Source organism: Toxotes jaculatrix, chromosome 11, assembly GCF_017976425.1.
Source record: "Toxotes jaculatrix isolate fToxJac2 chromosome 11, fToxJac2.pri, whole genome shotgun sequence".
Taxonomy (NCBI): Eukaryota; Metazoa; Chordata; class Actinopteri; family Toxotidae; genus Toxotes; species Toxotes jaculatrix.
In genome coordinates this window covers 26,484,397-26,556,485 of record NC_054404.1, presented here as the reverse complement: position 1 = coordinate 26,556,485, position 72,089 = coordinate 26,484,397, and the positions used below count along the sequence as shown (strand labels likewise).

Genomic DNA, 72,089 nt, shown 5'->3' with positions numbered 1-72,089 from the left:
GAGTTACAAACATAAACCAGGCCTCTAGGCCTAACTCAACCCTCACATCAAAGCTGCTGATACCTGATATTCTAACACATGACCAACATTCATCATGTCGCAAACAGTGTGAAGTGAAGATTTTCCTTCAAGCCAAACGTTGTATATGTTTTGAAGTTGTATCATTATAAATATCAGAAGTTTCTTTTGTGTGTGGACTTAGAACTCAGGACTGTCTGAATGTGGCTTCTGGTACTTGTAGGGGGCCAAAGTCACATCCACCTTCTGAGGAGACTGAAGTCCTTTAGAGTGTGCAGGCCTCTTCTAAAGACATTCTAGCCTCCGCTGTCCATTATGACTTGGTTGTACTCTGGTCTGGCCTAATTTTTCATCTGTCCATGGCAGGACTGTGCAATATTTTATTTTCTCTTTCCCACAGTATCCTACTCGTCACCCCTCCATCATCATGTCAATTTGTATATAGCCAGGTTTTACTGTTTTTGTATTTTGTTTGATGCTTCTAATGTGAAAGGACAAGCTCATGAATCGTAAAAACTAAAAGTCAGCAACAATTTTATCCTGTAATAATCGTGGAAGGACTGGAAGAGGAAGAAGTTTACAAGGAATCATTTAGAAGAGTTTAACAAATAAACTGCTTTAATACATAAATCTGAAAAGGTGTGAGTGAGTGAAAGAGACAGACATGTACAGACTGAACTATCTGTTCAACAGTGAGAGTTTCTCTAACAGGAGGAGACTCTCTCTGCTACACTCTACACAGAGTCACTGAGGAACCAGACCACCAGAGTCCAAACCCAGGATACAGAGGTTCAGCGAATGTGGTGTTGAAGGTGTAGAGGTGGATCCATGAGTCAGAGGAGACTCTGTAGAAGGACAGAGAGCCAGCAGGACAGTCCACATACACTGCTACTCTGTCAGAGACAGAGGAAGATGATGAAGAGGAGGAGGAGACAGGTGTTATTATGTTATTGTGCCAAACAGAGTAACCATCATCAGAGCAGAACAGACTCCAGGACTGATCGTTCCTTCCAAACACACAGTTTTCTCTGTCTCCTTTCCTTCTGATTCCTCTGTAACTCACTGATATATAAACCATTCCTCTCCACTCGACCTCCCAGTAACAGCGACCAGTCAGACCATTACTACACAGCAGCTGAGGCCAGTAGTCAAATCTGTCTGGATGATCAGGATATGACTGATCCTCCTCCACATGTGTCACCTTCCTGTTGTTGTCAGACAGTTTGATCTTTTTGTTTACTGTGTTTGTATCGATGGTGGTTTCACAGAAATCTGATGGAGAGAAGAAGACACAACACAGCTGCAGTTATTGATCTATCACCTGATCATTGATTGACACTTTGAAGATGGTTGAATGTGAGCTGCTTTGTTTTCAGGAATCAAATGAAAACCACACTTACACTTCCTCAGACTTGGTCTCAACCATCGGACTCCACCAGGCTCCACCCTGAAAGGAGGAGGGGGGTCAGACCAGCACATTCTCTTTCAGCATGCAAACATGGACATTACATGGCTCTCATACACAGATGGTTTGATTATTCTGTTCATTCAGCAAAGACACAAAGGACCTGGAGCCCTTATCTTGGAATTATACAGAGCAGGGAGGTGACATTGAGGAAAGGTTTCATCATTTGTCTTCTCCATTTGATATCACTTTTGGTGTCAGACACAACAAAAGATCTCAGAATAACAAGATCAGGAGAGAGGTTCAGCTGATTATTGATCATGGATATTTTAGAAGACAGAGACATGATCAGAGACCTGATTTGGCAGATGAATGTCTCTGAGCAGTGTAGATGGTCTTATTATTGTTGGGATGTTATTAGTGATGCATTGCTTTGCATTGCACACTATGTACCTCTATAGTGTACAATGCAATGCAATGCCCACTATTGTTCTTCTTCAACTTCTTAGTGATGCATTGCTTTGCATTGTTCGTAACTCGTCCCACACCGTTGAGCGCACACCAACAAATGATAAATCAAAACGTGTGGCACGATCTAACTCGCTATGCTTGTATTTTTTTCTCCAGAATATTCACGTTTCGTGAAGTAATTTGCAAAAAACGGAGCAAATTTTTTCCCATAGAGAATGGCTGGGAAAATTTCAAAAAAGTCGCAAATTTTCCCCCTTTTTCAAACATCTACTGCTCCAGCATACTTTCACCTAGAAACACCACACTTTAAAATGTAGACACAAGTCTTGTGTATTCGGGGTGTATTCAACTTTTTCCTAAGTTGTGTAGTTTTTTAACTGTGAGCCTTTATTGATCATGAGTGATTTAAGAAAATCACTCATGATCAATGAGTGTGAACTACGGAATGTTCCAGGCTAGAGTGAGAGCTTAGAGTGTAGAGGCTTTAAAAAAACTCTCCAAATTTTTTTCTTTACACAACGACTACGGCCACAAACTTTCCAACAGTGAAACTTTCCAAAGTTGTAGCCACACTTGTCCTCTTTCTCACAATGTGTTTAGTTTTTTTGTAGGATTTTCGGTTTTTCATAGCGTGCCTTTTAGCGACAAGAGTAGCTCTCAACTGCTCCATTGACACCAATGTAAATGGAGAAGAGGATTTTCGGAGAAAAGTAGAAAATACCCTTTTTTTAAACCCACTGTAAAATCCACATTTTAGACACTAGGACCATAAAAATACATCACTGTGTTCCTCAAGGTCTCGTGGCTTTGACAGTGTGGTTTGTTTGGTTTTTGAATACATAGCAGTAGTTTGGCATGTCCAATTCGGCCCAAAATGAGCTTGTCAGAGCAACTGTGAGCTGCCTCACATATATAGACACATATAGAGACACACAGCTGTGAAACACTAAATGTTTCTAGCTCTTCCTCCTCTATCACACACTGTCTGTGGCTGCAGCAGGCCTTCGAATACCTGAGGGTGTCCAGTCTCCAGTGTGGATCCTTCAGTCCAGCAGACAGCAGCTTCACTCCTGAGTCTCCTGGATGATTGTAGCTCAGGTCCAGCTCTCTCAGATGGGAGGGGTTGGAGCTCAGAGCTGAGGCCAGAGAAGCATAACCTTCCTCTGTGATCAGACACCCTGACAGCCTGCAGACACACACAGCATCACACAGGAACCCTCTGTCAACACCTGCTGGTCTGTTTTGTTGTTCTTTTTTTTTTTTATCATGTTTTTGTTCTTGGTTCTGGTCCATTTTGGTTTGGGTTCAGTGTATTTAAGGCAAATTCCTTAAACATCATCTGTACGATTAAAAAAAAAATCAACAACTGAAGCAAAAATAAGAGAAAATAATGAATAATTGTCAGAGTCCAGAAAGTTTTGCTGAACTTCTTCAAAATTTACTTTGAACAATCCTACATAAGTTAGCTGTTTATCCACTGATGTAAATTAGATAGGAGCAAATCATCAGCTAAACAGGTTGATGGATCCTGACCTGAGAGTCTCCAGGGTACAATGTGGACTCTTCAGCCCAGCACAGAGCAGCTTCACCCCTGAATCCTGCAGGTCATTGTTGCTTAGGTCCAGGTCTCCCAGACTAGAGGACTGGGAGCTGAGAACGGAGGACAGAGCTTCACAGCTTCTCTCTGAGAGGTTACAGCTGCTCAGTCTGAAGAGGAAACAATGAATAAAAGGTCAAATAACATTTGTGTTAAAAGGACAATCAAAGGAACAAAACTCTCAGTTTGCTCTGCAGCTCACAGCAAACTAACAGACCTGCATTTGAAAACTGGACCAAACATCAAACACAGATTTGTTCAGTGAAGCAGAAATATCAGCTCTTTATCCACCTGCTAACCAATGAGGAGTTTCTACATTGATGATCATCTTTCATTGGCTCTAATTCAAATCCTTTCTGTTTTATTCTCAACAGGTTGGAGACATGACAGTTACAGTTCAATTCAGTTTTATTTATGTAGCTCCTTCCACAATCAAAATTGTCTCAAATCGCTGTACAGAGACCCAGAGCCTGACCCCAGAGCAAGCACTTAAGGCGACAGTGGCGAGAAAAAACTCCCTTTTAACAGGAAGAAACCTTGAGCAGAACCTGGCTCATATGGGGGACCCTCCTGCTGATGGCCGGGCTGGGTGAAAGGAGGAAAAGGAGGAAGATAGGACAGCTGGGAATAGGTAGGACAGCTCTGAGGAGAGAAAGAGAGAAGAGAAGAAGTGCGCAGAGGATCATGGGAAGTCCCCCAGCAGCCTAGGCCTATAGCGGCACAACTAAGAGATGGTTCAGTTGCCTGAGCCAGCCCTACTATTGGCTTTATCCTTAACTGTATTAGTGTCTAGAGAAATAATTACTAGTTACTAACTAAAGGTTTAGTCATAATAACTAAAATTATAACTACAAGTATAGTCATCACTATAACTACAGTGATTATAACTATACTATAACTACAAATACCAACTTTGTTAAACAAAAAGGTTTTAAGCCTAATTTTAAAATTAGAGAGGGTGTCTGCTTCTTGAGCCCAAACTGGCTGTTGGAGAGGGGCCTGATAGCTAAAGGCTCGACCTTCCATTCTACTTTTAGAGATTCAGGGAACCATAAGCAAACCTGCATTCTGGGAATGAAGCAATCTGTTGGGATAATATGGTACTATCATCTCTTTGAGATTTGAAAGAGGCTGGCCATTGAGGGCCTTATATGTAAGGAGAAGGATTTTAAAATCAATTCTGAAGTTAATACAGGAGTAATATGATCTCTCTTGCTCATTCCAGTCAGTACTCTCGCAGCAGCATTTTGGATCAGCTGGAGGCTTTTTAGAGAGTTAACTGGACATCCTGATAATAGGGAATTACAGTAGTCCAGCCTAGAAGTAGCAAAAGCATGGACTAATTTTTCAGCATCACTCTGAGACAGAATGTTCCTAATCTTACTGATATTGCGCAGGTGAAAAAAGGCAGTCTGGAGGCTAAATTAATGCCATCCAGAGTAACTATATGATTAAATAATCTTTTTCTGAGGTGTTTAGGACCAAACACAATAACCGTGGTTTTGTCTGAATTCAGAAGAAGTAAGTTACAGGTCATCCAGGCCTTTATTTATTTAAGACATGCCTGTAGTCTGACAAACTGATCTGTTTCATCTGGGTTCATAGGTAAATATAGCTGGGTATCATCTGCATAGCAATGGAAATTTATTCCATGCTTCCTTATAATATTGCCTAGGGGAAGCATGTATAACTGATCCAATCATAGAACCCTGTGGAACTCCACGACTAACTCTGGTATTAGTGGAGGAATCGTCATTAACATGAACAAACTGGAATTTATCTGATAGATATGAAAGGATTTTACAAATATTAAATCTGATGAGTTTGTTTCACTTCATGTGTGTTTGTCCAGTTAATTTTGAACCACTAAAAGGGCTGAATCTCCCACACAGTTCTTTCTATACTGATGTCAACCTGCTCAAAAAAGTGAGACTTGGCTCTTTAATGTAGGATCCATTATTTTAATTCAGATTCAATGTGATGAAGCTCAGAGCTCAGACATGATGATAAGGAATTAAAGAAGAGATGAATTTATTTTCCTCCTGCTGAATAAAATAGACACTTACAGAGCTTTGTTAGAGGCTTTGACAACTGGCAGCAGCTTCAGAAGAGCCTCCTCTGAAGCAGAGTATTTCTTCAGGTCAAACACGTCCAGATCTTTTTCTGATGACAGTAACATGAAGACCAGAGCTGACCATTGAGCAGGAGACACTTCATCTGTGGAGAGACGTCCTGAACTCAGGGACTGTTGGATCTGCTCCACTAGAGAACGATCATTCAGTTCATTCAGACAGTGGAACAGGTTGATGCTTTGCTCTGCAGAGGAATTCTCTTCAATCTTCTTCTTGATGTACTGGACTGTTTGCTGATTGGCCTGTGAGCCACGTCCTGTCTGTGTCAGCAGACCTCGTAGGAGAGTCTGATTGGTCTGTAGTGAAAGACCCAGGAGGAAGCGGAGGAACAAGTCCAGGTGTCCATTTGGACTCTGTAAGGCCTGGTCCACTGCTCTCTGGAAGAGCTGTGTTGGATCAGATTTGTCTTTAAACAGTTTAGGCCATTTGGAGGTTGATTGTTCTTCTGACAGCAGATTGACTCCAGACTTAATGAAGGTCAGATGGACATGAAGAGCAGCCAGAAACTCCTGAAGACTCAGATGGACGAAGCAGAACACCTTGTCCTGGTACAGTCCTCTCTCCTCTTTAAAGACCTGTGTGAACACTCCTGAGTACACTGAGGCTGCTCTGATATCGATGCCACACTCTGTCAGGTCTGATTCATAGAAGATCAGGTTTCCTTTCTGCAGCTGCTCAAAAGCCAGTTTTCCCAGAGACTCAATCATTTTCCTGGTCTCTGGACTCCAGTGTGGATCTGTCTCAGCTCCTCCATCATACTTAACATTCTTCAGTTTGGACTGAACCACCAGGAAGTGGGTGTACATCTCAGTCAGGGTCTTGGGCAGCCCTCCTCCCTCTCTGGTTTCCAACACATTCTCCAGAACTGTAGCAGTGATCCAGCAGAAGACCGGGATGTGACACATGATGTGGAGACTTCGTAAAGTCTTGATGTGGGAGATGATCCTACTGGCGTGCTCCTCCTCTCTGAACCTCTTCCTGAAGTACTCCTCCTTCTGTGGGTCAGTGAACCCTCTGACCTCTGTCACCATGTCAACACATTCAGGAGGGATCTGATTGGCTGCTGCAGGTCGAGTGGTTATCCAGAGGCCAGCAGAGGGAAGCAGTTTCCCCCTGATGAGGTTTGTCAGCAGCACATCCACTGAGGTGGACTCTGTAACATCAGTCAGGATCTCAGTGTTGTGGAAGTCCAGAGGAAGTCGACACTCATCCAGACCATCAAAGATGAACAGAGCCTGGACCTCTTCAAACCTGCAGAGTCCTGCTTCTTTGGTTTCAGTAAAGAAGTGATGAACAAGTTCCACCAAGCTGAACTTTTTCTCTTTCAGCACATTCAGCTCTCTGAACGTGAATGGAAATGTTAAGTGTATGTCCTGGTTGGCTTTGTCTTCAGCCCAGTCCAGAGTCAACTTCTGTGTTAAGACTGTTTTCCCAATGCCAGCCACTCCCTTTGTCATCACTGTTCTGATTGGTCCATGTCTTCCTGGTGAGGCTTTAAAGATGTCTTCTTGTCTGATGCTTGTTTCTGGTCTGGCTGGTTTCCTGGATGCTGTTTCAATCTGTCTGACCTCATGTTCCTCATTGACCTCTCCAGTCCCTCCCTCTGTGATGTAGAGCTCTGTGTAGATCTGATTCAGAAGAGTTGGGTTTCCTGCTTTAGAGATCCCCTCAAACACACACTGGAACTTCTTCTTCAGAGAAGATTTAAGTTTACGTTGACAAATTGCAGCAACATGTCCTGAATGAACAAACAAGAAACAACATCAATGACAGATTTATGAAGAAAGTATGACATGTTCATGCCCCTAAAGACATTAGTAAATGTCCCATTTGTCCATCATGTTGAATCTTTAGAGTATGTGTATGTATATTTTATTTTTTACAGCAGCTGTTCTCTTAGTTTAGTATCTTGTTTTGGCCATATTGGTCTTACTTATATTTTACTTTCACTTACTGGACTGTAATCTTGCTGTTGCTAAATGCAATTTCCCCACTGAGGGACTAATAAAGGATTTCTTATTCTTATTCTTAAATCCTCTTACTGCTGTGCAGACAGTCAGCCAGCTCCTCCTGCTTCATTCTCCTCAGGAAGTCCACTGTGATCTTCACAAAAGCCTCTCTGCTCCTCCTCCTCTGCTCTTCATCCTCACTGTCCAACACTTCCTCATCCTCCCTCTGACTCTCTGAGCATTCTGGGTAATCTGGACTCACAACCTTCTGGATCTTCTTCAGCTCCTTCTTCACAAAAGTGATAATGTTCTCCTCCAGCAGCTGGAACAGAAAACTATATGAATGGCACATTCAAAGTAAAACCATGGAGCCAAACATCAGATCCATGTTGGACACACTGGCAATCCACTGGTCTAAAAAGTGCAGCAATGAGATTATTGTCAACACAACAGATGTCAAAGTAGTTGTTGTCCATGTACAGACCATAAATATGGAGTCCAGGTGTATTTGATGCTGCTGGGCAGACTGAGCACTGGGAACCTCTGAGCTCTCCTGGTCCACTCTGTGGAGGAATCATGAAGAATTAGCTCACATGATGTTTGCAGCATCTGTGAGCGTTTTATGCTTTGTACACAAACAACAGCTGCTTTTATGTTCTGTGGTGAATGTCCTGATTAAAGCAAACACTACTGTGCTGTGACATTCTCAATGAGAGGAAACAAGCAATCAGTTCTGTACCTCATGACTGAGAGTCATTAAACAAGTCATGTGCCACTTATCTGGGTCCAGGTCGCGGGGGCGACTGCCACACAGCCCACAATGCACCGAAGTCCTACGGCACTTACTACTGGTGGTGGACCCATGGGAGGCAGTGCCACCCAGAGTGGGGCTCAAACCCACAACCCCAAGAGACTGAGTCTCGTGCTCCATCAACTGAGCTAACCGTGTGGTCCTCATTAAACAAGTCCACCTTTTAAATGATGAGTTTTAAGGACTCACACTGGGTTTGACAGAAGTCTCACCTCTGCTACAAGACACTAACACAAACACTGGAACTGGATAGGTGCTGAGTTACAGGGAGTTTTAGGTCTGATCTGAATGACATATATAAGCACATAAGAAGTGCTTTTCTTGAAAAGAGAAACATCAACTTTGCCACTAAAGCCTGTGTTTCAGCCTGATCATGTTCATATACTGTGTCATTCATGAAGCCTGGAGACAAAACACAATCACTTCATCTTTCATAGAAGACCAGTTATACAGGGCAGCTCTCTGATACATTTTAAACTCAGCTGCAGCTCACTTCTTTGCAGCAGAGGGAGGCTGTCCTTTGAAATCAAGGGGGTGACGCTTTGACCTGTCACTCTTCAAGGACACACAGCTGGGCTCAGGTACAGGGAAGTTTGGTCTCTGATGGATCCTGGTGAACACAGAGATTAGGACCATCAGGGACATGGGGACAGAGACAACATATCTATTATTCATACAGTGTTCTCATAGTAAATAAGAAAACATATAGTCAGTTGCAGCTCACTTCTTTGCAGCAGAGGGAGGCTGTCCTTTGAAATTAATGAGGCCACCCTTTGACCTGTCACTCTTCATGGACATACAGCTGGGCTCAGGTCCAGGTCCAGCAGAGTCTGGTGTGTGCTGCTGCTCTGGCCTTCAACAAAACACACACAGAGCTTTGAGTGTGAATAATGATGGTGCAGTGATGTGAGTGCTGAGCTCTGACATGGAGAAGAGTCATGGACAGTTAGAGATCCTCATCTCACCTCTGAGCTTTGGTCTGGATCTCATGGTCCCCACACAGACTGCTTTTAGGGGGAGGGGCTCCCTCCTCTCTGTCCTCACACTGATTCATGATGCTGAATTCACATCCACATCAGCTCACATACACTTTCTACCTTCATCTGGAGAGAAAACACAAATCATTCATCTGCACATCAACTGAAATCCTCCTCTCCATCATTTGTCCTGTAGAAATATCAGCTGCTCCTCCACTGATTGGCCCTTCTTTCATATCAGTGTCAGTTGAATGCAGTCAGACAGTAGTGTGAGGCAGAGGAAGCTGCCATCAGCTGCTGTACTTCCACTGTCAGTCCACTAGATGGGGTCATGAAGCTGCAGTGAAGTGCAGAGCAGCACACAGGATCCAGGGACGAGCATTTCCATTCACTGACACACAGACAGACTGAGATCCACTTGTTTTATCTGACACAATCTAAAAATCCTTCTTTCTAATATCACTTGAGTAAAAGTACACAAGTGTAATCAGTAAAATAAACTGTCAAAAGTCAAAGTGCTGATCATGCAGAATAGACTCATTTAGTTTATACTTCAAATCTTAATCTGAAAAGTAACTGTAGCTGTGAAATAAATGTAGTAAAACAGTGAAATATTTCCCTCTGAAAAGTTGTCAAGTAAAAGAAGTCGTAGTGCATTCCAAAAGACTTGTACATGCTTTTCAAAATACAAGACTGACAATTTCACTGAAGCCTTTACAATAATATTAAAACTTTTTTTGAAAGGAAATCTCTTTCATTTAATAATTGATCATGTTTAATTACAATTTTACATAAAGAAAGAATCCATAGTCGTCTAAAGTTTCCAAGCTGATATTTCAGTTTGAGACGACGACTGTTTCAAACCTCCTCCTGATTTAAACACACTCCATCCAACTGTAAAACACTGGTAATAAACCAGTTTCTCCAGCTAAAATAACCAGAACTAGTGACGTCACTGTCAACATTTTCCACAAACTAGACAAAACCATGTCCCTTTAATGAAGACAAATCAAACCAATCAAGAGCTCCACTTACTCATTTTTCCCATGAACTTCATCCCTCTGCAGCTCTTTCCTGTCAGTGTAGGAAAGACTCTTAGTTCTTCAGTTCAAGCTTCTTTTTCGTCAAATCAGTTTAACTGATGGTGCTTCATGAATGTGTGTGTGTGTGTGTGTGTGTGTGCGTGTGTGCGTGTGTGTGTGTGTGTGTGTGTTTGTGTGTGTGTGTGTGTGTGTGTGTGAGTGAGTGTGTGCCGTCTCTTCATTATCCAAATATGCAGTGTGACTGGTTGGACTGAGTCTCAGTCAGACTGAAGCTCACATGCTGAAGTGTTATTAAGACATGAAACCTCCTCATGACTCCCAGTGTGAACACACACACACACTCTGCTGCTGTTTGATGTTTTCATTATTGATTAGTGATCAGTTGAATCAGCTGAGCTCCAATGGAACTAAATTCTCAATTTCAACAATGATGTCTTCAACACAATCATTCAGGCTTCACATTAATGTGGATGGAACTGGACTGTTCACAGAGAAACTACCATGATCACTGCCCTCCAGTGGTCACTGTCAGTAACTACAACTTTGAACACAGCACACTGACACTCTTTTCCTTGGGCCTGTCAGTATTGACGCTGTAACAGTTACAATCAGCTGGAGAGTCTTTAGATAATAACAGACAATAATAGAATTGCAATAGTCCAGACAAACAAACCATGGAACAAAGAATCCAAACAAAGAGTCACTCAAGGGGCATGAGCCTTTGTGAAGCAGAGGTAGCGCGAGGAGGAACCAGAATCTGTGTATGAGTAAGAGGGGTAGGGGTGAGGGTAGGCAAGCTGAGCAGGTCAAGGCAGGGGAGTTGGTACACTGTAATAACTAATGCTGAGAAAACTCAAATTATTAACATAATAAAAGAGATATTTGAATTTTCTCAGCTTGAAACTACCGTTGTTGACATGGACGTCGTTAGGCCCAAAAAAAAAAAAGAATAGTTAACAACCATATTTGTGGTTGTTTCTATGAATTCAGTGTAAATTCAGAGCAACATAGAGAGCAACAATCCAATCCGCTTTTTCATTGAGAAAAAGCCGAAATTAACAGTAATCCAGTCCATGTTTTGCTGCTCCCTTGAACAGGAAATCAAGGCGATGCGCTGCTTCAAGCGAGTCAGATACGTTCTGTCTAATCACGAGAAGATGCCCTTGTTAATAAAAATCCATTCCACGTTTTCAGTATTACCTTTCAATGGTACGCCGCACAGACTGTACTGTAGTGACGTACTGACAGACGTTTGTTATGATTAAAATGAGCACCACCGCTACGAAATGGATATTCTGAGGTTTCTAAAGCACGAAGTAATTCATCGTTGCTGGAGGTAGTAATTAGTTAACTCCAACAGCACAGAGTCCCTTGTCAGTAATAAACCAAAGTATCCTCCCTGTTCTGACAAATAAAACCTGGCCATCAGCCATCATGTTACCAATTTAACATTCTGTGCTTGCCTAGCCAAATGGCTAGTGTAACTGTCACTGGTGTTTGCTCTAAAAAAAGAGAGCTAAGCTCCTTCACTGGTATCATCAATGGAACAGAATAGCACAATAAATAATAATCAGTCTGCCACCCGTCTCCACATCCAGACACCGACTGAGTTAGAGCCAGATGACAGGAAGAGCTGTCGCTCTCTCCTACCTGTCGGTCTCTGCTGCTAAGGTGGGTAAAAGTGATCTGACAGTCATTTGCAATACAAAGTCAAAGTCAACTTTATTGTCAAAACCATATGTACAAGTCATACACAGGTTTTGAAATTGCAGTGCTCCCTAGGCCCACAGTGTTACAGTAAAGTAGTAAGATAAATAATTAAAGACAGTATAAACATAAACAGTATAAACACACAGCTCCATCAACAATACACAACAGTATAAACTATATCTCAGTAGTTGAGAAGAAAAGACCTAGTTGAGAAGAGAAAGACTTGTATATAATACAAAAATCTGTGACACAAAAGAATTTGTGTATAATTTTTAGCTCAAATTATGTAATTTAAGCAGTAACAGGGTTATATAGCAGCAGCTGAATGTAAGTGCCGGTGCAAGTCTGTTTCAGCCCAGTGGTGTGTGTGTGTGTGTGTGTGTGTGTCGTCTCATTATCCAAATATGCAGTGTGTCTGGTTGGACTGAGTCTCAGTCAGACTGAAGTTCACATGCTGAAGTGTTATTAAGACATGAAACCTCCTCATGACTCCCAGTGTGAACACACACACACAGCAGCAGAGTGTGTGTGTGAGTCCATAGTTCCGGGAGGGTTCAGAGGGGGTGTGTGTGTGCGGGGGTTGGCAAGACAGGGAGAGAGCTGGTCAGGATGCTCTCTATGGTGCCCTTGTAGAAACTGCACATGATGGGGGCTGGGGCTCTGGCTCTCCTCAGTTTACGGAGGAAGTAGAGTCGCTGTTGGGCTTTGCTCGTCAGTGATGCAGTGTTTTTTGATCAGGAGAGGTCTTCTGAGATGTGCACACCCAGGAACTTGGTGCTGCTCACTCTCTGCACAACAGCACCATTGATGGTTAGTGGAGTGTGCTGGGCGTGCGCTCTCCTGAAGTCTATACAGACAGCATTTTATGGAAATTAGTTATATTTGCAGTTTTTCCTGACAGTTATAAATAGCTCCCCCCAAAAGTGGCCAAGCCCCTCTGTTTCAAAATCCTAGTGATGTCCCTGGTTGTTGACTTTACAAGTTTAGACCAGAGTTCTGCCAATTTGGTTCTTCTTCTTCACCTAATTATAATATTCATATGAGACTAACAATGAGATTCTTCCTCCAGTACCATGTATTTCTACCTTCAACAAACAGATATTCTTATTGAATAAAAACATAATTATTGCTTTAGTGAGAAAAGAATTTGCTTTTATAAAACAGGGAAATTTATGTTGCTGTCAAAATATTTAAAGAGTGACCAATAAATAAATGTTTAAAGTTAGCAGCATATTTATTGTTAACATGGTTGTGAACACATTGGTGAACAGGTAGACACTGAAGTGTTGCCTAAAGTACCACAATAACTGAACCGAAGTGTGTTCTCACATTACAATATTGTTGACTGTAACAAAGCTTCCTGACAGTTATGACCAAATAGTGTTAAATCCTACACGGCCTCAACCACTTCACAACATTAAGTCAAATTAAAATCCAAAGCTGCTTCTGAACTAGATACTGATGATGCCAGATATCTGTCTGTCTTTAAGAAGCAAAGAGGACACAAAGTCCCACTGTGAATTACTCAGTGTTTAAAATTAGCTTCATTTGGAAATTTAAGGAAAAAAGAAATAAAAACCCAGCTCCTCTTGTGAAGTGGCATTTCACACTTCCACAAAATTCTATTTCACAGGTAAAAGGGACTTGTCTGCTTAAAATGACTGCATGTGCAAGCATGCACATACTGATGTTTAACTTGAACACCAGCAATGAACATTAACAGTTGAAATACTGGATATCACCTCTCATAAACTGGAAACTGACACTTCCACTAATCATATAAAAAATATTGTTTGACAAGAAAATGTAGCTGGTAACAATAAAAGTTACTCATAACACACCAAGCTGACGCTGCTGTAGCATCTACAGTTACACACAAATACATCAATCAAGTCAGAATAGGTTACTAACATCAAGGGGATAAATTGGGCCTGCGGGGCCTTAATCATTTCAAATTAAAACATAGAATTCAAGAATAAAGCAAAACAAAAATCCAGTGCCTCTTGTGAATTGGCATCTCACAATTCCAAACATTTCAGTTTCACAGGCAAAACACACACTTTTTAGTGGAGCTCTAATAAGGAGCTTAAACAGTTAAAACACTGGATATACAGCTCTTATAAACACTTCCACAAATTACACAACAACACATGAACAGATGAAACACAGGCTGAAGCCATGTCTGGCTTTCCTACTATCATTCAGAGCAAAAGCTTTGTTTTCAGAGACCTTACAGGCTGCGAGCATCGACAGCCAAACTCCAAAAAGATCGTCTGAACTGCTTCAAATGTCTCCCTCATCTCACACATTTGGTGATATGTTGGCATCGTCTTCAAGGACAGACACACCTCTGAGCACCATTTCTTCAGGCTCAGTTTCCTGAGGAAAAATAAGAAACATGAAAGATCAAACTAAACTAAAAACTAAAAGACAAAATCCATTCTTACTGATTTGAACTTTAACTTTCATACCATGCTGCTGGCTGTTGCCATTCAGCTTCGCATAAGTTTGAAAAACAAATGTTGAAACTGTGACTCAAGAGCAGCATCTCTTTCCAGAAACAATGAGCTGGTTGCTATCACCCACCAACCTTGTTGTGATAAGGATCACAACCACAATGGATGAGGAGTAGAGGCCAATTCAAAACAGGCCTACAGCATCTCCAGTACATGGCACAGGAATGAAAGATGGGATTGTTCTTCTTTTGCACCTCTCATCCTCTCATAATGTTGGATTCAAAGTCAAAGTCAACTTTATTGTCAAAACCATATGTACAGGTCATACACAGGTTTTGAAATTGCAGTGCTCCCTAGGCCCACAGTGTTACAGTAAAAGATAAATAATAATTAAAGACAGTATAAACATAAATAAACATAAGCAGTATAAACACACAGTTCCATCAACAATACACAACAGTATAAACAGTATAAACATATCTCAGTAGTTGAGAAGAAAGGACCTAGTTGAGAAGAGAGTTGTATATAATACAAAAATCAGTGACACAAAAGAATTTGTGTGTAATTTTTAGCTCAAATTATGTAATTTAAGCAGTAACAGAGTTATATAGCAGCAGCTGGATGTAAGTGCCGGTGCAAGTCTGTTTCAGCCCAGTGGTGTGTGTGTGTGGGAGTGAGTCCATATTTCCGGGGGGGTTCAGAGGGGAGATGTGGGTGAGGGTCTAGGGTTTGTGTGTGCGGGGGTCCTCAGGGGGAGGGACGGCAAGGCAGGGAGAGAGTTCAGCATCCTGACAGCTTGGTGGACAAAACTGTCTCTCAGTCTGCTGGTTCTGGCCCAGAGACTCTTCAGTCTCCTTCCGGATGGCAGCAGACTGAAGAAGCTGTTGGACGGGTGGGTGGGATCACCTGCAATGCAGAGGGCTTTGCGGATGAGACGAGTGTGGTAGATGTCCTGAAGGGAGGGGAGAGAGACACCCATGACCCTCTCAGCTGCTCTCACTACGTGATGTAGCTTCTTCCGGCAGGACACGGTGCAGGTGCCATACCACACAGTGATGCAGCTGGTCAGGTTGCTCTCTATGGTGCCCTTGTAGAAACTGCACATGATGGGGGCTGGGGCTCTGGCTATCCTCAGTTTACGGAGGAAGTAGAGTCGCTGTTGGGCTTTGCTGGTCAGTGATGCAGTGTTTTTTGACCAGGAGAGGTCTTCTGAGATGTACTTGGTGCTGCTCACTCTCTCCACAACAGCACCATTGATGGCTAGTGGGGTATGCTGGGCGTGTGCTCTCCTGAAGTCTATGATGATCTCCTTTGTCTTCTCCACGTTCAGGGAGAGGTTGTTGACACTGCACCACTGGGCCAGGCGGCTCACCTCACTCCTGTGGTATGTCTCATCGTCGTTGTTGATGTGACCTACCACAGTTGTGTCATCTGCAAACTTGATGAACAGGGTGGAGCTGTGTGACGGTGTGCAGTCATGGGTCAGCAGGGTGAAGAGGAGGGGGCTCAGCACGCATCCTTGGAGGGCCCTCGTGTTCAGTGTGATGGTGCTGGAAATGTTGCTGCCGACCCGTACTGCCTGTGGTCTTCCTGTCAGGAAGTCCAGCAGCCAGTTGCACATCGTGGTGTTGATCCCCAGTTGGTCCAGTTTATGATTAAGTTGCTGAGGGATGATTGTGTTGAATGCTGAACTGAAGTCTATAAACAGCATTCTGACATATGAGATTTTAGTGTCCAGGTGTGTGAGGGCTGAGTGGAGGGCTGTTGAGATTGCATCATCTGTCGAGCGTTTGGACCGATATGCAAACTGAAAAGGGTCCAGGGTGGGGGGGAGAAATGACTTGAATGACCTTTTACTTCTTGACTCTTAAGTTCATCATGTTGGATTGAAGCCAGAAACACTGTTTTGAAAGACTTTTATGTCTTTACTGATAATGAAACACATAAACGGAGGCTATAGTGTGTTTATCCTCCATTTTTTTTACAGTGCAGAGCAGTCTGGTTAAAACACAGATACAGTGTCCTGACAGTGCTTAATGAATTAATGAGCAGTGTACATGTTTATATTATGGTACACTGGGTGCACCATGATCATATAGATGTGCCTGCATATGCCTGGAAATAATTAAACTTTGTCTCTACTTTTATACCTTTCTATTGATGGCCTCTTACAAGGACCTTCCCTTAGACTATAGTGTAACACTGTAAGCCCAGGGAGCACTGTAATACATATGGTTTTGACAGTAAAACTAATTTTGACTTTGACTTTGGATTCCTCACCTGTTCAAGATACAAAAGAAGAAAATGTGACCTCTCTGTACCTGGAAATGAAAACAAATAACCAAAGGTAACTTGATCTTCCTCTCACCTCCTTTAAAGACTGATTAACACCAAAAAGTCAATCAAAGATCAAGAGAAGCTCAGTAGAATGAGGTTCATCAGGGTTTCTGACCAGTTGCAGCATCAGGAAATGTGACCTTACTGTACCTGGAAACAAAAACAAATGAATGAAGAGGTTATTAGTACATGACACTGCAGCCAGCATCTATCTATCTATCTATCTGACCATCAGCCTTATCTACCATCAGATATGGACAGACGCAGCAGAGCACTGGTTCAGCTATCCCATGTTCTAACATGTAGTCTAGAATAGAATAGAATAGATCTTTATTGTCATTGTCACAGGTACAACGAAATTTAAAGTGCTCTCCAGTCAGTGCATAAAAAAAATATTAAAAAGAATAAATAAATAAAACATATAGAACATATAGTAACATTAGCAGCATACATAACAGACACACGCAGTCATACACAGCAAATCATTGCCTAAAAACAGAGTATTGCATATTATTTTTTTGCAGTATTGAGGGTTGTTATTGCAGTTGGATAAAAACTGTGTTTGAGTTTGTTTGTCCTTGCATTTATTGACCTGTACCTTCTGCCTGAAGGCAATAGTTCAAACAGGAAGTGACCGGGATGGCGGGTGTCCTTTATAATGTTCTGTGCTTTTTTCAAACAGCGAGAACTGTGTAGTTCTTCCAGTGTGGGGAGAGGGCAGCCAACTATCTTTTGGGCAGTGTTGATGACCCTCTGGAGTGCTTTCCTCTGAGCCGCTGTGCAGCTGGTGTACCATACACACATGCAGTATGTTAGTATGCTCTCAATGGAGGCACGATAAAAGGATACCAGCAGTCTTTGTGTGATGTTATTCCTCCTGAGTATCCTCAGGAAGTACAGTCTCTCCTCTATGTGGACACCCAGGAAGCGGAAGTCTGCCACCCTCTCCACACAGTCCCCATTGATGGTTAAAGGTGTGATCTCTGTTTTCTTTCTCCTGAAGTCTATGATGAGCTCTTTGGTTTTTGAGGTGTTTAGGAGCAGGTTGTTTGCCCTGCTCCATGTTGACAGTCGCTCCACCTCATCTCTGTAGGCAGAGATGAGGTGGAGCACCCCCCCCCCCCCCCCGGAGATGAGTCCCACCAATGTAGTGTCATCTGCAGATTTCACCATTTTGTTGCTGTGATGAACTGGGGAGCAGTCGTGTGTGTAGAGGGAGTAGAGCAAGGGACTCAGCACACAGCCCTGGGGAGAGCCAGTACTGAGGCTTAGGGCTGTGGATGTGTGGTGGCCCACTCTGACCCTCTGTCTGCGGTCAGAGAGGAAGCTGTCTATCCACATGCAGATTGAGTGTGGAAGCCCCAGGTCCCCCAGTTTGACCACTACCTTGTGAGGGAGGATGGTGTTGAATGCAGAGCTGTAATCTACAAAGAGCATCCGCACATAGCTCCCTTGCTGCTCCAGGTGTGATTGTGCAGTGTGAAGTGCTGTGGCTATGGCGTCCTCTGTGGACCGGTTTGCTCTGTAGGCGAACTGGTGGGGGTCAAGGCTGTGGGGTAGGGCTGCTGTGATGTGACTACGGACCAGTTTTTCAAAGCACTTCATCACCACTGGAGTGAGTGCCACTGGTCGGTAGTCATTGAGGCTAGAAATGTGGTGTTTCTTGGGCAGGGGGACTATAGTTGAGGATTTCAGGCAGGGTGGGACAGTGGATTGTGCCAGGGACTGGTTGAAGATCTTTGTGAGGATTCCAGCCAGCTGATCTGCACAGTCCTTCAGCACGTGTCCCGGGATGCCATCAGGACCAGCTGCCTTTCTCGGGTTGACGGCCCGTAGCGTACGCCTCACCTCATGCTCTTCGATTTTGAGGCCTCTGCCACTGTGGGCCACGTGGTGCAGTGGTGCTGACTCTGGTGCTTTGACCTCAAAGCGGGCAAAGAAGATGTTCAGCTCCTCTGCCAGCGCGGGATCACCTCCAGCAGCTCCAAGGTTGGTCCTGTAGTTGGTCAGATGCTGAACTCCCTGCCACACCTGCCTGTTGTTGTTACTGCTCAAACTGTCCTCTATCCTCCTCCTGTAGTCTGCCTTAGCCTCTCTGATGCCACTCTTCAGGTTGGCTCGGGCTGTGCTGTAGAGGCCTTTGTTGCCGGACCTCCATGCAGTAACTTTGGTAACTTTCACCAGTGCTGTCTCTGTGCTATGATGAACTCTAAATCCTGACTGAAAAACTTCAAACAAACCGTTCCTATGTAGATGATCACACAACTGAGTTGCAACAGCCTTTTCAAGAATTTTAGAATTAAAGGGGAGATTGGATATGGGTCTATAGTTTGCCAAAATGTCAGAGTCCAGAGAAGGCTTTTTAAGTAAAGGTTTGATAACTGCAACCTTAAAAGCCTGTGGAACATATCCTGTAACCAACGAGAGATTTATCTGATCTAATATGTGAGTGCCAATCAAAGGCAACACATTTGTGTCCCAGAATATGATGATATAGTTTCATCTTTAACTTTCACCATCAGCTTCCTACTCCATCTTTCAGATTACAGGTAAACTGTTATCTCAAGGTGTGTTTTGGTATTTTAACTGTCAAAGGTGCAACAGTATTATAAAGTTCTCTGAGCTTATATTAAAATGAGGTGAAAACTTCATGTACTGTATAAAAGATTAGGAAGTAAAACTCCGTCATCAGGGCTGATTAGTTTAGTGCTGATGGTACAAGAATGAGCTCAGATCCAGAAGTGATCAGAGATGAAAGCCTAGAAAGCAGATGAACTTTCTGCATGGATTCCTCTCCCAACAGAGAGTTACTGTAAAATGAACTTTCAGCTGCAAACTAGAAATCTATCAAATGATCAGGGTTTCTGCTTCAGTCCAGCCAATCCTGCTGCTGAAAACTCATCTGCCTAAGTGTCCTTTATTATGGACAACTGAGCCGAGGCCAGCATGAGAGAGGCTGGCCTGAGGTCAGGCCTGAGATGAGGTGAAGAGAGCTTGGTCATATTAGCAGATGGAGTCTGAGCAGCTTCATGCTTCATGCTTCATGCTCAGTGGGATGCAGAGAAGAGACCAACATCCAGCAGAGAGAACACTTCACACAGAAAACACTGTCTGCTCAGAGTAGAAGAGACAGAAAGCCACAGAAAAATAGAGAGTGAGAGTAAAGAGCACATTATTCACCAAAACCCAGAGAAACTCACAACTGATGAACAAAAACTCTTCTGAAACCTGGAATGTGTGAAGCACAGAAAGAACAGAGAGAGGAAGAACCCACTGAAACCACTCTCTGATTTCTTTTCATATTTCTCCTCACACATGATACATCTACCTGCATTGTGAAGGTGTGTAAGTGTGAGGCTGTTTGAGGATGCAGGGGATCTGTCTCTATATGATTTGCAAGGAAGTGATCTAAGTGACATGTTTTAACTGAGAAGGACAAAAAAGTCAATGACGGAGAAAAGGTGAAGCTTAAAGGCTTCAATCTAATGTGTAAACTGTACAACAAACTGAACAGCCAGTGTAGACTTTCATTTAGGTTCATTCAGAGATTCTGTGAAGGTGAGAGGACATGTTACGGACTGACAGGAGACAGAAAGACACTTTCCAGTCATTTCTACCAGCAGTCAGCAGACAAACACTCATGAGAGCACCTTTACACCTCACTCTGACAAAAGAGACACAGCCCAGTTCTGCCTCTGCACAGCTCTGCTGGGAATTTAAGAGGAAACACAAATGATTCATATTAACAACTGACAATCATATCAGATGAATTCAGTCCATAAACACTGAGATCTTTCTACTCCACTCATTTTTTTTCCCATAACAGTAACATATCATAGAGCTCCACAGACGTTCTTCAGCACAGCTCACATCAGTCTTTACCAGACTTACAGATTGTTAGAACTCTACTTAGAGACAACCTGCTTCATACAAGATCTTCCTCATCATGGTAATAATAATGAACACATGGTTCATGTTGAACAGACATGGTTTGGTTTGGTTTAGACACAAAAACTACTTGGTTAGGTTTAGAGAAAGATCATGGTTTGGATTAAAATAAGAACCTTCAACAAGAGGTTGAATGGAAAAGTTAACAGATGCTAAATTCTTAGCACATCAGGTGAAAAGAGTCTCCAAAAGTTTGAATGGGACATCTTAGTTTCCTGGAGTCTGTTCCCTGACTTTTCTCTCTTTACACTTAGAGAGGTCTGATGTCTGGACACTGTGAAACTGCTGCCAGAGATGAAGCTACTCTTTGTTTTGAAAGGTCCCAGTTAACAGACAGGCATGATATTCTGGAGGACTCTGCCAAGATTTTATGGTGCTGCTGAAATGCTGCTTAATAAAAATGGAGCTACTTGTTAGTTTCTGTTAATGACGTGAAAGTCTGGACTATCACAGTATATGTGTTAAAGAATCTCAAGTCCAGAAAGTTTAGTTACAGTGTGGGTGTGGGTGGAAAGGCTCACCTGAACAGGGGAGGATCTAAGAAGATGATAAGAGGATGTGTGTTCTCCACAGATCCTCCTTTGTTCTCAGCCATGCTGCCACACCAGTAAGTCACTCCACATTATCTGCTGTTTTTGTTTGCCTCTGCTTATATTTTAATTTATTTATACCCAATTCTGTTGAGTAACATTTGTGGTATATTAATTTCTTTGTTTAATTAGATTATGTGACAGACTATTACTACTTTTAGGCCTTCGGTGGATGCATAAAATATGTAAGCAGATTATTTCCTTTTGTTCACTTAGCTGGTTGTGACATGTGTGGCAGTATTTTGATTATGTATTCCTTTATACAGAAAATCATCCATTCATTCATCCATTCACCCATCCATCCTTCCCAGATGTTTGAAATGGCTCTTGGATCCTGTGTTTAAGTGTGCACACCAGACAGAGGTCCAAACCCTAAAGACAGTCTTTTACATGGTCCTTCGAGCTGGATGGACCTCTAGACTGGGTATGGATCCTAGAGCCTGCTCAGACGAAGAAGCACATGGAAGGCCACGGCGAGAGAGGAGGCCACCTGGTTACCTCAGAGACTACCAAACCCAGCTTTACAGCCAGGCCCTTGCACAGGATGGAGCAGCCTGTCCTTCACCTCCAGAAGCCGTCCTTTTAAAGCAAGAACTGGCACAGCTGAAAGGTATTGTAGCAGAACTCAGACACAGACTTGACCACTATGAGCAGAGTTTTTCGGGAGGAGATGAATTTGAAGAACAAAGTGGTGATGAATCCTGTGAAGGAGCATGTGTACAACAGGACAAGACTTCTAATCCAGAAACCCATGACCCATATACATATAAGTCACATTCAGAGCCTGCATTATCAGAGTCTGTACAGAAACCCAGGCAATTTCCCAGAGAATTTCCCAGTCTGTTCAGACACTGCCATGTCAGGGGAGACATGAGAGACGCCTGCAGCCTGTCACCACACAATTAACTACCACAGGTGACAATATGACCCAACCTGAAACAAAAGGGACTGAGGGTCCATACCACAGATCTGTTGCACAAGAACCTCTGCTTAGATTACCCGAACTTCCTTTACCCACCAGTGTGATGCCCTCAGCTTACACAATTACCAGCCAGTGGATCTTAGGCAGCAAATATTCCAGGCAGGCACCCCAGACACATACTCCCCCCAGTTTTCCAGCCTCTTCCCAAGCATTATACAGTCTGCCATATTCTACCCAGGTGTCTGTAGCCCAACAGCAGCAAAGTCAAGTGCCACAATCCCATGTGTACCCAAGCACACTGCCCCCAACCTGTGCACTCCAGAGCCAACCATCCTTACCCCTTGTGCATTATACTTAAGCCCCCACAGTCTCTGTACAGCGTACGCCAACCCCATTAGCACTGCAAAGCCCTCTACAGGCAGAGTATGGGCATTTCACTCATACTGCCCAAATGCAACCTCATGTTTACTCATCCCAGTCTGCATATCCCCTTCAATCACAATTATCCCCTCCTGCTCTTCCTTTTCAGTTTGTTCCCATGCATCAGCACCAGCTTACTCTCCCACCAGCCCCAGCTTTGCTTAAATTCTAGTATGAACATAATTTAACAGCACAACAATTCACTATGTTAATTATTGTGATGAGGTAATGATAAAGTATAAGGTAAAGCGTATAAATGAGCTAAAGGTGATCAAATTAATCTGAACTAGTACAATTAAAATCCATTTTCACTGCTTTTTCCTCAAATATATAAATATTTTAATAGAAAAAAATAAATTGAGGAGTGTCAAAATGCAGTCCCCTTTGGTCGCCCTGGCAATAACCCCTCAGGAAAGGAAGGAAAGTGGGTCCTTGACTGGAAAAAAGTTGACGGAATCCTAAGTAAGCTTTCTCAAAATTAGGCTTTGTGTGTTTTCAGGCCAAGATAGTGGGGATAATGATTATATCCAATCAGGACAGTGTAGCAATGATTACTATCAGAATAGAAGTTTAGCACTAGAAATGAATGTAACCAATGTGTAACTCTTAGCTCAGTGAGAATAACACTTGACTGATCTGCTCAGCTTCAACTCAAGGAGCGAGGGATGGGTTAGTACAAAAGGTAAACACAGGGAATTTATTTTCACAGTTGACAACCCAAAAAAAAAAAAAAAAAAAAAATCAGAATCACAGTTTAGATTCAATCCCCAACCTATTAAAACAAAACTAGAAATAAATTGTCTCTTCACAGCTTATCGCTGTCTGACTCCAATGTTCATCTGGTTGTCCAGTGTATAGTGTATATGTGGGCTACCCGGGTAGGATGTGTGGTTGAGTGTATGTATGCTTGTATGCTGCTGCAGCCTAGATCTTATCTGCTTCAGGCATCTGGAAGATGACGAAGACGAGAATCCCAATCTTTTCTGACCCTGTCTCACGTCGAACAGGGACCCAGGATGATAGCCACGCTGTCCCAGAATGGAGATTCAGCAACTCAAAAAAACCAATCTGCCATAGCAGGAAATAAAATTAATTATCAATCGTTTACTGTACAGTATCATATCTCTATTGTTCTCTTTGAATTAAGTGTAACTAACAATACTGTAAACATCAACAAAATGATGAATTCTACCGAGACATTAAAACCTCAGACACCATTAATGTTTCTTTTTAACAGTATTAACAGATCATGTTACACAACTTATTCTTTTTATCTCTAATCAATCGTGTCTTTCCCTATTCACGTTTATACTTATGCAATTTCTTTTTTTTTTTTAATCACATAAACATGAAAATTTTCACAGTTTATATCATGACAATAACAAAATAAAACCCGATACAGGTACCATTCATAAGCATTAACCCATATAACATATTCTTTTGACTCTCCCGTATCGAACATGGCGCCCTGAAATGGCGCAGTAACATATTACCGTGCGTCCATGAAAATAAATACATTCTTAAACCCGCAGAACTCTGCTTATTCTCCCGTTACAACATCTCCATACATTTACATTTTACCCCGATTGGTTTTTAGATAGTTGTAAAGATTCAATATTACTTAATCACGACCGAACTGAAAAGTTACATCTGTTAGCAACTTAGCCTGCTAAATTAAGACACTCACCGGAGTCCTCGAACATATATCACAACAAAAAACAAATCCTCCGGTCGTAGTGGTCTGGAACTCCCTGACAACAACTTCAGACGTACCCGGACTCAGGAACATGAAAATGAACAATATTTCATTCATAAAAGATCATTATCTTCACTCTTGGCTGTATCGCCGTTTTGCTAACGTCAAGTTCTGCTGGAGCATCTTGATCCCAGCATGCAACGCTCACGCCCACTGAACTTACGCATAGCACGTACATAGAACGCCCTCTAGCGGCTATTTCAAACTATGACAGTCACCTCAAAACACAGTTCTCCTCATACATTTATATCTTAAAACAAAAATAAATCTAAAATAAAGTTAGTAAACCCAAAACTGTATTTTATAGGGGTTACATGAAGTTTTATCCAGTATCACTTACAGCACCTTTAAGGATAACAGACTGTTTACATTTATGTTTATGATTGGCCCTAAGAACTAACTTGTTTTGCAATTCTTTGAACTGAAATGGACGTCACACAGTGTTATGTTCTTTTAACCTGAAGTGTGGTTGTGAATTGTCTATGTGGTAATTCTTTTTGTCAAATTAGTCATGCCAGATTTTAATGCTCTTATCTTAGAGCTTATGTCCTGAGATGTGCAACTCTACCTGGTTGGGAACAAATCAAGGAGGCCAAGCTCAAGAAAAGCTTTGTCAACAAATGTAGGGCCAGAGCAGGTTCTAAGGAGTAGGCCACTGCTATAGTCTACAGTATGTGGACTGCTTTCTCTCTCACCCTCTCAAAGGGGTGAGTAGATGATGACTGAATTTTTGTTTTTGTATTTAATTTATTTTTATTTTTGTATCTTATTTATGTTTTATATATTTGTATTTTGTTTTCATGTTTAAAAAAGTCTAAATGCTGCTACCCAAATACTCATGGTGTACTGATACACCACTGTACTGTACTAATGGTGTTACCCAAATATAGTGTTAAACTTTTCAGTTTTGAGTATTGTTTTTACAGTTAATTCTAATTACTACAGTAATTAATCTTTAAATTACATTCTCAGTTTATTCTTGTATTTCTCAAATATGGCTTATATATCACTCATAAATAGCTTCAGTAAGACATTTAAGAGAAATAATCAAGACATGGAAGAGACATTGGACACACAATGATAAGATCTCTTTTAGGACTCATACTTCTCAGATTTGTCTCATGTTATTCTCTTTAATTCTCCTTCCAAATAACCAAGACATAATTGAGATCAGGGGCATACAATTATGAGAGCTCCTCTGTTTATCCCACTTCTCAAGTATTGCTCAGTTCTCTCAACTCAACCTCCTTTGTCTTAGTGATGGCTTTTCTCTTTTTAGCTTGTCTCTTGCTCCTAAAGGACCCTTAGGAGAAGTAACTCAGAAACAATCACAGAATGATACGAATATGAGAAGCTCAAACTGATCTCAAGAGACAAGATTGAACTACAGATGAGCAACACGTTTCCTATAGGCTGACTTAGACAGTTGTTATGAGTATTGCAAGAACAGCACAGTAGACTTGCAACATTACAACATGCACAAGAGAACTCAACCACAAACAAGTATTGTCTGTGAGGGCAAGGTCAGAGCCAGTGTTGCTTTGTCACACTACTCATACTGACAAATGTGCAGCACAGAGAAAAAGTCAAAACACAAAGTATTACAAAATATCAGACACATAAACTGCATAGAGAGACAGTCAAAGCACAAAGTGGAAGCTTAAAATCAAAGAGCAATGTGTAGTGTTTGATTTTGTTATGGAACAGTTTCTAGAAAAAGGGAAACATGGACCAGATTTTGTGTATTGTGTTTGTTTGTGTCTGTTTTTTTAGACATCAGGTGTTGACATGTAAAAGGGAGGACTACAGCAGGAAAGCAGGAGTAGATTCCATTGCACAGACATGCATTACTGAGGAATATTTGCACAGTTGTAATGAAGCTTGTAATGTGTCATGTGTTCTGAAGGAATTCAGTCGGGGTTCTCTCTGGATCTGAGAGGTGCCTGCTGAAAGCACAACTAATAATCTGCAGTTGGCTCCTATTCCTGCAGAGCTGAAATGTCTGAACACTTTAGAGCAACACCTGATAGCTCTTCACATACCTTTTATGAAAATGGTTAATTTGCCTAAAGGCAGCCAAAATGGTGTGCACGGACCTGTAACATGTGTGCCAGCTAATGTTGTGCATACAATCTGTTGTCTCGCTCAAATATGAAGGGTCTCTATTTCCAGTAAAGCTGAAATGTAAATTAACGTATAAAGGCCACTATGAGTATCAACATATTAACACAATGCACATTAGCCACGCGTTGTATATATATAAATAAATATATATTTTGTGCCACAGCGTGATCGAGCCGTGGCCTTTGAGGCCCAAGCCCTCTAATTCTACGCGTAGCTGCACCTATGCCCAGGTGAGAGTGGTATGTATGGGTTCGGTTATTCCTTAAAGGAATAATCTGATTATTATTATTATTATTAAAGGAGGACAATCGGTCAGCCTTAAAGAGATTCTGGCAAACCGTCCGGCGCCTCAGGAAGGGGAAGCAATGCTCTACCAACACTATAGTGGAGGTGGAGAGCTATTGACCTTGACTGGGGACATTATTGGACGGTGGAAGGAATTCTTTGAAGATCAACTCAATTCCACTGTTACGCTTTCCGTTGAGGAAACAGGGGCTGGGGGCTCGGGGCGGACTCATCCATCACCCAAGCTGAAGTCACTGGCGTGGTCAAAAAGCTCCTTGGTGGCAAGGCACCAGGGGTGAATGAGATCCGTCCCAAGTACCTCTAGTCTCTGGATATTGCAGGACTGTCTTGGTTGACATGAGTGTGAAGCAGCTGGGATGAGAATCAACACCTCCAAGTCTGAGGCCATGGTTCTCAACCGGAAAAGGATGGCTTGCCCTCTCCGGTTTGGAGGAGAGTTCCTTCCTCAAGTGGAGGAGTTTAAGTATCTTGGGGTCTTGTTCACGAGTAGGGGAATGACAGAGTGTGAGATTGACAGGCGGATCGGTGCAGCCTCTGCAGTAATGCGGTCGATGTACCGGTCCGTCGTGGTGAAGAAGGAGCTGAGCCAAAAGGCGAAACTCTCAATTTACCAGTCAATCTACGTTCCTACTCTCACCTATGGACATGAGCTTTGGGTCATGACCAAAAGGACAAGATCTCGGATACAAGCAGCCGAAATGAGTTTCCTCCACAGGGTGACTGGGCGCTCCCTTAGAGATAGGGTGAGGAGCTCAGTCATCCGGGAGGAGCTTGGAGTACAGCTGCTGCTCCTCCATATGGAGAGGGGCCAGTTGAGGTGGATCAGGCATCTATTAAGGATGCCTCCCTAGGGAGGTGTTCTGGGCATCTCCCACCAGGAGGAGGTGTTCTGGGCATGTCCCACCCCGAGGAGGCCCTGGGGAAGACCTAGGACACACTGGAGGGACTATGTCTCTCTGCTGGCCTGGGAACACCTCGGGGTTCCCCCGGAAGAGCTTGAAGAAGTGTCCAGGGAGAGGGAAGCATGGGCGTCCCTGCTTAGACTGCTGCCCCCGCGACCTGGCCCCAGATAAGCGGATGATGATGATGAATATTTCTGATGTGCCCTCTCTTCTAGCATCCTGGCACTGCTTGGCCTGCCACTGGCTACCAGTCACGGGAGAAACTGCTGTTCAGTTCTGTTGTATACTGTGCTGTTCTGTCTTACTCTGTTTCTGTTTTATCATTCTGTTCTACTGCCGTCCTTTTGCGCGGTCCTCCTCGGCGCTGTGCTGGTCATCGAAGAGTCCTGAGCCGGTCTACTCCACCGAAACCCCCACAATATTTTAAATTGTGAATACTTTGTTTCCTTTTCTTATATCATTTCTCTTGAGTTATTCAGATTGTAGCTTTTTGTTTGTTGTATTTTGGGGTTTTTTTTGGTCTATTTGAATTTTTTTTTTTTTTTTTTTTTTTTAGTCAGCACTATGTGTGAAGCACTTGGCCTGTTTTAATTTTCTTTTCTTTTAAACAGGTGCCGAGGGCCAGAGATGGCAGTTGATCCCTGGTGGTGGTATGCTTCACAATTCCTTTTTGTTGGTGTGCGGTGTCATGGGTGATTAGTTTTATGGACCTTCCCCTTTTGATTTTCCCTGCCGCCGTGGTAAGCCCTTGCCCTCTTTGCACTCCTAGGCCCAAGTGCTGGTTTGATGGTGGCTAACCTCTTAGTGCCTGACCTGTAGTCTTCTTTTGATATTTCCATTTTGTTAATTATTTGTGTTAAATAAAGTTATTGTTTCTTTTAAACCCTCCTACACTGTCTCTTGCCCGATTGGTATGAAGAAACTGTAACTCTGCACTTAGTATAGCTTAGAAATTTCCTGGGGTGACATTCCCCAGGTGGCGTTGTCGCAACACCTCTTTCCTTAAGCCTCCTGTCACCACAGCAGATATGTGGATGACTGGTTTGGTTGATCGTTACAAGAACAGGCCAAATGATCAAGTGTTTGACAATATGTGTTTAGCCACATTTGCTTCTGAGTATCGTGTACTCAGTAAAACTGAGAAATGTAAAAGTCAGATTAGACTGACGAATAACTGTGGGCACATAACTAAACGCACACGTACACAGCCTGCAGTTGTACGTCAGACATGTTTCTCTGAGACAAAAAACCCTGAGGTGTATTAGCATTCTGCAGTTGTTTGTCCCATATCGTGTAGATTCACAGTTGAAACCTCCAAAAAGTCTTTATAGAGTTTGATGACAGCAAAGTGGGGGCAAACAGGAGAAGACAGAGAGGCAGCATGTCTGATGATTTGCAAAATTCCACACCAATTGAACCAGAAGAAGAGACAGTTTCAAAGAAACGTGGAAAGTCTAAACAATTTCCACTTAAACTGGCATATGCATGCACAGTACACAAAGTGCAGGGCCTCGCTGTTGATAAAGCAGTGGTGAGCTTTAAGAAGATCTTTGCACCAGGTCAGGCGTGTGTAGCACTAAGTCGTGTCGGGTCATTATCAGGGTTGATTGTTCAAGATTTTGATGAGAAGTGAGTCTATTGTAAAGAGGACGTGACAGAGACAATAGCAAAGATGACTCCACTTTTCACAGAGTCTATAACAGAACACACATTATGTACATCCACATTCAGTGTGTTTCGAATGAATGTTCAAGGTTTTGAACATCAGATTTAAGAACATCAGTACATTTACATTGTAACTGCATTGCTGTCACAGAGACATGGCTGTGTGCTCAAACCTCTTCCCTCTACCCTTCAACACGTACAACCAACAACAGAAAGAGGCACACTAATTGACCATGTTTATGTGAACACACAGCAGTACAATGTACATGCCAAAGTTATGACAATGTATTTCCTAACCCTAACGCATGAAGACTAATACAGTACAAATATAGTTTCTCAGCTAAAAGCCTGTGATATTGCCAAACCCTGGCCAACATTGTATGTATGTATTTCTTCATGTATTTGTATATGTATGTATTTATAGATTAAAAATAAATTATAATAAATATAATATATGTATGAATGCATATAAAGATTGGAATAAAAAATAAAGAACAGAAAAGAGATAATGACAGTGGTCAGCATCCTGAGGACAAAGGGTTGAAGGCTTGGTTAAATCCACTTGACAGAGATTTATTTCTGTACTTCAGAAGGTCAGATTCAGAACTGATTTTCTTGACTCCATGTTTCCAAAGGAACAACTCTCTGAAACACTAAATCATTTCCTGAAGTACATGACACCATAGATGATCTGATACACAGAGAAGACTGTGAGATCCTCTGGTTAATGCACCTGTGCACATTTTTATCTCCCTATCTCTCTATCTCAGTAAAAACTCTGCCTGAGATCATCTCTCCTCCATATGTCAGACCTGCTGCTGTCAGTCAGGAGAGATTCAGACATTCGTTTGTACCAAACCTCATTCAACCTCTGATGTTTTCTCTTTTTCTTTGGAGATGACATCTCAAATACAATTTATTCTTTTAAAAATTATCACTACGTTTTGAAACACATCATGTGCTTTAACATCCAAATGATATTGAACTGCTTTATTCTCAAATGCAACCCTTTTAGTTTATCAGGCACAGCACTGAACCACATTACCTTCATTTTTTTCTGGTTTCTATGAACAAGTGAAGGGTCATCAGATGTGACAAATTCAATGTGACTCCTGCTGCAGGAGGTTGTTAAAAGGGCGAGACAGAAAGAGAAAAAACAATGCTAATATCAGAGTGTGAAAGTACAAAGATGGTGTGAAACTGTTTGGAGCTGCTCATGTTTTCTTCTCTGACATGTCAGTTTTTTAGAACAGCCTGCTCCAGACAGACAGACAGACATCATTCACCATGTCACACTCTTTCCATTTCATAGTGATTGGTTTAACTGTTCTTCAAGGGAAGTTCAGTGACTTGGAAATTCTCTTGTATCCAGCCACTGATTTCTGCTTTTCAATCCCATTTTCTCAGAGACACTCAGTGTTGTTCTGTCTTCATGGTGGACAGTTTCTCTGCTCACTCACCAAAAGCTGGATCCTCCAGATGCAGGTGTATTTATACTACAATCACCTGAAAGCCCTTGGCTGCACACAGGTGATCTCCATTTATCTAATTATGTGACTTTTCAAACCAACTGGCTTCACCACTGATGATTTAGATGTGTCCTGAATGTTTTGCGTTTTACATTAATAATGAATTCAGATCACATTATTGAGATCTGTTTAACTTTGTCTTCAAAGGGACTTTTTCCTGTTTGAGAGTGTTAAAAGAGATTAAATTAAATTAAATTCCCTTTGATTCAATGTTATGTTGTTGTACAACACTGAATCAAAGGGAATTTAATTTAATTTCCAAGCAGGTGAAACACCTGCACTTTAAATCAACAGCTACACAATGACATAAACATTTAACAGAAAAAAAGAAGAAAAGTATTATTCCATTTAGATAAGAAATGATAGATTTTAGTGACGCTTTCCAAAGTAAGTGAGTTGTTCTCTCTCACACACTCACTTATTTCTATGGTAATTCACCAAAGAAACACATCATACATACTTAGGTCATGAAGCTGGAAATCAGATTTCTGGCCATGAACAACGCTCAGTAAAATAGACTTTATGTCTGGTTCAGTTAGCTGCCTGACAAACTCTCCACTTGTTAAATGAAGTGATTCAGTTACACTGACATTAAACAGCTGTGAGCAGAGGAAACTTTCTCTTCACCATCTTTTAGTGGAGAGGTTAGAAGTCGACAGTCTCTCCCTCCTTCCTCGTGTTTCTGGGAGAACCTTCCTAGTGTTTCTTGTTTGTCCCCTGTTTGTCTGTGTTCTTGTCTGTGTGTGTGTGTAGGCCTGGGTGTGGTTGACTTACTTTGGGTTTCCCTCCAGAGCTCCTGCTCACCTGTCTGCAATCACCTAATCAGCCACACCCAGTGTATTAACACCACTTCTTCTCTCCACACCATGTTGTCAGTTCACAGTAGTGTTAATACTCCTGTTAATGATAATGTTTGATGTGTGCAGGTGGATAAAGCTCAGTGTTGATTAAATGGAGAAGCTGAATTCTCCCTCCACCTGTGTCTGTGACACAGAGTCTGACACTTCACATAAATTCTACTAGTGAAGACAATAAACAGTGTGTGTCCCACTGCTGATCACTGTAAACCTCCATTTCTGTCAGCAGGACATATGAACTGGATTCTCTCAACCTGTTGTCCTTTGCTTTTTCCTTTACCTTCAGTAGCAACTTTCAAATACAGTTTAACATTTACTTAGTCCTGTTCTATCCCACCCCATTGTGTTCTCTCAGAGATAATGATGCCATCCATTAGTTTCCCTGATACAAATCAATTTAACCTGTTATAAATCAAAGGGTAGGTGCATTTCTGCTGTTTAGAAATAATGAATTAACTTGACTCCACTGAATGAGAAGCTCACTGTCATTCAGTCCTTGTGTGGTCTGAGGTTTCCTCCTGGTCCATGTTCTATCACAGAGGTGAACCATGCACTTCAACACAAGACTTGTGAAACACAGTGGCATGCTGGGAGAGCTTCTAAAACAATATGAAGACAAACTAAAGACAGAAACAACAACACACGTGTGCTTAGTTCAGAACCAGACCAGAGAGTATAGGAGCATGATCGAGGAGTGCAATGATAGCACACTAATTGTGCATGTGGACTTTTCTGAGGGGTGGAGATGCAAGTATAGTTCTGAGGTGCAGTCATGCCACTCTGGTCAGAACCTCCCACAGCTCAACCTGCACACTGGCATGTACTATACAAAAGAACAGAAGACAGGCTTTTGCACAGTATCAGAATCCAAGGGACAAGATGCATCTGCCATTTGGACTCACATGGAACTAGTCCTGAAAGATATTTGTTGAAAGTTTCCCAAAGTTGATACAATTCACTTTTGGTCAGATGGACCTAGCAAGCGATACAAAAACAAGAATAACTTTTCTCCCCTCTGCAGTGTCCCTCCAACTCTAGGTTTCAAGAGAACAACCTGGAACTTCTTTCCCACCTCACATGGGAAGGGAGCACCAGATGGCATAGGAGGTACTGTGAAAAGGACTGCAGCCTTATACTGCGGGGGAATGACATTGTGAATGGGAATATTTTCCATGAGATGGTTGGCAGAAGCCTCTCCAGCACTAAGCTCTATATCATTACTGAAGCTGACATGCAGCCATATGATGTGCTCCTTTCTCTACCAGTAAAATCTGTACCTGCAACAAGGAAACTCCATCAGGTCATACCGACACACCAAAACGACTTTGAGATCCATTGCAGGTCACTGTCCTGTTTCTGCAGTGAGCCACAGACGTGTGAGTGTTTCAGCCCAACCATATTCCAGTTGACTGCCAACACACCCAGGGTACAGGTTGAGGATGATGGTTCTATACCAGTGCTAAAGAGGAAAGGTCCTTTGGCAATGTTGATGGAGGAAATGGAACAGGAGGGAAGTGAGCAAAGAGAAAATGGAATGGGAGGAAAGTGAGCAAGAGCCAATGGTGCAAAAGCCACTGACCAAGAGTGGTCCTGACGGGACTGTGACAGATCTATCTGCCGATGTAGTTCAGTGTGGAGATTGGCTTGTGGTCATTTATGACCTGCACTGGTGGTTAGCAAAGGCTCTCACTGTGGACGCTCATCATCAAGATGTGGAAGTGGAATTTTTCCACCCCCATGGGCCCAACACACGCCTCCATCCAAAAGGAGGTGCAAAGGATACAGTATGTGCTTCATACCATTTGACCATATTTTGGTCAAACTTGTGGGACTGTCATCACCAGGTCGTGCAAGCAGGACAAGGGAGATATGCAGTCTGTCTGCTGAAGTCATGGACTTCATAGAGGAGAAACATATACAGCATATACTTCTTGACAAAGCTAAATGAGTGAGGTAATACAGTCAGGGAATACTCACAGGAGTTCACATTTGAATTAGATAGATAGAGATACTTTATAAATCCCCGTGGGGAAATTCGTTTGTAGCAGCAGTCACAAGGAGACAATAAATACACTCTGTAAAGGAAAAATAAATTTGTAAAAGAAATACAATATATACAGGAGGGGGTCTTATATACACATAAGGACACACAAAGCAGCAGACAATTGCACATATATATATACACATATATACACACACATATATACACACATACATATATACATACATACATATGCAATATATATATATATATAACATATATATACAGTTAATGTAACTGAGATTTGTGAGCACAGACACAGATGTGTTATAGTGTCTGATGGCGGACGGCAGGAATGACTTCCTGTACCGTTCCTTAGAGCACCGTGGTAGCAGAAGTCTGTTGCTGAAGCTGCTTCCCAGATTGTTCACAGTTTCATGGAGTGGGTGGGAGGGACTGTCCATGATTGTCCTCAGCTGACAGCATTCTGTCCCTCGCCACCTCCTCCAGGTTGGCAAGTTTAAAGCCAACAACAGACCCCGCCTTTTTGATGAGTTTATCCAGTCTGTTGGCATCCTTTGCTTTAATGCCAGCACCCCAGCACACCACAGCAAAGAAGATGGTGCTCGCCATTACAGACTGGTAGAACATGTGGAGCATCCTGCTGCAAACACTGAAGGACCTGAGTCTCCTCAGGAAGTAAAGTCTACTCATGGCCTTCCTGTAGACAGCATCAGTGTTTGTGGACCACTCCAGTTTGTTGTCCAGGTGAACACCAAGGAACTTATAGGAAGTCACTATTCCTACCTCTTTCCCACTAATACAGACAGGAGAGGGCGGGGACTGACTCCTACTGAAGTCCACCACCATCTCCTTTGTCTTGGCCACGTTCAGCTGCAGGTGATTCTCCCCACACCACCTGACAAAGCTCTCCACAATGCCCCTGTACTCATCCTCCCGTCCTCTCTCCACACACCCGACTATGGCTGTGTCATCCGAGTACTTCTGGAGGTGACATAACTCAGAAGAGTACTGGAAGTCAGCCGTGTAGGTGGTGAACAGAAAGGGAGACAGCACAGTTCCTTGAGGAGCCCCCGTGTTGCTGGTCAGGAGGTCAAACACACAGCTCTGCAGCCTCACAAACTGTGGTCGACCTGTCAGGTAGTCCTCAATCCATGAGACAAGGGGAGCCTCCACCTGCATCTTCTCTAATTTAGCACTCAACAGTCTCGGCTGGATGGTGTTGAATGCAGAAGAGAAGTCAAAGAACATGACCCGTACTGTGGTGTTCAGTCTGTCCAGGGAAGAGTAAGCCCTCTGCAGCAGGTATATTATTGCATCATCAACTCCCACCTTGGGCTGATATGCAAACTGCAGTGGGTCTTGGTATGGGCTCACCAGGGGTCTGAGGTGTGACAGCACCAGTCGCTCCATGACCTTTATAACATGAGAGGTCAGTGCAATAGGCCTGTAGTCATTCGACAATGTAAATAAAAAGTTGTGTTGAGTAAATGTCCATCATTTACACTTAATAATAATAATGTTTCTTCTGTAGATGTTCTCACTGCAGCTCGAGGGAAGAATAAAAAGTAAAGAAACAGCTTCAGTGGCTCTGACAGAACTAAGTGGAATAAATCTGCTGTCACACTTGTTCGCACACAGATAACTGGCTTTATCCAATGAGACCAACTAGACTGTCTTCACTTTGAACTCTGACATATACTGGAACACCACTGTATATATGGGACTAATCAGCTCCTGTAGATACACTAGAAGGATTTTAGACTAAAAATATAATATATAATATTATATATTATAAAATATAAAATATAATAATACCATCATATATCAAAAGTGGAAAATATGCACTAATATTATTCACACAAAAATATATTTTTTCTTAATGTGCCAATTTTCCATATGAGCTGTCGTCTTCACCTTTTGTCCTCAGCTTATGTTTTTAGAATTATAAAGGCAGATACTTGAGTCTGACTCATGTTGTTTCCTGCATTAATCAGCTCATCTTCTGTCTTAAGGAAAATAAACTTGCACGCATGTATTTAAACTACACATGGTCAGTGTCAGTGAACATCACACAACTTTAATATGTGATAAAAGAACTTTTTTTTTTCTTCTGGACATTAGACAGTGTCCACTGTGACTGTCCACCTGAGTATGAATGTTTAACGGTGCAGAGACAGAATAACACAGAGACAAACTGCTGGCTAAGATCCCATCAGAGACCAGCAAACACTTTGTGTTGCTTCCTCCTCCCATTCCCCTCCTCTTCACAGGCTTCACTTCACTCCATGTGACAAATCATGGTTGTGGTTCTGAATGAAATGAGTTGGACTTGTCCAGATTAGTCCTGCTGTCAGTCCTGAACCATGAAACACTGCTTTAGTAGCAACATACTGAGCACACACACACAGACAGAGACAGAGGACTCACACACAGACACAGTCTATTCCTCTCTGGATAAAAGTTCCGGTAGGGGTCGCTAATGTCCGTGTGAAAGCAGCAGAAGAAGCAGCGACAGAGTCTCCAGCTCTTGTGTTCATCAGCAGCGTTCAGACTGGGATTTTTTTCCTCCGCTCGGCTTCATCTGCAGCGCTTTCTCTTCTGAAAATGAACCGCTGGACACGGAGCTTCGTCGGGAAGAGCGCGGAGCTTTTGCAGCTGATTAAAGGACACCATGCTTTACTTCTGGATACACACCGTGTGGATCCCCGCCGTCGATTTCCTCTTTGGATTTCAAGGCAACGGATCGTTTCACTCTTTTCATCTCATGTCCTGGCGTTTTCCACTAGGAAACACCGGAGCCATATTATGTTTCACACATAATGGATTTGCTTTTCCACAGTTTACTACAGTTTAGTGTATTTAGTGTATGTGGTTGTAGTGAGCGAGGGAGTGAGAGAATGAATACAGGAAGACAGATGGATCAACACGGTGAACAAAACATACAGGTGTACAATGACAGTGTTGTGGTAAAGCTGAGTTACAATCCAATATCATAATACAGAGAGGGAATATATACTTCATTAAAATGAGCAGTGAAAGAGCACAGACGAGTCACATCAATTCACTGAACTCCTCCTGTCACAGTCACAGAATAATGATCACATTACTATAGAAACGTCTGGATAAATGATGGAACAGTTTGTCATTTTCTCCGACCACAAAGAAAATGTTTTTCTTCGAATCATGAAAATCTTTAAAACGAGTTTTGTGAGAAAAAAGGGAAAAATGACAGAAGACATTTTCTCCTCTCTCTTCAAAAACTTTCAAGAGTCATCATGAAGAAATAAAGTACATCATTGTGTGGTGAATGGTGAACTGGAAACACAGAGCCTGTAAATGACAGAGTCAAACTGGCTCTTGTGGTGTAATTGTGGTCATAATAATAAAATTCTACAGCTGCTGCAGTGAGAACTTTTCCTTCATCCTTCTTTTCAAGACGTGAAGATGATTTTGTCAGTTCCATAAACACCTCACGGACACACACACTGTGTGATGCTGCTCTGACATAACAAACTACTTGCAGAACAAAGTGTGTGTGCGTCTTAAAATAAGGGTTAGTCGACTCATTAAGGTCTCATCTATCTGCACAAACAAATCTCTCTTGTGTTCTATTCATCCAGTCAGCTAATAATATTCACAGTCTCATAGAAAACAAACAGAAACATAATGTATCACACAAGCTGCTCCACATAGACCTGGCATAGCATTTGGAGCAGGCAGACAATTAAATTCCTCAGCTCTCTCACACTGACTGAGGCTGAATTCTGAACAGCTGCAAGATTTGGAGCTTAGTGACCATCATCAAAAGACAAGGAAACAGAAGAAAGGAAACATTTCAAAAAATGAATGTACCATTTCCTCATATGAAATAGTTTCACTGCTTAATAATTAAGATCCTTCAACAACTAGGACTTAATACAGTCCTGTAGATGAGCTGCATGGAGCAGAAAACAAGAGTCAGAGCTGAGAGTCTAAAGTGGCAGAGTATCTTCAAATGTTTGTCTTTTAGTGCAGAATTTCCTCTCTGTGTTGCCATCTCTCCACCACAGCTTTGAAAGGAAACATTAGGTGTAGAAACACAAAGAGGGGAATTTTGGACTAAAAATACCTGGAAGATAGAAACATGATCTACTCAGACTGTTGAAGCCTCATGTTTGCTTCTTTTCAACTCTGGAAGTCAACTTTTCCACAGGACAGGGACTGTGAATTTTATGCTCCATCATTTCCATTAGAATTTCTTTAGAAAGGATCTTGTTGCAGACAGTACAGACTTCCTAGAAATCCTTTCCTTTAACACAAACTACAGTGCATCACACCAAAACAAAGTTAAGAAGCTGAGCAACCATGAGACTATCTCACAGTCATGGGTATGATTACTTGTCCTAATTTCACAAACATATCATTTGGACAAAACATTTCAAAAAATTAACTTCTACACACTGACATGAACTACTAACATGTACTGACTTACTGAAAACCTTGGAAGTGATCTGGACTTTCCTGTAGTTTCCTCTTGTCCTTGTAACAGCAGTAGCTCCTCCCTTCCTTGTCAATAATTGTGCAGAAATATCTGAGTGCTTCTTTCTTCCTAAATCATGAGCAAGTCCTGTCCAGTCCAACTGTTTCTGCTCCTGTTTGACTTCTGAACTTGTCTCTGGCTGTGTGTCCACTTACTGCAGCCTGTGACATCAGACTGTAGAATGTTGATACATCAAAGGCATCAAAGGACAAACACACACACACACACACATATGCAGATAGATAGATAAATAGATACATACATAGATAACACTTCACACTATCAACATGAGCAAAGATGGAAACATCAAAGGCATCAAAGGACAAACACACTCACACACACACATGCTGGTACTTATGTTGACCTTCTCTCAAACGCTAATGGTCCAAGATCTCAGGAGATTGCTGAAAAGCAATGCATTGCCAACATACTACCATACAAAGGCATTTATACGCCATCGTAAAGCCACGCCCACAGGTGAGAGCACAAACTGCATCAGCCAATCATAATTCCACTCACTTTCTTCTGCCCCTTCTCTGAAATTCCCAGTGGGTGAACTTTGAATTTCCTGAATTATTTTACTGATTGTGAGAATGATTTCAGCATCCAACAATACAAAGTCACATTAGTATCTTTTTGAGGACACTTGCTGACATAATGCATTCCCTAGTCCTTACCCTAACCCTAACCAAAACCCAATTCTAACCCTGAAACCAAGTCTTAACCTTCAAACAGCAACATGAACACAGATGGAAACACTGCAGAGCTGCTTTGGAGGTTTAACAGGTAGAGATCATCAAATAATGAAATGATTTGATTTTAAACATGGAGTGGCTCCTCCCCTTCATGGTGTTTGTTTTTAGTGTGTGAAAATGCAGAGTTTGGTCAGAGTAGAGAATGTGAGAGGAAATGGGTCAGGTCAGGGACTGTTGAGAATGTATTTGAATAAGTGAAAGTTACAGGTATCTTGTGTAAAGATGAAGTGTTTGTGTGAGTGAATTTACATGTAGAGATGTGTATTTTGTCTGGCAAGTATTCAAACTGCATAGACAATAGGTTGACTGAGTTGTGTTAGGAGTGCGTCCACATGTTTGTAGACAGAGCAGACACTCTTTTAATCACATATTTTTATGCACAAAGCATCAATGTACAATGTGACACTTTTTTTTCTCAGGGCTGCATTGTTAAGGTAGGTTAAAGTAAAGTCAGGCAGTCTTTGGTATGTGAGAGTATGAGTGAGTTTCACCATATGTGGTTTATGAAAGAAATATGTTGTTTCCCATTAATGTAAAACGGAGCAGAATGGCAACCTGTATTACATAGTATGCATCAATAAAAGTCATATGCTTGGTTGTAGACAGAGAAAAAATATACCAAGTGTCCATTTACAGTCAAGCCCGAAATTATTCATACCCCTGGCAAATTTTGACTTAAAGTTACTTTTATTCAACCAGCAAGTGTTTTCTTGATTGGAAGTCACACAGGCATCTCCCAGAAGATAATAAGACGATGTACAAGAGGCATCAATGTGGAAAAAAATATTTCTCAGCTTTGATTTACATTTAAAAGTAACTTTAAGTCAAAATTTGCCAGGGTTATGACTGTAGTACATAAAGCATAAAATTATCATGTTTGGAATAACTAGTGATAACTGGAATAAATAGTAATAATGTATGATAACATGGAGTGCATGGTCATAAAGAACAAATGGCATCACCTTGGCTTTGAACTCACAGTCTTTGACATTCTACTCACACGTGCAACCTGTTGAGCTATTGCCCTTTCAGCTTCACAGGGCAGTTTGTGCTCAATTACTGAAACATAGTTGGTTTTTTTGTGTGTAAGAGCTCATTTCCTGTGGTTATGAATGTATGAAAAAAATAAATTAGTAGCTGTGCAGACAGTGTCTTGTATGTGGGTGTATTGTCATTTGATCAAGAGGTGACATAAATGTGAACTGAGGTAGCTCAGTGATAGGGATCAGGGATGGGCAAAATTATACAAATGGAAATGAAAGTAATCCAGATGGTTGTTTTGTGTGGATGTACTGAGAGCTGTAAAAGAGGTGATATGCATCTGATTCTGTTTAACTCAGGGATGTGATCCAAGATGTCATCAATGTTGTTGTAAGGCAGGGAATTTAGCTAAAGAGAGTTCATTCATGTTAGTATAAAAAGTTGCATCATGTTTAAAGTTTGTATTTTATTATATTGTGAGCGTGATATGTGTGGAAACAAAACAAGCTTAGCAAGTAAGAAATGTATCATTCTTACCAATTTTACTATAAATATATAGTTTTCCATTAAATCTTAAGAGGATGAGTATGCAACCAATGCATGCATTAGGAGTCATATGCTTGGTTGTAGACAGAGAAAAAATAAATCAAGTGTTCAAGGATCAAGGATCAGTCTTTGATGTTCCAGTCACTCTTGCAACCTGTTGAGCTATTGTTCCTGACAAGACTACTGGACAGTTTTGGTCCACTATTTTCTTTTGTGTATGATTCTGGGTTGTTACATGAGATTTGGCAATGTAATTTTGTACGTTTAATGAATTGGTAATGTAAAAAAGGGACAGAATTTAGTACAGAATTTAGTACAAAGAGTGAGTGATGAACTAATGTGACTTTGTATTGTTGGATGCTGAAATCATTCTCACAATCAGTAAAATAATTCAGGAAATTCAAAGTTCACCCACTGGGAATTTCAGAGAAGGGGCAGAAGAAAGTGAGTGGAATGATGATTGGCTGATGCAGTTTGTGCTCTCACCTGTGGGCGTGGCTTTACAATGGCGTATAAATGCCTTTGTATGGTAGTATGTCGGCAATGCATTGCTTTTCAGCAATCTCCTGAGATCTTGGACCATTAGCGTTTGAGAGAAGGTCAACATAAGTACCAGTATGTGTGTGTGAGTGTGTTTGTCCTTTGATGCCTTTGATGTTTCCATCTCTGCTCATGTTGATGGTGTGAAGTGTCATCTATCTATCTATCTATCTATTTATCTATCTATCTATCTATCTATCTTTCTGTCTGTCTGTCTGTCTGTCTGTCTGTCTGTCTGTCTGTCTGTCTATCTATCTATCATCTATCTGCATGTGTGTGTGTGTGTGTGTTTGTCCTTTGATGCCTTTGATGTATCAACATTCTACATTCTACAGCCTGATGTCACAGGCTGCAGTAAGTGGACACACAGCCAGAGACAAGTTCAGAAGTCAAACAGGAGCAGAAACAGTTGGACTGGACAGGACTTGCTCATGATTTAGGAAGAAAGAAGCACTCAGATATTTCTGCACAATTATTGACAAGGAAGGGAGGAGCTACTGCTGTTACAAGGACAAGAGGAAACTACAGGAAAGTCCAGATCACTTCTTATGGTTGCTCTACTTGTCTACCAGACATTATGGTTTGTGTTTATAGTTTGTACTTTGAGATCTCAGCCTGATCTCATGGTTTACTGATCATTTCCAATCTGTATAAGAGGTGTGTGATGTTACTGCCAGTGCAAACCAAACATTTTCTGCTATTGCTTCCAGTGTTAAGACTCCTGTTAATGATAATGTTTGATGTGAGCAGGTGGATAAAGCTCAGTCCTTTGTCGTCCTTTGCTGTTTCCTTTTGATGTGGATTTTTCAGGCCAGGCTGTAGACTCAGCTAAGGGCCAGTTGAAGCTGAATCCAAGTCTGGCCGAGTCCCCACACCTTACTCTTTTACTCTTCATTCAAGTGTTCAACTCTTCTTTTCAAAGAGGCACATCTTAAGCACTGGAGACCAGAGAAGTTGAATCCATAGAGCTTTATTCTTCAATACAGAATTCAAAAGCTTGAGCCGCCCTGCAGAAAATGACTGATGACTTTTACCATCTGTGCATCACTTTTTATATTGTAAATTGTAGGTGTGTTACAGACCAAGGGACATGTCTGACCACATCCCTTTTTTCCTTTCATTAGTTATTTTTTGCATGATTCTACTCATGTCTAAAATTTAGCCCTTCCCATCTTACATCAAAAAAGTACAGCACATGGCCTTTACACATGACCAGTGGCAGATTGTTGACCAGGTTCAAGGAAAGGTCTGGGCGTAACTGGACATATCCCTTTCTAATTCCCTCCATTTGATTGGTGTGCATCTATCTTTTTTTTTCCTGGTATTTTGCAGGCCTGATGTCAAATGGAGTTTTATCTCATGTGTACCACAGCACCCTCCTAACAACCACACTCTAACCACACTTTGTTTTTTAATGGATTCTGGGCTTCTTTCGATTGGGTTTTTAAAAAAACTTTCCAGTGCCTCTAAAGCTCCCAACACATGCATGCAAAGCATGAGTGATTATCCCTTGCGATGCAGCAATAGCAGGCAGAAGTACACAAGGCAGCAACAACTGCTGCAAGGGCAACCACCAATGGAATCTCCCTCACTGAAGTACACACAGATGGGTGAAGCACAGAAGGGTGAGGAGGGGTGAAGCATAGATGGATTCTTACATTGCACAAAACCTGACACAACAATATTCAGCAGCTGAATATTGAGCTCAGAGACGCACAGTGAAAATGTCATTTTTAGGTGAGTAACGGTCGTGAGTCATGGTACTGATGGATTCTTCAGAGCTGTAGGGATGAAGGACTTGATGAGTGTTTGTCTGCTCGCTACTGGTAGAAATGATTGTTCCCCTCAGTCCACAATGAGACATTTCCCTCACTAAAACCTCCAAATAGTTCTTCAAGAACAGATATTAATGTGGAACTTCACAGAATAATGACTGTTACTGAAAATTCTGAAATGTTGGGAAATGCATTTCAAGACATGTTAGGTTGTGTGAGTGTGTTGTTGCAGCCTTAAAGTTGGGAAACACAAATATCCTCTTTGTCAAACATTTGTTGTTGATGTCACAGCAGCTGCTTCACCTGTGACAGGTAAAACACCTGACACTGTGCTGTTGAAGCAGCATATGTTGAGCTGATGACTGCTCATAGTGGAGAAAATGATCATTAAATCACCTGATAATAGAAATGAGATTGACGTTTACCTCTCACTCTGTCCCTGGGGGAGTGTGTTTGCTGTTTGGACTCACATGTTTCCTCTGAGTTTTGCAGAATGGGCCTAAAAAATGAACTGAATCAAACGCAGACCAGTATCCTGCAGTTTAAATGAAGACCACATCCTCATATGATGTGAACTTTGTGACACTGTGAGATCAGTGTTTGTTCTCTTGGTCAGTCAGAGAGACAATGTGTCCCCCCTCAGTGTCCAGACCTTGGTCCTGTCCTCTCATATCTCCCCATGTTCTCCTAAAGCTGATCCTGAATTGATTTGTAATCATAAATGTCTCATTTATATTGAGCTAAAACAGAAAACAGATGGTAAACTGTCATTTAAAAATTCAATAATAAATCTTCAAAAATATTCATCATTAATGAATTGTTTTCTGTGCACAGATGAGATACAATAATTAGTGTAGTAACTATAAAGACTGCATTTCTGTTAAAGTAGTGAGAGCAGTTTTTTTCTTTGCACTTACAAACGTCTGTTAATGTTAATGTCAGTAACAGTGATTGTTCGTCTCCCTCTTATGTTTCTCTTCTTCTAACACCTGCTCCTTCATTTCTTGCTCCTTTTCTCTAAGTAAAAAGTGACAGACATGTTCTTAGCTGTTAATCAGTGTGTTGTTGCTTTTACATGGATAAAGTGTAGTAATGAGCATCTCAAACATTAGAGCAGGCTGAAGACCACAAGGCTGCTGCTCTCTGCTCCTTCTACCAGATCAGATGTTAGAGAGGTGAAGTGAAACCATCCATGGCTCATTCTAAAGAAATTAGACTTGAAGTGAAGAACTGTTTGGTGTTTTTACAGAATAATGTTCATTAATTTGTGCTGATGTGGACTAATAAAGGATTCTCTTATCTCTTATCTTATCTTATCTTTGAGTTAAATCACCACCTTCAGGCAGATGTGGACCTAAAGCTCCTGGAGCTGGAGTTGTAATAACAGCAACAGTGTTTTGATTGTTATTTTTATTATTATTAGTATTATTATTATTATTACTAGTAGTAGTAGTTGTAGTAACAGTAGCAGTAATATGTCATATTGTGTTATTTATTCACTTGTTTAAACTTCTATTGTCTTTTTATTGGCCTGTGTCCTGTTGTTTCTCTGTGCTGTAAATTCTATTGGCTGCTTTAGTCTCATCATTCATTTTGTAATGTTGGTGCAGATAAAACAAAAGGACACTAAAACAATGCTCAACACTTAGTGACACTTTTAAAGACAAAGTGTTTGATTCACTGTATTTACTGTGGTTTTTATTTCCATCAGCTCTTTAGAATATTACCAACATATCATCCTGCCTCTGGGAAATATAGAAAAGGGTGAGGAGGCAAACAGAGCTTGTTAATAAGATGAGAGTGTGATCAGGTCTGAGACATAAAATGATTCTGCTTTGTGTTCACGTCTGATAGTGACTGTAACAGTAACAGAACTATAACAGAACTGCTTTAGACAGTAATGTTAAACTGGGGGTTAGTTCACAACATGTGTGACTGACTGACTCACTGCTCATATTACTGCATTACTACACTCTGCTCGAGCTTTGTCTCTGTGTCCCCAGATCTCAGCAGAGAGGAGACGACTGAAGCAAATTATATCCTCAGACATTTTACTCTAACAGAACCAGCCTGTCTGTTGTTTAATCAAAGTATTCTTCCTTATTCTTTGTGCATCTTGTGTGTCTTGCCTTTGAATTAAAATAAGGTGCAAAACATCCATAATATGATGTTATAATATATTATAAACCTGCGTTATGAGAAACAAACTCAACAAACTCATAAAACACAAAATCCATCAACAGCCTCACATCTGTTGTTGTGGAAGAGAAAATTCCTTCTCAATGAAACAACATATTTTGAATGAAAACCACTTGGGGATAAAATCAAAGTGAAGTTCTGTGTTACACCCACCATCATGTCTCCTCTATTACTGCATTTAAGCTCCTTAAGGGGAGAAGAAAACTTCAAAGTCTACCTGTCACATTCAGACGGCAGCAGTGAGGATGAGAGCAGGAAGGAGAGGAGCAACAGACTGAGTCAACCTCAGCATTACTGTTTGTCATCTGTCAGTTTACTGCTTTCTAGAAAACCTCAGACACTCAGTGTTTCCTGTCTCATTTATTTCAAACTGAGCATCTGAAGAAAGAGCTGTTTTGTTAAATTCCAGATTAATTATTTGAATTATTAATTATTTATTATAAAAAACACAAAAAATGAATTATTTTTCATATAATAAATAGGGATGAGACTTTGCTGGTGATTAGAGTCTTGGATATGTCAAAGATTAACAACAAAATTGATTTGATTGCATTAGTATTTTTTATGTAATGCCAGAAAGTCCCTTTGGGCACCCTCGTGTCCAAAAATGCCTCATTCAATTCCATTAAAACCACATTTTTTAATCTCACTGCCATTACAGTATAAAACCATGCATTCTGTAATGTTAGCATTTCATTTTGAAGAAAAGTAGTGATATTTGACATTTTTACTGTATTCCACCAGATTCAACCATTTTCCCATTGTAGGCCGATGCATGAAATTCTTGTATTTTTCCAGTCATATTATGGAGCCATGTGACCACCAGGGGGCTCCAAGAGTGATTTCTTTGTGTGTGTCTGTGTGAAATAACATAAATCAACATCTTATTCATCAATGTTAACATTTATTGTGCAAACTGCAACAACTTTGAAAACTTCAACAAAAGAGAACACAACAGAAAATGTGAAATATGAACAAATTTGAAACAGAAATATCCAAGCTTTGTGATCCAATGTGATGTGTGTTTGTTTTAGAGAAACATAAATGGACTGAGAGAGAGAGAGAGAGTGTGTGTGTGTGTTTGTGTGTGTGTGTGTCTGTCTGTGTCTGTTCAGTTCAGTTTAGTTTAGTTTAGTTTAGTTTAGTTTAGTTTAGTTTAGTTTAGTTTAGTTTAGTTTAGTTCATTTCCTGCAGTAGACCAGCAGGCCATGCAGCATGTGACCTGGTGGTCTCTGCAAATGCACCTCTTATACATGGTGCAGGTGGTAGAAGACCTCTTTTTTAGTCCTGTGCACAACCAGCATACACCTCTCCTTCTGGTCGAGCTGGTGGCAGCAGTGGCAGTGACGGTGTCGGTGGTTTCTGGGAGGGCAGCAACAGTGGTCTGTAAGTCCACCACCATGGCAGCAGCAGCTGGAGTACGCGGGAGGTGCTTTCTCCGCACAATCTCTGAGGACACCATGGATTTCCCCAGCTCCTGTAGGAACGACCTCCGCCTGTATGCTTTTTGTTGGTTCCAGGAGGGATCCACAGCAGTGAACAGCACGAAAGCATTGAAGGTGGAGACATCGATGCAATTGAAGAAAAGGACAAGAGGCCACCGAAGGGTCGGCCTCCTACAGCTGTAGGTGCTGGCCTCCTACAGCTGTAGGTGCTGGCCTCCTACAGCTGTAGGTGCTGACCACCTACAAACAACCAAGAAAAAAAAAGAATATAAATAAATGTCCTTCCTCATCATTCACAAGTATTTTATCTAATTAATTCTTTATATAAATGCAAGAAATATGTCTAATGAATGATAATGAATCATAATAAATCTCAAACACATGAAATCAGTGAGAATAAAGAGACAAAGTCTGGAATCAATTCATATAGTAAGAAAAGCATATAATCACATACCTTGTCAAGGTTGTCGATGCCACCCTTGCAGCGATTGTAGTCAGCGATGATTTGTGGTTTCTGCTTTTCATCAGGATTTACAGCTGGCTCCCGGTGTTTGGTGCTGAGAAGGAGAACATTTCTTCCTCGCCGCGGGATGTAGCTCACTGCTGTGGTGGTGGTTGTGAAAGCAAACAGAGAGGAGAAGACAGCTCTCCGCTTTGTCTGCTTCAGTTTGGGAGGAAGCTCAGGCTCGTTTGCCCTAATGGTCCCCACCAGGGCCACTTTCTTTCTCAGAAGCTCCTGGGCAAGTGAGTATGAAGTGAAAAAATTGTCACAAGTAATTGTGACACCCTTGAGCCCCTCAGTCATGTCCAGGATGACTCGCTTTCCCTGGCCCATTTCTGGAGTTCCACCAGTGGCTTTTCCAGTATATACCTGGCACCTCCAGGCATATGATGTGGCGACGTCTGTTGTTACCCAGATTTTCAGTCCATACTTCGCTGGCTTGCTGGGCATGTACTGCTGGAATTTGCAGCGGACTCTGAAGGGTGCTGGCTGCTCATCAACACAGATGTCTTGCCCTGGATTGAACAGGAGTGGGAGACGCTGTGTCCACTTGTCCCACATTTCCCTGAAAGCAGAGAGCTTGTCCTCCTTGCGTCGAGAAGGACGGCTGAGTCGGTCTTCAAATCTGAGGCTGGAGTTCATCTGATATCATTTGTGGGACATGGTGGCCCTGAAGACTGGTCTCCCATTCTGTTTATCCCACAGGCTGCGAGTAGATTCTCCTTTGGACTTGTACACACCTGCCAGGATGAGAAGTCCAATGTATGCACAAATTTCTTGGGCATCCACATCAATCCATCCTGTCACTGAACACCTCCCCTGTAGGTTTGTCATTTGTAAAATGAGCTGGATCATGTCAGGAGTGATGAAAAGATCAAAAGAGGATGCAACATCATGAATTCTTGATATGGCATATCTAGTGGGCCCTGGGATCATGCCGGTGGGTGCCTGAATGTAGCACAGCGTTTCTGCATAAGATGGAGACCAGACTTGCCCGTTCTTTGCTGTCCACTCATGGTTAGGATGGGCAGGATCCTCACTGTCCTCTCCACTTTCAGAGGAAGGGTCACAGGTACTCACAGAAGTGGAGGACTCCAGTGAGCATTCCATGTCAGACTTGTGTCTTCAGAGGAGTCCTGCAGCTCGCTGGCAGATGAAGGCTGCATCACCATTTCTAATACCTCTTCTGAACTGAAACGCCTCTTCATTTTTGCTCTTCTTTGCTTTCTCCTTCTCTGCTAACGAGTGAAATGACCTCTCAGCCAAGCTGCATATTTATATATGGCTGTGACATCAGCCAGGTGCATATACACACTAACAGTTGTTTTTGGTTTTGGTTTTGAGTACAGTAAAGGCAGGAGGCCATGTTTTGACTCAAGCATATCTTCACACACACACACACACACACACACACACACACACACACACACACACAGACCCTCTCTCAGTCCATTTATCTGTTTCTCTTAAACACACACACATACGTCACATATTCACAGCTTGGATATTTTTGCTTCAAATTTGTTCATATTTCACATGACTCCACAGAAAACTACAAAAATACAAGAATTTCATGCATCGGCCTACAATGGGAAAATGGTTGAAACTGGTGGAATACAGTAAAAATGTCAAATATCACTACTTTTCTTCAAAATGAAATGCTAACATTACAGAATGCATGGTTTTATACTGTAATGGCAGTGAGATTAAAAAATGTGGTTTTAATGGAATTGAATGAGGCATTTTTGGCCACGAGGGTGCCCAAAGGGACTTTCTGGCATTACATAAAAAATACTAATGCAATCAAATCAATTTTGTTGTTAATCTTTGACATATCCAAGACTCTAATCACCACCAAAGTCCCATCCCTCTACTATTTATTATATGGAAAATAATTCATTTTTCATTTTTTAAAAAAATAATAAATAATTAATAATTCAAGTAATTAATCTGGCATTTAAAGGGTTAAAATCCTGAAAATGATTGAATGTTTGGTAGTTTTGAACAGGTCTTAAGTTTTTTAAGAGATTTATGAAAAAAAAATGCAGAAAAAAATATTGATGTATGATGATTTAATAGCAGTTTTTCTGCATGTACAGTTTTGACCACGAGGGGTTCCAATGTTATTAAATTTGAGGGGGGCACAAGGGTTAAACAGGTGTGTGACATCATTTCCCATCACTTTTCATTTACTTTGTACTTTTAGCAATCGTTTTTTATGAGTTTTGAATGTAGAAATATGAATGTTGCAGCAAGTTGAACACACAACTCTACACACATCAGCCTGCTCAGTTCTAACTCTGTCTTTAGCTGTTTACTCTGCTCTTTTTCTGCTGCACATACATGAACCAAAATATCAGGTGTGTTTGGAGATACAACCACTTTGTTCTTGTGGTTTCACTCGTGTGATTAAAACAGTGTCTTTAGTGAAACCATCAGAGTCGAACCATGTCTGTGCTCTGGTGCTGCACTGTCTCTGTCCATGGTGCTGATCCAGATCCAAAAGACGCCTGTTTACTGTCCACAGACCGATGTAAAGCTGAAGGACAAGTATGTCTCCATCTATCTGCAGCTCACTTCAGAAGATATTTATTTGATTGTTGCTGTCATTGGCACAACTTCACCAGCCTGATGAATGATTCTGAATGAACGTGTGTGTACGTCTCAACACAAAATGAGCCTCTGCAGCCTCAGTTAAGCTTTGGGATAAAAACTGTTCAATATAAACAGACTGACATTGATTGTAGCGGGTTGTTTTAAGATGAGATGCCTGATGGCAGGAGGAGTGGTGTCTCAGGATTGTCCATCCTGAGACAAACTGATGCAGAGTCATTGAGGACAGATGTGTAGGTTACAGATGTTTCCTGTTTCTCACCTTCGTTTGCTGATGCTGTTTTCTTTGACTCTTCCTTTCTGTAGTTACATTGTTTCTTCATCTTCTCCCTCAATTATTTTGTCTTTGATCCAAGAATAAGCAAAGTGTTGTTTTCAATCCCAGCATCGTCAGAGACAGAGAGAAATGAAGTGCCCCAAATGAAATTTGCTTTTATCACAGTGTAAACACTGGATCATCAGAGCTTTACAGACCAACTGTCACAACATGAGCTGAACATTTTCCCACTTACATCCAAAATTTGGTTGAAGGCCAGAAATACTCTGGAACAAAGCCAAATATTTAAAGAAACAAAGATTTACCTGTGACGTCTTAAACACAGTGACAAAGTTATATTTAGTGATTATTCCTGTGGATCAAGAGCCAGCATTTGTCTCTGAGACCTGAACTGAGCTCAGACCAAGTCTCTGTTGTGTGGATCATTCACCCTGCTACTTATTTCACTCTGTGAGTGATCATCACCTGCTGAGTGTCATTGTAATCACACAGGTACAGTAACTCAGCATTCCACCCACTCTGTCATCCTCTAACAAGGCCAGCTGAGAGGCTTCATGAAAGTCAACCCAGGAGGGGAAATAAAAAGAAAATATCCTCTGTTCAGGCATCAAACATTACGGGGGCTTCAGTATCTCCACATTTTGGATTCAAGGATTCAACGGATTCAAAGGCTTTTTATTGTCAATTTCACCGTATGTCAGACATACAGGAGAACCGAAATGTTGTTTCTCTCTCTCTGCAATGTGCATACAATAATAACTAAATTAAACAATTTAATCTGCCTGCACTGAAACGTTTCCTCAGAGTGGATGTTTCCAATCAGTCCTCATTTGCTCGGCACAAGTAAATAATGAAATCATTCAAAACACAAACCACTTGTGTTCATTGGCTCATATTGTTTAACACCAGTCTAATTCCAACCTGCTACATCCATGGTATCATCTACCTCTCTTTGAAAATTGAATCGAAGGCAACTGGACATATAGCATCGGTGATGCATACGAACTGATGAAGCACCTTGGATAAGAGGCGAAACGTCTTCCCAGACAAACATATGTCCAGTTGCCTTCGATTCAATTTTCAAAGAGAGAACTATGACCTGGATGAATGAGAACATTCACAGACATGGTATCATCTAATCCCACTTAGCCAGATGTCTGACTGACTGTAATATTCTCAACATGATGAAACTACTCATAAAGTCAATCTAACATTTGATCATGTGTCAGTTATAGTTGACTAATGTGTGTATGAACAGTGGTTACATACATAACCTTTGAATCTGTGTGTGTGAACATGAGCATGTGTCATAGTTGTACTCTAGTTCATAAACAGAGGGCACCACACATCTGTTGTTCACTGGATGTTGAGCTGAGGAGATTGAAAATCTGTGACTGATTAATGTGAAGCAACATTTAAAATTCATGAGCCATTTATTCTGTTTTTCTTACTTTATCCTTATGTGTTGATTTGAGAAACTGAACAAATCCACATACAGCTCAAGTGTTAAAGTGGCTCCAGGATCTTTGTTTGTTCCCAGAGTTCACACTTCTGGGCTTCTGTTATCATTTCCATTCACCTTGTAATGTAGTCAGACAGCTGCTGTGTCTGAAGTCACTGTGAAATCTTTCTGTATTAAACCAGACTATGATCTTTGCTAAACCTCTGTTTAGCTGCAGAACTGCATCTTATTTCCACTTTTCTAAAACACCTTCAGTTCTACTGAGCTAACGAGCAGACTTTACACATTAAGATGGAAATTCCAGGTTTGGTCATTAGGTTTGTACAACACCAAATATGTTCAGGATGCAATGATGTTTATCAAAGAAACATCTGTCAGCTCATCAACAACACATCTGTCGGCACATCTGGAGAAGAACACAGCTATGAGAAATGAGTCATGGACATGAAACAGATTCAGACATTTTGGACCACTTCAGTCCATCTGAACGTGTCTTAGAATATATTGGTTTAATACATTTATCTGTTTCTGTATGGACAGTCTGTTCTCTTCACTTAGAGATGTTCCATGCTCTGATGCAGGATCTCCAGTGTAAGTGAAGTGTAACTAATGAGCTGCTCAGGTTTTGTTTTCATGCTTCACTTTTTACCTTTGGGACATCTTGTCTTTATGGCTTTGATGGTGATTGTTAGGAATAAGAGCGTAGCAGAGGTTCTCAAATCTTGGAGATCCATGATTTCTGAAATACTGTACATCCTTCATGTACTTCATCTTTCTGTGAGGACACATTTCATCATTACAGACTGATGGATTATCAGACATTATCAGTTCTGCTGTTTTCTGTGGGAATGTTTCTTTCTCTTTTTTGATTTTCCTTGAGTTCCTCCTCAAAGTTGCTCCCTTCCTGGTAAATGTTTGCAGTTTGTTTTTGCTGAAAATGAAATGATCACCTGGTACTTCAAGTCTCACAGAAAGAGAAAGGAAATGCTGTTTTCTGTCTTTCCTCATTTTCTGCCTGTTTCAAGAGAAATTGCTGATCTGCTGCAGGGAAATGGTTTCCTCCATCTACAGGTGTATTTGGTCTGTGACCAGCAACAGGCTCTGTCCTAATCATTTCATTTACTTCCACATTTAAGGAGAAATTATTAGACATTATTAGAAATGATTATTATTATTAATCATTACTATTATTATTAATCATTACAATTATTATCAATCATTACTTCCTGCTTTTGAGGAGTGCAGACATGTTTCTGACTGCTCCTACTGTCTCTTGGCTTGCTTTTTTGTCTCTCGTCTTTGTTTTTCTTCCTGCTCTGCTACTCTTGGGATATATTTTTTTGAGATGGAGCTTATTAACTGGTCACTCAGTGCATTGGACAAAATTTTCCCACAAAGAAAAGAATCACCAGGAGAACCACTCTGCCCTGAGGGGACATTCGCTGCGGGGTATGTCCGAGATGCTTGGGACTCCTGGCGTCTGGTATGCCTGGAAGCGCTGACCCTGGAAGATGTGGAGGATCTATTTATCTATTGGACATAAATACTAATGGATACTATTGATTGGCCTGGGTATTGCCCTGATCTATCGGAGAATTGGAAAAACCGCTGCTGGCAAATCGGCACTACCGCTAAGCGCGGAGATAAAACAGCACCACGGGTTTATGGATACTCGGCTGACGGAATTCCACCAGAAGATAGCTCGGATCGAAGGACTGATCAGTAACATCTCAGCCCGATCTGAGGAGGAACGGAGACAGATTGATAACATCGAAAGACAGTCCGAACACCTGTTGAGATCGGTGAAGGGACTGTCTGTCAAGCTTGAGGAGATGTCAAAGCTACTCCATGCAACCACAAATCATTTCTATTTAAATAAGTCTACAGTGTTGTGATGACAAACATTATCTCCAGCCTCAGACAATTTAAGTCTGTCATCATATCCACCTCATTTATCAATCAATAAAAGTATTAAAGGAAAAGTGAGTGAAAGAATGAAAAGTTGCTTTGTGGATCTATGAGTTGCTTCATGTCCACTTATCAAGTGATCTGGCTCATTCAGTCTCAGTTGACCTACAGTCATTGCTTTCATGAACAGTACAATGTCCACCAGATTAACTGTGTTATTATTCTTGATGTGGTTGGTGACTTTCCATGTCAGTGTAAAAGCTGGAGGAGGTTTCTGGGTCCCTGCAGGAAACACTGAGGATTACGTCTACATAGTATTATTTCAATATCATCATGTGCTAATCCACATTATTTACACACACACACACACACACACACACACACACACAGGGAGAGAGAGAGAGAGAGAGAGAGAGAGAGAGAGAGAGAGAGAGAGAGTTTCACAGCTATGATTTGAGAGAAATACACTGTGGAGGGTGTGTGGAGGAAAAACAAAGCAGTAGCTCCCTCAGAGAGGATCAATCTTGTGCCTGCAGCTTTTACAAGATTCTTAGTTTCTCTAACAGCCTGAAATAAGAAATAATTCTGAAAGCAGGTCTGATAACTGTAGCTGAAACAATTAGAAGTGTTGTTACAGAAGGCAACTGGACTGAAGTTGCCTTCAATCAACCCTTAGGACTGGACTTCTTATTTGAAGCTTGATTTGATTCAAGCTTCAAATAAGAAGTCCAGTTGCCTTCAATCAATCCTTAGGACATGCAGACTTACAGTGGAGAATCCTTCATGGCACTGTGGCCGTGAACTCTTTTATTTCTGTCCTTGTCTCTGCAGTGGAGGATGTATGTCCCTTCTGTGGTCAGGGAGAGACAGTGTTTCATAGTTTCTCTGAATGTGTACGTTTGACACCCCCGTTTGCTCTGTTGGAAGCCATCTTTGGTAGGTGTGGTGAACCTTTCACAAAGCATGTTTTTATTTGTGGTATAAAGTACAGCCACCAGAAGAAAAGTAAGTGTCAGTTTTTAAACTTTGTCATAGGGCAAGCTAAGATGGCAGTGTATGTGAGCAGGAGGAGGAAGGTGGAAGACATACTGGGTGTAGATCTGCTCACAGTCTTTGTAAAAGGGGTGAAGTCCAGACTCATGACAGATTTCAGTTATTAAGCTGTCAATGACATGGACAGTTTCTTTGAGGTCTGGGTTGTTGCAGATGGAGACATGCTCTACTCAGTAAAAGAGGCACAATTAATTTTTAGAAATGTCCTGATGTGATGATGGTGATGGTGATGATAATTTAATGTGGTATAAACTTTTTTTGTTTTGAGTGTACCGTGTATAGACGATTCAACAAATGTATGGTTAAAAACCAAAATCTCTCTATCTCTCACATAAATGAAAAAGGCTTGGATATCCAACACTGGCTCAGACACACATGAGAGAATAAGGGTACACCCTTATGTCAAAAAGGGTGATTTATGACCCCCTAATTTATGACCGCCCCCACCACGTGGTGTAAGCCCCGCCCACTTGTGACGTCACTTCATAACCCCACCCACTGATCCCCCCCACCCTTTTCTGACATCACTTCCTTCATCCTACCACTTCATTGTTTTTCATTCCATTCAAGACAACATGAAATAAATATAAATAAATTAGGGGTGTTTGCTGTGAACATTTGGGTGTGCTTGAGTTTCAGATCAAAGGGTCAATACGCAATGTTGTAAACTCTAAGGCGTCTTGTGACGAGAAATTTGTTGATTCGAGCGTGTCACAAAGGTGAGAAAATCTCCTTCCTCCATTTGCTACAACTCGCTTCCACCCCCACCCCCACCCCTCCCCGCATCATCACACCTCTCCAGCAATTTTCTGCAGGACGATATAAATATATAAATAAAAGTGTTTATAAAAATTCTGAAAACACAAACTTTCAAAGTTGTAAAATAAAATAAAATAAAATTGAGGAGCGACAAAAGTCCTTTTCCCGTTCTTCCATGGTCCTTACTCTCTGCAGAATGTCTGAAGGTCCGGATCTGCAGAAAGTATCACAGTATCATATCAAAGGGTCAATATGCAATGTTGTAGACTCTAAGGTGTCTCATGACAAAGCATTTGTTGTTTAGGGTGCAACAAAGAAAAATAAAAACAGAGAAAGGTATAAATGTGCAAGTGAGAAAGTAACGTCGGTACATAGGGATCGGACTACACCGGAAAGATAACTCGTGGTAGGAATACGAATTTATCAGCTCGATCCTATGGCTTTTAAAAAATACACCAAAAAAAAAGTAAATAAAACATTTTGTTTTTTCTTAGAGGTTACCGTTTGCGCTGAAATACACTCTCCTCCGCGTGAAAACTTGTTTACCGGTAAGTCTCCTCAGAACAGCTATTCATTTAAACATCTTATTTTTAAAATTATTTAACGAGAGTTTCTCTTGTTAAAAGTGACTCCAGAGGAGCTGGAAGGCCTCAACTTAACGCAGTCAGACTACGGTAAGAGAGTATCTGAATCATAAAAAACAGCTGTTGACAACAAAGAGTTGTACGCAGGTCACTCACTATTCAATTCAATTCAATTCAATTTTATTTATATAGCGCCTTCCACAATCAAAATTGTCTCAAAGCGCTTTACAGAGACCCAGAGCCTGACCCCAGAGCAAGCACTTAAGGCGACAGTGGCAAGGAAAACTCCCTTTTAACAGGAAGAAACCTTGAGCAGAACCTGGCTCAGATGGGGGACCCTCCTGCTGATGGCCGGGCTGGGTGAAAGGAGGAAAAGGAGGAAGATAGGACAGCTAGGAATGGAGGAGAGGGGGAGAAAGACATGCAGCATAATACAGACAATGTGGGTCAGTATTTACATTACAGTTAGTGAACAGTTATTGGATAATGTGTGCTCAGCAGATTAGAATTATGAAACAGAGCACGGAGGCAAAAAGCTGTCATGACTGGTAATTATTTACATTACAGTTTGCAAAGAATATTAATCAAATATTTATCTGTAGCAGAATGGAACATTAAACATGTTAGAAATAGATCATTGTAAACAATAAACAGCAGCAGGTGGGTGGAGCCAGGACCATAGGACATGCAGCTCCGGAGCCAGAGGTACCTGCAGTAAGGTACAGAGAAAGAGAGACCAGAGAGAAACAAACACAGGACTACGGGACAGAGAGGACACAGAGTTAATGACATGTAATAAAGGCTAATAAATTTGAGAGTGGGTCTGAGGAGAGAAAGAGAAAGAAGAAGAAGTGCGCAGTAAATCATGGGATGTCCCCCAGCAGCCTAGGCCTATAGCAGCATAACTAGGGGATGATTCAGTTGCCTGAGCCAGCCCTACTAAGGGCTATATCCTTAACTGTAACAGTGTCTATAGAGATAATTGTGACTAACTATAAGTTTAATAAATAACTAGGACTGTAACTACAACTAATTATAAGCTTTATCAAACAAGAAGGTTTTAAGCTTCGTTTTAAAATTAGAGAGGGTGTCTGCTTCCCGAACCCAAACTGGCAGTTGGTTCCATAGGAGAGGGGCCTGATAGCTAAAGGCTCGGCCTCCCATTCTACTTTTAGAGATTTTGGGAACCATAAGCAAACCTGCATTCTGGGAACGAAGCAATCTGTTAGGATGATATGGTACTATCAGCTCTTTGAGATATGAAGGAGCCTGGCCATTGAGGGCCTTATATGTAAGGAGAAGGATTTTAAAATCAATTCTGGATTTTACAGGAAGCCAATGAAGAGAAGTTAGTACAGGAGTAATGTGATCTCTCTTGCTAATTCCAGTCAGTACTCTCGCTGCAGCATTTTGGATCAGCTGGATGCTTTTTAGATAGTTAACTGGACATCCTGATAATAGGAAATTACAGTAGTCCAGCCTAGAAGTAACAAAAGCATGGACTAATTTTTCAGCAACACTCTGCGACAGAATGTTCCTAATCTTACTGATATTGCGCAGGTGAAAGAAGGCGGTCCTAGAGACTTGTTTTATATGTGAGTTAAAGGACAGATCCTGATCAAAAATAACTCCAAGGTTCCTCACAGTCGTACTGGAGGCTAAATTAATGCCATCCAGAGTAACTATATGATTAGATAAACTGTTTCTGAGGTGTTTGGGACCAAACAAAATAACATCAGTTTTGTCTGAATTCAGAAGAAGAAAGTTACAGGTCATCCAGGCCTTTATGTCTTTAAGACATGCCTGAAGTATGGTTAACTGATCTGTTTCGTCTGGTTTCATAGATAAATATAGCTGGGTATCATCCGCATAGCAATGGAAATGTATTCCATGCTTCCTGATAATATTGCCTAGGGGAAGCATGTATAAGGTGAACAGTATCGGTCCAAGCACAGAACCCTGTGGAACTCCATGACTTACTCTGGTATATATGGAGGGATCATCATTAACATGGACAAACTGGTATCTATCTGATAGATATGATTTAAACCAGCCTAGTGCTGTTCCTTTAATCCCAATAACATGTTCCAATCTATCCAATAGGATATTATGATCAATGGTGTCAAATGCAGCACTAAGATCTAGCAGGACAAGTATAGAGACGAGTCCATTATCTGATGCTATAAGAAGGTCGTTGGTAACTTTCACCAGTGCTGTCTCTGTGCTATGATGAACTCTAAATCCTGACTGAAAAACTTCAAACAAACCGTTCCTATGTAGATGGTCGCACAACTGAGTTGCAACAGCCTTTTCAAGAATTTTAGAATTAAAGGGGAGATTGGATATAGGTCTATAGTTTGCCAAAATGTCAGAGTCCAGAGAAGGCTTTTTAAGTAAAGGTTTGATAACTGCAACCTTAAAAGCCTGTGGGACATATCCTGTAACCAACGAGAGATTTATCTGATCTAATATGTGAGTGCCAATCAAAGGCAACACATCTTTAAGAAGTCTGGTCGGGATAGGATCCAAAAGACATGTTGATGATTTAGATTTAGAAACTATTGAAGTCAATTCAGCTAGATCTATGGGAGAGAAACAGTCTAACGACAAATCAGGACTGGCAGACATTTCTAAAGATGCTGTTCTAGACATACCTACATCATTAACAGTTGTAGGCAGGATGAGATGGATTCTGTCTCTAATGTCTACTATTTTGTTGCTAAAGAAGCTCATAAAGTCATTACTAGTGAGAGCTAGAGGGATGGATGGTACAACAGAGCTATGGCTCTTTGTCAGCCTGGCTACAGTGCTGAAAAGACACCTAGGGTTGTTCTTGTTTTCCTCTATTAATGATGAGTAATAGGCAGTTCTTGCCTTACGAAGGGCTTTTTTATACGTTATAAAGCTGTCTTTCCAGGCTAGGCGGAATTCCTCTAAATTAGTGGATAACCATTTCCTTTCCAGCTTTCGTGATATCTGCTTTAAAGTACGTATTTGTGAATTGTACCATGGAGCTAGCTTCCTCTGATTACTGACCTTCTTTTTCAAAGGGGCAACAGAGTCAAGGGTTGAACGCAATGAAGCAGCAGTATTATCAACTAGATAGTCTATATCTGCTGGAGTAACGTTTAGGCCATTGCCCTCTGTAAGACTGGCACATGGCAGCGGAGATAATAAAGATGGAATAGCTTCCTTATATTTGATAACAGCATTATCAGACAGAAATCTACAGTAGTTAATTTTTTTCTCAGATGCTGTGCAGTTCATTATTGTAAATTCAAATGTTACTAAAGAATGATCAGATAAAACAGGGTTCTGAGGGAATACTGTCAAATATTCAGCTTCTATGCCATAGGTTAGTACAAGATCAAGGGTGTGATTAAAACAGTGAGTTGGTTTGTTAACATTTTGTAAAAAGCCAATTGAGTCTAATACTGAATAGAAAGCAGTCTTAAGGCTGTCATTGTGGGTATCGACATGAATATTAAAGTCGCCCACTATAATTACTCTATCCGTACTAAGCACTAAATCAGATAAAAATTCAGTGAATTCAGACAAAAACTCTGAGTAAGCAGCAGGTGGACGATACACCACAGCAAATAGTACTGGTTTTTCTGTCTTCCAATTTGGATGTGAGAGGCTGAGGATAAGGCTTTCAAATGTACTATATTTCGGCTTAGGTCTAGGATTAATTAATAAACTTGAGTGGTAGATTGCTGCCACTCCTCCTCCTCGGCCTGTGCCTCGAGGAATGTGATAATTAATATGACTAGCAGGGGTTGACTCATTTAGACTGACATACTCTTCCTCCTGCAGCCAGGTCTCGCTCAGACAGAATAAATCAATCTGCTGATCCATTATCAAATCATTCACTAACAGAGATTTAGACAAGAGAGATCTAATGTTTAATGTGTAATGTATTCTATAAATACTTACAGATTTAGTAGAGCGTGCTGAGCGGAGTTTTGGGAGATCGGATATGTCTGCCGGAGTGTGCGGATGAGACAGCGGGGATGAGGATTTTGTGCCGACCGTCCATCCATCTAAAAAGCGTCTGAGTCTCTGCCGTGTTAAGCGTCAACATCAGCCCGATCTTGGATCGGAACTGGCCTCCAAAAATATCCGGCCTGAAGTTCCAGAAAAACAGGACACTCCTGCTGTAATGGGTAAGTCTCTAAAATAATATTATTATCCGTGCGTATGTTTACAGAGCCTCAACCTGCCAGTCCACTCAATCAGCAGCCTGAAGTTGATACATCAGACAAACGGCTGAAGATCTGGGAGCCCGTGCAATTTAGAAGAGGATTTCAGTCTCACGGCTCCACTTCTGATTGTGGCTCCGGTTCCCGCTCCCACCATTCTCAACATCGGAGGGATCACAGAACACCTCCCACAGTGGTGAATATCATTATCAGTAACGCAACATTCCACTTCCATTCTTGATTTAAAAAAAAAAAAAAAAAAGAAAAGAAGGAAAGAAATGGATAAAGAGTTCATAGTTATTCCCGAAGAGTTAGAAGAAATTGTAGAAGAACTGAATAACCTTCGACCTGTTTCTGAAATAAATGTTCAAAATGCTGGTGCAGAAAATTCTGGTGCAGAGAATTACTTTCAACCCTTAGAAAATGCTCTCCAGCATCTTTTGCTTTTGTCGGCGCCAGCAAACCCTCCAAACCCGGTACCCTCATCATAAGAGACAGACTCTGTTCCAGAGCATCGAGGGGGAAATTTTAGAATCCCCGCCAATGGAAATAAGACGTACCTTCGCCGTCCCTCCCCCAGAAAATGTACCCGATCTTGCACAATTTTACATAGACGTTATAAGCATCCTCCGAGATCTGTCTGAGGAGGCAAAATCAAATGCTAGGCGAAATGCTGTGATCCAGCTAGAGTTGAAAGGAGAAAACGTACATCAACACGTCTCCGTGACCGTTGACGAAAGCGGGGATGCCATCCTTCCTGCATTTGAGGGCCTATTAGAAATGTTAGTACAATCCAACGCAGATATCGCCTCAGACGATAACCTGGAATTAATCGTCCAGGTGATGAGAAATCCCAGCGGTGGTATCAAACGAAAACTTCAGAAAACTTTAGACTGTGAAATCATCCAAAAGAACAAACGTCATCTGTATGTGTCATACAATAGTGATGATCGTCTCTGCTTCACCATCTGCCTAGCTTACCTCACAAACCCCAGCGGCACTGTCAATGAGGCTGTCGAACGAGGAAGAGAGTTGCAGCATTGTTCAAATCCTCTGTTTTTTTTCCTGCCCCCTAAATCCTTAGCCGTACCTTCACCTGTCACATTCTGCTCTGCCCCTCTCCTGCCCTGCTGCTCAGCCACACCCCTCATCAGCCCAACTGCTTCCCCCTGCTGCTGTCACCTGCTCACCATCTCCAATCAAGCCAGTATATATGCAGCTTCACTCCTCTCACTCATTGCCAGATCACCCGATAACTACAGGCGTCAGTGTAAAAACTATTCATGCACCTCCATCCAGTGGTTAGAGTGGGTAGCACGTACAGAAAACAGATTTATCCAGCATGCGCTGAACAGAGGTGAAAAAAAAATCAGCCCTTACTTTGTACATGGTTATGCTGAAATTGAGTGAAAAGTACGTATGGGTGTTTCTAGGATGCTTTTATCACGGTTGCCCTACCTGCTTTCAACCTCATGAGACATGCCCTTTGACAGGAGCCCCCTATGAAGCACTGCATGAAGCTACATGCGAGAAATTACAAACACTAAAAACTGTTTACGGCGTCTGTACGATCGTCATGAGAGAGCATGATTGGTCAGAGATGAAACGTTCTCATCCTGGGGTGAAAGCATTTCTCGAACGCTTTCGAGCCCCTGAACCTCTCTCCCCATGTCAAGCTCTTTACGGAGGCAGGACCTGCACCGTGAAGTTGAGACACACGGCTGCCTCTGACGAAACCGTGCGGTATGTGGACCCCTACTTTAACTGTAGCTTTCCGTACCCACTAGGCCACCCTAACATCATATCCAAAGACCTTGATGACCCACGAAACTACTTTGGGCTCATCAGCGCCGTCATCTACCCTCCTCGCGGTCTCTTTTTCCCCGTAATGCCTTACAAAACATCTCAAGGTAAATTGGTGTTCACCCTCTGCCGCACGTGTGCTGAAACAAACAATCAGACATCCTCTTGCAAACACAATGATGAGGCTAGAGCGTTGAATTCAACAAATCTCTGGATCGGGGTTACAGTCGCTGAGATTAACGATGTGTGGCACTTTGACAGACGTAGCGATTCCATCTTTGTCAACTACATACATACTTTTCTGAAAGGAAAGCAGGAGGCTTCAGGGCACGGGTATCTGGAACAATTAGGAGACAGGGTCCTCTATACCGACACCGACAGCGTGATTTATTCGGTGAAAGAGGGAGAGTCCCCCTTGGAACTGGGTAATTATCTGGGGGATTTGACGGATGAGCTGGGAGGTGACAGCATTCAAGAATATGTCGCCACTGATCCCAAAAGTTACGCCTACCAAACTAGAAATAGTAAAAAGGTAGTGATGCGCATCAAGGGTATCACTCAGACCCGAGAGTGCAGCGAGCGAGTCAACTTCAATACTGGTGGAAGGTTATTTGGATGAGTCTAGGGAGAGGAAGGGGGTGATTCATATCCCTCAGCACAACATTGCTAGGGATAAAAAGAGACTGCTGCTGAAAAATTCAGCATTCCAGAAAAAGTTTAGATTGGTGTATGACATCTGTTTAGCGACGGAACAAGTCTGCCTTTCGGATATTGATCATATCACCGTGTCTGTGATGGAGGAAATTAACTTTGACCTTCCACTTACTGCACCTTTTTCAAGTCTGGTGGTGGGACCCAGCGGTTGTGGGAAAACCTATTTTGTAAAAAGTGTTTTTGAAAATTTAAAAGATGTTGTAAATATTGTACCTGAAAATGTAGTGTGGATTTATACTTCCTTTCAACTTATGTATGCTGAGCTGCAAAAGATGAATAAAAATATTAAATTTGTCGAAGGTCTGCCTGAATCTTTTGAAGACGAAAACCTGTTTCCTCCCGAGCAGAGTCATTTGATTATTATGGACAATGTTATTTTTCAGGCCTCTGACCATCGACCATCTGACCATAGACGTATGAGCGTTATGATGCTCACTCAAAATGTATTTCATCGAGGCAAATACAGCTGCACCATCAGTCTAAACAGTAATTATATGGTGCTCTTTAAAATCCTCTAGATAAATTACAGGTGAATGTATTAGCTCATCAGATCTTTCCTTCCCAAAAAGCCTTTTTTCTGGAAAGTTTTGAAGACGCCATCAAAGACCCCCACAGCTATTTAATCGTCGACCTCACACCCGCCTGCCCATAAAGGTACAGACTGAGAACCGGGATACTCCCCAGTCAGTGGCTGACGGTTTACGTTCCAAAACCCAGATAAATTCCTCCTCCTCCTCCTCCTCCTCCTCCTCCTCCTCCTCCTCCTCCTCCTCCTCCTCCTCCTCCTCCTCCTCCTCCTCCTCCTCCTCCTCCTCCTCCTCCTCCTCCTCCTCCTCATGTTGTCCCTTATAAAAAAGGAATGGTCCCATACTCAAAGCTCTGTACCTGGCTACGCCTCAGAAACATCAAGATATTCTAGTTCACTCCTTGCCGGACTTTCTCAATGCCTTGTGTGAGATCGCAGTCAATCTTTTGAAAGGCAACATTCCCCTCTCATCTCAGCAATATACAAAACTAAAGAGACAGAAAAAAATTATCATATTGCTGGCAGACAGAAAAGTGGGTTTGAAACGCAAAAAGCAAATGTTGAAGAAGCAGACGGGCGGATTTCTTTTACCCCTACTTTCAGCCACTATACCTATCATCAGAAACCTTGTAGGAGGACTTATTAGAAAATGTCTCTGAAGACAACCCAGAAAATGTTTCTCCTCTCACCCCAGCAGTTGAGCCGTCTGACCCGCCCCGAATCTTCTACTTCTATCAGACAGCCGAAGAGGATTTGGATGTTCAAATGAGGGAGATCTGACTTTTCTTAATAAAATCTTTATTCATCAGTGTTCACAAGTCTACGGTACATTTTCTTATTATGCATTTTATAAGGAAAAAAATGGGGGAAGAAAACAAATCAATAAATGGGATCATCTGTATCAATCTTTAAACATTTGAAAAAAGCAAGTCAGGTGGGTAAAAGAGTCACAGGGTGTAGACTTTCGGATACAGTGTATTTTTTCACAGTCAGAGACAGTCATCTTTTTGGATGTATCGTGGTGGTACAAAGACAGTACACGTCGAAACGATAATCCGCAGGCACGCTGGCAGAGAAGATAAATGCAGTTTTGGCCAGGTGGTGGACAGGGGGTGTTGAAGCTGTCGATTGGTTGAAGCTGTCGGTATAATATCTCAGTAGATTGGTCTTCCAAAAACTGCAAGATACTTGAAGGGTAATGAGCAAAGTCAAGGGGCAGACCGTAAGAGTCAAAAAAGGTGGCTATGCCATTTTCTTCCAGAGTTAAAGCCAGCCAGTGTTCACCAAGCATGTGAGACGGGTGTGTGTTGATGATAAAGTACGCGGGGGTTCTGAACGACAAAGTCAGCAAGGGGAGCTGGTCCAAGGCCCACACGCCGCAAAATATACATCACCCAGCAGATGATGCAAAAGATTTTCCAGCTAATGATTATCCTTTTTTTTAGTTAATAATAAAACACCAGCACCTGTCGTTTAGAGTTGATTTCCAAAATGGAATCTTAACAAGCTTACACAAACAGAGTGGTAGTGTGGGGGCAGCGGAACTCTGAATCTCATCTCCAGTCTTAGATTTCCATTGGAAACATGGGACAAAGCGTTGTTGTCTTCTCCCGAGTTGAGATTGAATACAAACAAAGAGTAACCTTTGTTAATTCTTGACGGTTGATGCTCAGAGGTAAATTTTTGAGATGCCTCCCAGTGGCCACGAACATGTTGTAAAATTCTCCCTATTTCTTTATATTTATTTCATCTCATGTTGTCTTGGGTGGGTGGGGGTGTAGGAAGTGACATTGGAGAAGGGGCATGAATGTAGGGGGTGGGATGGAGGAAGTGATGTCAGAAAAGGGACGGGGATCAAGTGGGAGGCGCATAAGAAGTGACATCATAAACAGGGCGGGGCTCAGGCCACGTGGTCAGACCACATGGTCAGGTCGGTCGGGGGTGGGGGGAGGGTTATCAATCATTTTGACAGAAGGGTGTACTCTTACTCTCTTATGAGATCCTCTGGTTAATGCATCTGTGCACATTTTTATTTCCCTTATCAATAAAAAATCTCTGCCTGAGATCATCTCTCCTCCATATGTCAGACCTGCTGCTGTCAGTCAGGAGACATTAACATTTTTTTTTGTGCCAAACCTCATTCAACCTCTGATGTTTTCTCTTTTTCTTTGGAGATGACATCTCAAATAAAATTTATTCTTTTAATAATTATCACTACATTTTAAAACACATCATGTGCTTTAACCTCTAAATGATATTGAACTGCTTTATTCTGGAATGCAACTCTTTTAGTTTATCAGGCTCAGCACTGAACCACATTACTCTCTTTTTTTTTTTCTGGTTTCTATGAACAAGTGAAGGATCATCAGATGTGACAAATTCAATGTGACTCCTGCTGCAAGAGGTTGTTAAAAGGACGAGACAGAAAGAAAAACCAAAGCTAATATCAGAGTGTGAAAGTACAAACATGGTATCAAACTGTTTGGAGCTGCTCGTGTTTTCTTCTCTGACATGTCAGTTTTTTAGAACAGCCTGCTCCAGACAGACATACATCATTCACCATGTCACACTTCTTCCATTTCATAGTGATTGGTTTAACTGTTCTTCAAGGGAAGTTCAGTGGCTTGGAAATTCTCTTGTATCCAGCCACTGATTTCTGCTTTTCAATCCCATTTTCTCAGAGACACTCAGTGTTGTTCTGTCTTCATGGTGGAGAGTTTCTCTGCTCACTCACCAAAAGCTGGATCCTCCAGATGCAGGTGTATTTATACTACAATCACCTGAAAGCCCTTGGCTGCACACAGGTGATCTCCATTTATCTAATTATGGGACTTTTCAAACCAACTGGCTTCACCACTGATGATTTAGATGTGTCCTGAGTGTTTTGTGTTTTACATTAATAATGAATTCAGATCACATTATTGAGATCTGTTTAACTTTGTCATTAAAGGGACTTTTTTTGCGAGTGTCAAAAGAGATTAAATTAAATTTCCTTTGGTTCAATGTTATGTTATTGTACAACATTGAATCAAAGGGAATTTAATTTCCAAGCAGGTGAAACACCTGCACTTTAAATCAACAGCTACACAATGACATAAACATTTAACAGAAAAAAGAAGAAGAAAAGTATTAATCTATTTAGATAAGAAACTGTAGATTTTAGTGACACTTTCCAAAGTAAGCGAGTTGTTCTCTCTCACACACTCCTTCTCTCTGTTCTGGCCTCTTAAATAAAGCTTGAAGCAGTGGCAGTTATTTCTGTGGAAATTCACCAAAGAAACACATCACACATACTTAGGATTCAGTAGAATGGAAATTAGATTTGTTCTGTGACTCAAAATGTGTGCATTTGTGTGTGTGTGTACGTCACCTAAATTCACATTACACTGATATCTCGTGGACTCAGTGGAGGATTTTAAGAAGTGTGACATCTCTTGGTGACACAGATTTGTTATGAAGCATGAAATCAGATTTCTGGCCATGAACAGGGCTCAGTAAACTAGACTTTATGTCTGGTTCAGTGTCGCTGCCTGACAAATTCTCCACTTGTTAAATGAAGTGATTCAGTTACACTGACATTAAACAGCTGTGAGCTTCAGCCAGTGGGATGTGAAGAGGAAGCAGCAGATGAAACACTGCTCTTAAGGCGAGTGACATACAGTGGCTACAGGAAGTATTCAGACCCCTTCAGTTTTTGCAGACTTCACTGTTGTAGATTTAATTTTAAATAGATAAAATCAGCATTTTGTTAATCAGTCAGTATAGATTGAAAATGGGCCTGATTCACATTTGGTTAATTATCTATTTGAAATGTATTTGCTTTTGTCACTTAACAATAGGATGAAAAAATACAGCACAGAAACTTCTCTCTTCACCATCTTTTAGTGGAGAGCGTGGTACAAAGTCATGTTAGGAGTCGACAGTCTCTCCCTCCTTCCTCGTGTTTCTGGGAGAACCTCCCTAGTGTTTCTTGTTTGTCCCCTGTTTGTCTGTGTTCTTGTCTGTGTGTGTGTAGGCCTGGGTGTGGTTGACTTACTTTGGGTTTCCCTCCAGAGCTCCTGCTCACCTGTCTGCAATCACCTCATCAGCCACACCCTCAGCCTGCAGTGTATTAACACCACTTCTTCTCTCCACACCATGTTGTCAATTCACAGTAGTGTTAATACTCCTGTTAATGATAATGTTTGATGTGAGCAGGTGGATAAAGCTCAGTGTTGATTAAATGGAGAAGCTGAATTCTCCCTCCACCTGTGTCTGTGACACAGAGTCTGACACTTCACATAAATTCTACTAGTGAAGACAATAAACGGTGTGTGTCCCACTGCTGATCACTGTAAACCTCCATGTCTGTCAGGAGGACATATGAACTGGATTCTCTCATCCTGTCGTCCTTTGCTTTTTCCTTTACCTTCAGTAGCAACTTTCAAATACACTTTAACATTTGTTTCACATAGTTTAATTTGATCTAATGTTGTAAACAAATGATGTAAACAAATAATTTAATCAGTTTACTTAGTCCTGTTCTATCCCACCACATTGTGTCCTCTCAGAGATAATGATGCCATCCATTAGTTTCCCTGATACAAATCTATTTAACCTGTTATAAATCAAAGGGCAGGTGCATTTCTGCTGATTAGAAATAATGAATTAACTTGACTCCACTGAATGAGAAGCTCACTGTCGTTCAGTCCTTGTGTGGTCTGAGGTTTCCTCCTGATCCATGGTCTATCACAGAGGTGAACCATGCACTTCAACACAAGACTTGTGATACACAGTGGCATGCTGGGAGAGCTTCTAAAACAATATGAAGACAAACTAAAGACAGAAACAACAACACACGTGTGCTTAGTTCAGAACCAGACCAGAGAGTATAGGAGCATGATCGAGGAGTGCAATGATAGCACAGTAACTGTGCATGTTTACTTTTCTGAGGGGCGGAGATGCAAGTATAGTTCTGAGGTGCAGTCATGCCACTTTGGTCAGAACCTCCCACAGCTCAACCTGCACACTGGCATGTACTATACAAAAGAACAGAAGACAGGCTTTTGCACAGAATCAGAACCCAAGCAACAAGATGCATCTGCCATTTGGACTCACATGGAACCATTCCTGAAAGATATTTGTTGAAAGTTTCCAAAAGTTGATACAATTCACTTTTGGTCAGATGGCCCCAGCAAACAATACAAAAACAAGAATAACTCTTCTCTCCTCTGCAGTGTCCCTCCAACTCTAGGTTTCAAGAGAACAACCTGGAACTTCTTCCCACCTCACATGAGAAGGGAGCACCAGATGGCATAGGAGGTACTGTGAAAAGGACTGCAGACAGCCTTCCCCCTGCAGGGGAATGACATTGTGAATGGGAATATTTTCCATGATATGGTTGGCAGAAGCCTTTCCAGCACTAAGCTCTATATCATTACTGAAGCTGACATGCAGCCATATGATGCGCTCCTTTCTCTACCACTAAAATCTGTACCTGCAAAAAGGAAACTCCATCAGGTCATACCGACACACCAAAACGACTCTGAGATCCATTGCAGGTCACTGTTTCTGCAGTGAGCCACAGACGTGTGAGGGTTTCAGCCCAACCATATTCCAGTTGACTGCCAACACACCCAGAGCACAGGTTGAGGATGATGGTCCTACACCAATGCAAAAGAGGAAAGGTCCTTTGGCAATGTTGATGGAGGAAATGGAACAGGAGGGAAGTGAGCAAAGAGAAAATGGAATGGGAGGAAAGTGAGCAAAGAGAAAATGGAATGGGAGGAAAGTGAGCAAGAGCCAATGGTGTTAAAAGCCACTGACCAAGAGTGGTCCTGACGGGACTGTGACAGATCTATCTGCCGATGTAGTTCAGTGTGGAGATTGGCTTGTGGTCATTTATGACCTGCACTGGTGGTTAGCAAAGGCTCTCACTGTGGACGCTCATCATCAAGATGCGGAAGTGGAATTTTTCCACCCTCATGGGCCCAACACACGATTCCATCCAAAAGGAGGTGCAAAGGATACAGTATGTGCTTCATACCATTTGACCATATTATGGTCAAACTTGTGGGACTGTCATCACCAGGTCATGCAAGCAGGACAAGGGAGATATACAGTCTGTCTGTTGAAGTCATGGACTTCATAGAGGAGAAACATATACACTATACTTCTTGACAAAGTTAAATGAGTGATGTAATACTGTCAGGGAATACTCACAGGAGTTCACATTTCAATTATTGTTATTATTGTGCCAGATGTGTTTTGTGGTATTTATACAGAATGATTTCTGTATTTTGAGATATTTCAGTTTATGGAAAAGAGACTGTAAGACGTAGTTATTCATGTCCAATATACAGTTTATAGTGGTAATGACTTTATTTTTTATTATGATGATTTGATATTTGATGTTATGGGGGTGGGGTTAAAGAATGATATTGCCTAAATGTACCTTACACCTTTTTTTTGAGTAAATAGTAAATAGTTAAATAAAGTTCTTAAACAAGAAGGCATTGACCTGAGTGGTATAAATTTTGGAATTGTATGTTGTAATGAGGCCACTGTCACCACCGTCAGAGGCAGTTTTAATTTGTTTTAAATGAATATGCTTAGAATTTTTCTTCATTGCTGTTGAGTTATTAAAGTACTCGTTTCTTTTAATACAAAAATATGTTTGTTAAATTAAAAAAAACATTACTTTTCCTAATTTGCTTAAAGTAGATGATGTATGATGTTAGATCTTTTAGAAGAGTATATGTACAACTTGACTGTGGCCACAAGACACAAGGAGGCGTGGCTTCAAAACCACAGTGCAAGCTTTCCAAACAAATATGCCAGCTTCCTTATACTAAACTGGGAAGGTGAGTGGCCTGGAAATGTGACATCTAAAATCAATATACTCCTCGTTCTAACAAATAGTGTTTTCCATTGTGGAGGTGTACTCACATTAAGCCATGCTGTGAACAGCCACTATCACTAAAGCTGTGCTGGAACGCTGCAAGTGTTTCTTCCACTTTACTGCACAGCAAAATGATTTGTTCATCTGAACCACTAATAAAGTGATGCTAACTCACTGAGAAACACATTTCATTTTCTTACAACCTTTTCCTAGTTTAAAAGAAACAGTAAAAAGTTTTCTTTGCATTAGTAGTAACATAAAAGCTGTGATGTGGCTGAAAATGATCAGTAAACAGTGAAATAAGGCTGATATCTGAAAGTCCAAACTGGAGCAGAGGAGTGAAAGTAAACCCCAGATCACAGAGGTTCAGGTAGAAGCTGCAAAAGTCTTGACAGCTGAAAACAGAGAGAATTAAGAATAAAGCTTTCTCTCTAGTCTACAGCATAGACACACAGGAGTGTAGCAACTGCAGACACAGCTAAAGGGAATGTCATAGGTTGGCAATGGTCAGCCCTGCTACCAAGCAGGACCAACACAGTGCAATTTGGCACAACTACCCTGCTAACTCCTGTGAGGCTGTAATGGAAAGGCATTCCATCGCAGCTTATGTGCTAATGGAAAAAGCCCATAATATGCTACTTTTCAGGGCACCTCTGTAACAACCTTAAACTTCTCAATACATTTTAGTGTCTTTTAGTGCAGAATCTCCTCTCTGTGTTGCCATCTCTCCACCACAGCTTTGCAAGGAAACATTAGGTGTAGAAACACAAAGAGGGGAATTTTGGAATAAAAATACCTGGAAGAGAAACTTGATCTACTCAGAAGCCTCATGTTTGCTTCTTCTCAACTCTGGAAGTCAACTTTTCCACAGTCCCTGTGACTGTGGATTTTATGCTCCATCATTTCCATTAGAATTTCTTTAGAAAGGATCTTGTTGCAGACAGTACAGACTTCCTAGAAATCATTTCCTTTAACACAAACTACAGTGCATCACACCAAAACAAAGTTATGAAGTTGAGCAACCATGAGAATATCTCACAGTCATGATCAGCATGAAAAAAAACTCAATATTGTCCATGAATGATAAGCACACAATCAAACCACTGGGCTTATGGGTATGATTACTTGTCCTAATTTCACAAACATATCATTTGGACAAAACATTTCAAAACATTAACTTCTAAACTAGACACTGACATGAACTACTAACATGTACTGACTTACTGAAAACCTTGGAGGTGATCTGGACTTTCCTGTAGTTTCCTCTTGTCCTTGTAACAGCAGTAGCTCCTCCCTTCCTTGTCAATAATTGTGCAGAAATATCTGAGTGGTTCTTTCTTCCTAAATCATGAATAAGTCCTGTCCAGTCCAACTGTTTCTGCTCCTGTTTGACTTCTCAACTTGTCTCTGGCTGTGTGTCCACTTACTGCAGCCTGTGACATCAGGCTGTAGAATGTTGATACATCAAAGGCATCAAAGGACAAACACACACACACACACACACACACACACACACATATACTGGTACCTATGTCTTTGTGAGGACACTTGCTGATATAATGCATTCCCTAGCCCTTACCCTAACCCTAACCAAAACCCAATTCTAACTTTAACCCTGAAACCAAGTCTTAACCCTCAAACAGCAACATGAACACAGATGGAAACACTGCAGAGCTGGTTTGGATGGTTTAACAGGTAGAGATCATCAAATAATGGAATGACCTGATACCTTCATCTGTATCCATAAACACATGGAGGAAATCTCCCAAACACAAACTTAACCACAATGTGATTCACAGTTGACAAACACACTTGCATGTAAACTCTCACACCAGCATAAAAATAAGTCATTGTTTTAGGATCTGAAGAAGATGATCCAGGATGAAGGAGATCAGGAGACAGGAGCCCCACAGCAGAAGAGAGACAAATAAAAGAAATACAATTAAAACACAAACTTACAAACAGATGAAGAATCACCTTAAAGTCATTGTAGTAAACAAAGAAAGTTTTGTTTCTGGACCCAGACTGAGAAAATACCAGTAACTGAAAATAATGATGAAGTGATGTTGGAGGGGAAAAAATGCTTCCTCCTTCCATCCAGCCTGGTTATTTTACA

General features: G+C 41.4%; 1 pseudogene; it reads right to left on the bottom strand.

Annotated features, from left to right (window-relative positions):
- Nucleotides 1-28,204: 28,204 nt before the first annotated feature.
- LOC121189297 lies at nt 28,205-48,302 on the bottom strand (annotated as a pseudogene).
- Nucleotides 48,303-72,089: the final 23,787 nt, after the last annotated feature.